The 71,630-nt window shown below is 45.7% G+C and overlaps 3 protein-coding genes across 5 annotated transcripts; all 3 read right to left on the minus strand.

The window, feature by feature from the left end:
• Window positions 1–7,217: 7,217 nt before the first annotated feature.
• CNGA2 (cyclic nucleotide gated channel subunit alpha 2) lies at window positions 7,218–12,908 on the minus strand (the record flags this gene model as incomplete). The annotated part of the gene is made up of 6 exons (XM_079123658.1): window positions 7,218–8,620; window positions 8,957–9,063; window positions 10,563–10,670; window positions 11,748–11,918; window positions 12,518–12,610; window positions 12,805–12,908. 6 exons carry the CDS (start codon window positions 12,906–12,908, stop codon window positions 7,218–7,220), a joined length of 1,986 nt encoding a protein of 661 aa, XP_078979784.1.
• An 11,538-nt stretch (window positions 12,909–24,446) lies between these two features.
• FATE1 (fetal and adult testis expressed 1) lies at window positions 24,447–37,612 on the minus strand. Its single transcript, XM_079123959.1, has 6 exons — window positions 37,501–37,612; window positions 29,645–29,779; window positions 28,655–28,782; window positions 25,774–25,880; window positions 25,429–25,495; window positions 24,447–24,654 (listed from the first exon to the last, which is right to left on the minus strand). Exons 1-6 carry the CDS (start codon window positions 37,538–37,540, stop codon window positions 24,523–24,525), a joined length of 609 nt encoding a protein of 202 aa, XP_078980085.1. The 5' UTR covers window positions 37,541–37,612; the 3' UTR covers window positions 24,447–24,522.
• Window positions 37,613–42,591: 4,979 nt separating this feature from the next.
• Window positions 42,592–51,604, minus strand: PRRG3 (proline rich and Gla domain 3). 3 transcript variants are annotated; one of them, XM_079123692.1, is made up of 4 exons: window positions 51,342–51,604; window positions 48,209–48,247; window positions 46,992–47,152; window positions 42,592–46,585 (listed from the first exon to the last, which is right to left on the minus strand). In XM_079123692.1, exons 2-4 carry the CDS (start codon window positions 48,213–48,215, stop codon window positions 46,058–46,060), a joined length of 696 nt encoding a protein of 231 aa, XP_078979818.1. In that variant the 5' UTR covers window positions 48,216–48,247; window positions 51,342–51,604; the 3' UTR covers window positions 42,592–46,057. The 3 variants fall into 3 exon arrangements, with proteins under 3 accessions (XP_078979818.1, XP_078979816.1, XP_078979817.1); XM_079123690.1 differs by lacking the exon at window positions 51,342–51,604 and adding an exon at window positions 51,074–51,162; XM_079123691.1 differs by lacking the exon at window positions 51,342–51,604 and adding an exon at window positions 48,341–48,425.
• Between the last annotated feature and the right edge of the window lie 20,026 nt (window positions 51,605–71,630).

The raw sequence follows: 71,630 nt of genomic DNA on the forward strand, positions 1-71,630 counted from the left end.
CCACAAACTGTGCCCCTTACAGCACTGGACAAACCAGTTGAATCTTGGTGACACTGGAGCAGTTCCCACCTCTTCAGAGCCAGAATATACCAGAACGTCAGATCAGAAGAGTTGCCAGAGGTAGTGCCCATTAAACAGGTCAGAAAAAAGAAGCTGCAAATACAAGGCAGTCCCTTATTCATAGAAAATTCTAGGTGTTGGAATAATCTCACCATGGTTCAAATGTTACTGAAGTCCTAAAGCCCCTCTAATCACTCGCCTTGCAATCATCGACCAGATATAAGAGTTGGGCTGTGCCCTAGGCACTTAGACCATCAAGAACCAGAAGGCTGCTCATGGTTCCCAGGGACGCCTATTCCTCTGACTAGCCTCTGATTCCATCACTCCGGGAAGAAGTTGGAAGGACCTGGATGTGGCACAAACCCAGGCTATGAAATTGAGTTGGCATTTAAATGACCTAACAACAAATTGCCCAATTTAATTTGCTTACTCAATCCAATAAAGGAGAAACAAGAAAACCCATCTAATTAAAAACATTGATCCATAGAAACTGGCAACTCCAAGGGCCTTGCTGGAAGTTAGCACTTCAACAAACTTGCGTGATATAAGGGGATGAGTGGAGATAAGACAAATCTATTCTCCTCCTGCCCCCAGGAGGGTTGGAAAGGGCCCTGAGAAACCACCTTACTTAAAATAAGTGGGGAACTGATCCCATAAGGGAAAGCAATTTGTTCAGTTCAACCAGTGAGGACAAGTTAATTCCAGGATATGTGAAACCCAAGAAGGAATTGGGCTCCTTACGCACTCCATCCTTGCTCTTCAACACCCTTGCTCAGTTGGCTTCCTGGGCCCAGTACCCTGTCCTTTTTGCCCAGTCAACGACTCTGCACACTTCAAGATCCTGGGCAAACATTAGGTTCTCAGGGACAAATATGTCCATGGGGAGCAAAATAGCAGCTTGCTCAGACACCCCTCAGAGCACTGCCTAGTTTGATTCATGTGAATATACAGTAGGTTGAAAGTGCTGGAAAGGAGCAGGGTCTTACCAAGTTGAGAGGAATCAAAGACAAGGTGGTTTCACTGAATATAAAGATAATATCCCCTTCCCCAACTTCTGTACTGTGCTATGCTCTAGGTTTCCAGGAATCAAAATTTCCAAGTCCCCAGCAAATGTATATGCAGCAGGACCCAGCTTAGATTATGTGGCCCCTACCAGGCCCTCCATAAGCATGGCCCTAGTCCCAGTCACAGTGCCAAGCCCCTTTTGGACCCATGCTTAGCAAACCTTTTATCTAGAAATGCATCTTCATTTTCTTCCCCACTGGGCCTAGCTATAGCTGGCTTGGTGTTGAGCCCTAAATCAAGGCTAGATTGTCCTTCCAGGGAAATGTCTGCCTCAGAGAGAAGCGAAATCACTTAGTATTTGGCAGCTCAGTCCCTGCCAGGGGGAAGGTGACCTGCAATTGAACCCACAGCTAGTATGACACACCATTCCTCCTGCTGGGACCAGATGGCACCCCATGCCTGCCTACCCCAGCTTCCTGTTCAGGTTGAGAAGCTCTGCCTTCAGCAGAGCCCTCTAGAGACCACATACACAAACACACACACACACACACACACACACACACACACACACACACAGCCTCCCCCTGCAAGTATTGCCACAGCTGGGCAAAATCAATCACACAGACCTGTCCCCCGACAAGGGGGGGAGGCAATAGCCACAAATAAAGATGATGGTGGGACAGAACTATACACCTGCTTGTAGAAGATCAAAGGAAACTTCAGGGAAGAGGTGATATTAGAGGTGAATTTGAAGGATGAGAGGCATGTTGCAGGCTAGAACTTTGGGGAAAGAACCAGGAATAAGCTGAGTTTCCTGTGGGCTGGCTCCTGGTGGGTTATGGAATACCAAAGAGTCATGGACAGCTGAGGCACACCTGGGGCCATGAGAACAAGCACTGATGTGAGATGTGGATGCAACCTAATTTTTTTTTGAGACTAGAGAGGGTGATCGGTGCTTATAAGGGGAATCAAAATGAAAGAGGAGGTAACACAGCATGAAGAGGATATTCTGAAGACCAGGAGTCAGACACAGCAAGATACAGAGGAAGAAAACTCAGGACAGAGGGACAACAACTCTGAGGCTACCAGGAAAAGAAAAAATTTGTGTATGCAAGAAATTAAAGGGAGCCTGGAGTGTCTGAACTCGAGAAAAGCATGATGAAAGAAACAGTGACATAGCAGTTTCCATTGAGCAAGACCTTGGGACCACAGGCATGAGTTTGGATTTTATCAAAAGAATAATAGAAAAGGACTGGGGATATAGCTCAGTTGGTAGAGTGCTCGCCTTGCAAGCACAAGGCCCTGGGTTCGATCCCCAGCACCACAGGGGAAAAAAAAAAGAATAATAGAAAAACACCAGAAGGTATTAAACTGGGGAGTGGTAGAATATGATTCTTGTGTTTTAAACACTCTGGTGGCCAAGTGGAGACTAATTTGCAAGGGGGAACAAAGACTGGAGCCAGGCTACCGCTCTGGAGGTGACTGCAGCTGTCCAAGGAGAGAGTCAGTGGTGGACTGGGCCAGGGCATAAGGGTGGAGGTGGGAAAGGTGCATGGGTTCTGACTATACCTTCGAAGTTAAGCATATGGTGCTTCCTCACTGATTGGATACGGCAGATAAAGGGAAGAGGCTTCCGTGGGTTAGGTCTGAGCAACTAGGACAGGTGTGGCATTACCAAGAAGAAAACGATGTTAGGGAGAGGAGCAATTAAGAGATGAGTTAGGCTAATGTTAACTTGGAAATACCAGAGTGGTAGGAAGGAGACATTTGGAAATACACTACCATTTGGCTACTACTTTCATGCATCATTGGAACAATTATTTACATCATTTTCTTTAAATCAATCTTAAGTAGGTTGACTTTTTTCTTAAGCTGGCTGCTAAGCAATGCTATCCATAGCAATCAAGAGTTTTGAGGACTACCAGTGTGTATTTTCTGAATACACATTAAAATAATGAAAACCTTAGTGTCCAGGTCCCCTTTCAATACAACTTTGGCATTTTCTGTTTCCCTACCTCCAGCAGTGTCTGCGTACCTAGCATGCACAGGCTTGGACTGGGCAGTTGGCTTTGAAACCCAGGAAAATCTGAGGGAATTCGAAGGAACTACAGTGCTGCATTGTAGGAGAGGGACTGGCCCAACGGATCTGCAAAACCCTGGAGAGCAGGAACCTAACCACCCCCACAGGCCCTGCTCAGTCCACTCTTCATGGATGGGGGGCAGTTCGCAGAGGAGTCCACCCTACCCACTTTTCTGAGGTCCATGCGCCCTCTGGTGGCCGGGTTCCTTCTTGTCTGTGCCTTAAGGACTTCTTGTTTCCTGGATATGGGGGGGGAGGGGTACGCATGCCTTGGCCTCCCTCCAAAGGAGGAATGAGTGGTCAGACTAGTTTTAAGATCCAGACCAAAGAATAGATAAATATTGCTGAGGCTTGGACTCAAGCTAGGCTGGCATGGGGGAGTGGTGGGCGGAACCAGGGCTTTTGTTTTGTACAGAAGGTCACCAGTGCGGAGAAAAGCAAATTGATGACCATATACAAATAGGGCAATTTACCTTCAGTGAGTATTTTCAGAGGAAAATAAAAAACATTCCAATTTAAACATTTTTTAATTAAGAGCAGGGAACATCAGGCTGTGCTGAATAAATACAGCGCATAATGGAAAATGTACTTCACTTCTTATATTACAGCCAGTTACAGGAGAGAGGCGGGGGCGTCAACCAGCCACAGACAGGAAAGAGTCACACTTTTGCAGAGAGAACAACAGAGAGGGGGTGGGTGGGGGTTGGTCAGAAACAGACATTGTCTGTCTAAGCTGATGTCCAGGTGCTCAGAAGACAATCATGTCACGTTCACAAAGATGCACGAACACTACATGCGTGTTTGTGTGTGTGTGTGTGTGTGTGTGTGTGTGTCTGTGTCTGTGTACACACACAGACACACACAGTCTCTCACACAAACTTAAGAGAAAACAGACATTTGAGACACGACAAAAAGTTGTGGGAGATTGTGCCCAAGAATATCTGGGGAAAGGGAAGCTGGGGAGTGGGAAGCCAAAACCTAAGGTATAGGTATTGAACCAGTAGGCTCCCCATGTGACCCAGAGGGGTCATAGGTTTTGCTGTAGGGACACAAGCAAAGACCAGCTTCAAGACTCAGTATTCACCTCATGATGGAGGCTGGAAGGTAAGCACCTATTGGGGCTGGGCTCCTGGTGAACCAGGCTCCAGGGAGAAATGTTTCAGAACTCTGGCTAAAACTAAGGTAAATATTTTCAATTTTCTGGTCCCTGGTGCCATGTTAGTCCTGCAAAAATGACATTTTGTCCAGATTTCAGCACTTGGTGAAAACTGAACTCCTTTAGTGAACCCTAGCAATAAGCACCTTGGCAGGCAGCTGGCTGGGTTTCCAAGGATTCCTCTTGTTGACTGGGCCTCTCTTGAGGTGGAGGGGCTTAGGAGTCTTTACTTCCATGCCAATGCCCAAAGGGTATAGCACAGAGGACTGTCCCATCATGAATACCATCTTCCTGTTGCTGCCACCCGCAGGGATCAGGACCTGGGTCTGGGTAATATTACAAATCCCTCCAGGTGAGATTGCCCCTGGTAAGACTTATTACTGTAAGCTAGGAAAGAGGCCAAGAAATTACACTAAATTTCAAAGAATTCTGACTAGAAGAATGAATTCATATAAAAATGAGTAGTGACACCAAAAGCACAGGAAACAAGAAAAAACTAGACAAATTGGACTGTGACCAAATTAGAAACTTCTATTCATCATACAACACAACAGAGTAAAAGGCAGCCATTGGAAAGGAGAAATATTTTCAAATCATATCTGATAAAAGGATAATATCTATAATGTATAAAGATCTCCTCCAACTTGACAACTCAATTAAAAACGGCCAATGTCAATTTGAATAGACATTTCTTCAAAGAAAACACACAATTGACCGACAAGCATGTGAGAATATGCTCAAAATCACAACTCATTAAATTCAAGCCAAAACCACAATTAATACAGTCACACAGATTAGGATGACTATAGTCCATAATAAAAACATAAGAAATGTTGGTGAAGGTATGGAGAAATTGGAAAAATTGTGTGTTGTTGATGGGAAAGACGCTGTGGAAAATGGCATGGAAGTTCCCCAAAAAATTATTAATAAAATTATCATATGATCCAGTAACTACACTTCTGGTTTGATATATAAAAAAACTGAAAATGGGGTCTCAAAGAAATATTTGTACACCCATGTTCATAGCAAGACTATTCAAATATCCAAATGGTGAAAACAACCCAAGTAGTCATCAACACATGAATGAATACACAAAATGTGGCATATCTGTACAGTGGAATAATATTCACTCTTATAATAAAAGGAAGTTCTGGGACTGGGGCTGTGACTCAGTGGTGGAGCACTTGCCTGGCATGTGTGAGGCACTGCATTTGATTCTCTGTACCACATATAACTAAATAATGGCCTATTTACACCTTTAAAAAAAAGGAAGTTCTGACATGTATTACAGCATGCATGAAACTTGAAGATATTATGCTAATTGAAACAAGCCAGACATGAAGGGCAAATACTGTATGATTGCACATATATGTTCCCTACAGTAATTAAATTGATAGAGTCAGATAGTAGAATGGTGGGTACCAGTAGCTGGGAGAGGGAGGAGTAAGGAGTTGTTTAATGGGTACAAAGATAGTTTGCAAGTTGAAAAAGTTCTGGAGATTGATTTCATGACAATGTGAATCTAACTGACACTACTGAATGTAAAAATGATCAGGATGATTAAATTTGTGTACATTTTATCACAATAAATGAAGGTGTGAATGTTGTGCATGGACATGAAAACAAGAGAGTCCATGACTAGATCTTCTTGCTCACTAATCAGTATGTGTCCCTCAGGCTGCTGAAATCTACTAATACCAGATTCTGCTCCTCCAGAAGATCCTCCCCAGCTACCCAGGTAAAACCAATGTTTCTCTCAAAATACAGGTGCTGGCAGATAGAAAAACAGTAGTTGGGGTTAGTTGTGCTCATGCATTCATTCGCACTCACTCACATGTTCACTCACTACTCCAGTGAATAAGCATCCCAGAATGTCTTCTCCATGCCAGTTATGTCAGTGAGGCTGCAGATGGCAGTGAGGGAGACTGTCTTGGCCTTGCTCTCAAAGGGCCCGTAGTCTGGAGGGGAAACCCCATCCATTGAAACCAGTCACACAAGGGCAGAGAGGCTCTTGAGCAGTGTGGGGGCCTGCAGAAGCTGGCAGGGGAGTAGGTGCAGACAAGGGGGTTCTCCAGGTACTCAACCTGAGTCCTAAAGGACCAGTAGGGGTTGCAGGCAGGGGAGGATTGCAGTGGGCATGCCAGGCAGAAGGACTCTGGGCAACAGCACAGAAATGTGAGGAAAAGGGAGGGAGAGGAAAAGAATGTGGTGAGCAGAGCTGAGCAATAACCACAAGTAGTTGAAAGGAGTTTATTAACTTTAAGTGTTGCTAAAGCACATATGAATTTAGAGTATCCCTCCCACCACCAGCCTTCAAGTCCTCTTTGGAAATGTTCTGAGTTGAGGGGCAATGACCAGAGCTGCCAGCGACCTCCTTCTCCAGGTGGCATTGCCCACTGAATGATTGTCAGTGGCCTCGCTCCTCACTCCCTTTCCTAGAATGGACCAGAGACTAGGAGCATCCAGAGAGGACTGCAGAGATGCCACTCTTGGCTGACAGATAGGCCAATCAACAGAGCACAGTGGCTACACACAAAGGAGCTAGAGAGGGGTAAAAGGGCAGCAGAGTGCACACCATTCTTCGGATGGGCTTCTTCAGAACAGATCATTGTCCAGGAGTCCCAGGACAGACCCCTAAAAGACAGTTCAGCTGCTCCTCTCTTCCCCTCTCAGACTTGGGTAGGCTGAAGCTCCTGGAACCCAACAGACATGGTCTCTACTGTCCACAGGCTTGGCTGTTAGCTACACTCAGAGGGGTACCCCTGTATGTTTAGACTGAAAACATAAACCTCAAAGAAGCTTTAGGGAGAATTTAGAAGGACAAGAGATGTAATGCATATGAATCTGGAAATCTATACTGCTCTTCTAGTTCCCGGGGTCAAGGCAAGGCTGTGGAGGCCATGAGGTTCCCACTCCTTATGACTGCTCAGCAGCAGCTGGCTCCGGACTGTTGATGCCATCTGACAGGTAATCCTCCTCATTTTGTTTCATCTTGGTCTCCAGAACTGTGATGCGTTGCTTGAGCTTCTGCTGGGCCCCGGTGTACTCAGCCAGCAGGCGGGCAAAGCGAGTGTACAAGGTCTCCATGTTGGTTTCCAGTTGCTCTAGCTTTTCCTGCACATCCACCTCCATGCTGGCTGCCACCTCGTTCTCATCCAGCAGTCCCTCCTTCATCAGGATCTCCCGACCTCTCTCCTCCAAAACTTTCTTGGCGTCAGGGTACTCAGTCACAGCTTCCATGAGATCATCCTTGGACAAGCAGAAAAGATCTGAGTAGCCCAGGCTGCGGATATTGGCCGTACGCCGATTGCCCATTTTGCTGCCCTTAATGTTAAGGATACTGATCTCTCCAAAGCAGCTCCCAGCAGAGAGTAGAGCATACTGAGTCACACCATCATCAGCCACCACCGCCAACTTGCCTTCCTTGATGATGTACATCTCCTTGCCAATGTCCCCCTTACGGCAAATGTAATCCCCAGGACTGAAGACCTGGGGACGAAGCTTCAGTACCAGCTCCACCAGCAGGCCAGCCTCACAATCCTGGAAGATGCGTACTTTCTTGAGTGTGGAAAGGTGGACATTGATGGCTATCTCAGCCCTGAGCTTGGCTGGCAGATTCTTGAGAACCTCCCGCTCATCCACCGTCTTCTTATTGGTCCACAGGTAGTCAAACCATTTGATAACCTTGGCTTCCATCTCCTTGCTGACCTTGCGGAACTGCATGTAGTGTTTGACAGCATCGATCTTGGCCTGGAACTCTGCCCTGGTGGCATTCATGTTGGAGATCATGGATCCCACATTTCCCACAATGGTGGCAAAGATGAGGACACCAATCAGGAAGTCAAAGATGACAAATAGGTACTCCTCATCTTTTACAGGGGGCGGTGTCTCCCCAATGGTTGTGAGGGTCAGCGTGGACCAGTAAAGACAGTAGATGTATTCCCTAGCCAGGTAGCCATATTCAGGGTCAGTGATGTTGGGGTAAACCCAGGTGTCAACCCCAAAGCCAATGGACTTAGAGATGGCATAGTAGATGCAAGCATTCCAGTGGATGATGACCAAGATATAGAGCACCAGGTTGCTGATACGGAAGATGTTGGGATAGCTGGTGCGAGTCTCAGTGCGATCAAAGAACTCAAACATACGGGCAAAGTGTAGCAGGCGGTTAAAGCGCAGCTCAGGACTGTGGATGCCCACCACAAAATAGATCAGGTCTGTAGGGATGATGGAAGCCACATCCAGCTTGAACTGTAGGGTGTGGATGTAGTTGTCTCGCAGTTTCTTGGGATCTTTGACCAGCAGTCCCTGCTCTAGGAAACCTAACAGACATACAAGCCAGTATGTCACCTCTTCCCTCAGGCCTGTCCCTCCCTATAGGATAAAGATAAGCAAACTAGTCTCTTAGCCCTCCATTCCAAGGAGGGATATAGCTCACATGGTAAGCTGACCAGAAGGACCCCAAGATAGCACCCCCTGATCCAAACTTCTGGAAGCATGTGAGACCATGAGGTTTGAAAAGGATCAATCACCTACCAGAGTTCAAGTCAAGCATTTGAGCCCAACAACATGTCTAATAGATTTCTTGAAATTTTGGACTCAGGTCTTTGGACTTAGGGGTCATACTGCCAGCTGTGGCTTCCCAGATGCTTACTCACCTGTGCGCAATCGGATGAAGAGGTCTACAATGTAAACCAAATCTGAGAAGTAGTCCAGCACCAGCCACACCAGGAAGTAACCTCTCTGTAGGTCACTGAAGCAGGATCTATGGAAGAACAAGCTTCGCTTCACCCTCAAAGTCAGTTAAGATCCCCCGGAAGCCCCAAGCTGAATGCCTTTTTGTGCAAGGCTTGAGAGGGCCACAAGGGACACTGATGAGCCTCAGTCAGCCTGGTGCCAAGGAGATACTTATTGGCAAGTGGCTTCTACCCCAACCCTTGTCATTACAAGGACGTAACTGCATATGCATCACCATTGACCATTAATTGCCTACCTCACCCATTACAGTGTGAGCTTCAGAAGAGAGACTTCCATCATCACTGCCAACCCCATGCCTAGCCTGGGGCACCAGGATTCAAGTGCTCAATGGTGTGAGTTGAATGAATGAATATGTCATTGGAAGAACAAACCACAGTGCACAGCTGAATAGATTCCATCTTCATCACTTTAACATGCACGTACTGAGCACCCAACAGAGAACACTGGCCAGTCAAGCGTGGGTCAGCCCAGGTTAGCTAGGTTTAGGCTAGAAGCAGTGGGAATGGAGGAAGTTTGGAGCTCTGTAGGGCAAATTAACAGAACTTGGTGATAGAGGGGGTGGAGCCTAGGAAAGGGCCTGTGGATAGGGAAGACTAGGGGATAGAGTTCAGGATGGTGATCTGGAGAGTGTACTAGTAGTCATATTTAGAATCAAATTCCAGCCCCTGTCCCACGAAGCCTGCAGAATCACCAGTCCCTGCCATCGTTATGCCTTCACCCACACTACGCCATCCCAAGATGAGGGCTTTGCACTCGTTCCATCTTCACAGAATGCTCCCTCTGCCAAGATCGGTATCTAACAGCTTACTGCCTCCCACCAAGGAGGTCTCAGCTATGGTCTCACCTGCCCAGAGAGGTCCACTCTGACTGCCATTTCTCTAGCAACTCTCTACCACCAGTCCCTGGAGTCATCTTGGTCATTTCTTTTGTTTCATGTTGGCAATTACTGCCTGTCCCCCAGTAAGCTAAGAGTTCCAGGGGAGAGAGAGCATGCCTGTCTTGCTCACCACATTATCCCCATCACTGAGCCTGTAGCCTGGCACCCAATAAGTGTTCAGTCAAATTCTTTCTGAAGGACTGATGTGAGAGCAGATAGGAGTGAGGAATTCTGTCAGGGATCAAGAAGGCCATGTCCAGAAGTTCTTGAAGGCCATTCTTAGGAATTAAAATTTGTCCTGTGGGCAATGGGGAGCTATTGAAACATTTTTGAGGAGGGAGTAGTATCACCAAATCCCAGTTACTAAGAACCACATTTGTTACAAGTGTGGTAGATACCGCAGGTGTTCCAGGAAGAGAAGAAGGTGGGGCTAACACCTTTAAGACTCCCTCTGAAGGAACATGGGCTATCAATGTAGATAGAAGTGCTATTGGCAGCCAGAGAATGTAGAAGGAATGTTGGCTTGGCATGACCTCTGTCTTAAGCTGGAACGGCCTGGGACCTGTTTGCTCTGAATCCCAGGGCCCATGTAATTTTGGCCACTGTCTCCCAGATCCCTCCCTACTCACCTGGCCACCAGCAGGCACCAGTTGTACAGGACAGGCATGGCAATGACAAACAGCCAGCGGTAATACCAGTCCCCAGCTGGGTCCAAGACAAATAGTTCAAATTTCTTCCTAAGGAAATAAACAGAGGTCAGACTTGGGGACCAGGTCCCCCAAGGTGGCAGCACCCCATCTCCTGGAGGCCTAAGGACCCCAAGAAGCACTGCTTCAGTGAATGTGTGGAGTGAGGGGTAGATTGACTTAAGGTCCCATTTTACAGGGACCCAAAACCTGGGCCGTCTGACAGGTGAGGGACACTCCCCTTTCTGATCATAGACTGGCCCATTGGCTCCCATGCTCTCTAGAGGCCCCTTGCCCAGAGGGCATGTGAAGAGGCAAAGTTTTCAGTAGAGATGGACATAAGGGCCTGGGGAAGGATAACCACAAGTTGGTAATGCAAGCTTAGACCTCTTCTCACTTCCCTACCAGGAAAAGAGAGAAACTCCAGGCAAGTGAGCACCACATGCTCCCTGCCCACCCCAATCTTCCATTTTGGTCCCCAGCCCACAGCCTCCAAATCACTTTTCCAGATGCCATGCCACATTTTGGCAAGAGCCCTTTTCCGTCATTGACCAGAGGTGGGGAATGTCAGCTTGGCCAGACATCCACAGTGACTGACTACTTCCTCTAAGAACAGACCCTCCATCTCTGCCTTCTCTACCCTCTCGCTCTCTTCTGCTCAGTCATCAGAGCCTTCCCCATCAGGGTCCTGCATGGTCTTTTCCAAGACACACTTCCTTGCCCAGAGTGGAGCTGGGGTGGCCCTCAGCAACACTCCCTTCTTGTATCTTCCTCAGCATTTACCAGCTGCTGGAAGTGGGGCTGGAGGTGTTATACCCCTGAGGAGAGCACTCTCCCTGCCCACATTCACTTTATGAGCAGTGAGAAGACATTTGATGGGGGGCAGCTAAGGTGAAAAAAGACATTAGATGTTCCCACAGCAAGTAGACCACTGGCTGTTGGAGAGGCTGTAAGGACAATGGAAATGTTCTGGAGTTAAAAGCCCAGCAGGCCATTTATGTCCAGTCCTTTCCCTTTTTAGACAGAGTTTGGCATAGCCCCTGGTCTGCAGTGGCATTAGAAACCCTATTGAGCTCTCCAGTTGCGTGTGTAGGAGCCCTTTGAGCCCCACAGGCTGGACAGATGTACTTGGTGCCCTTTCCCTCGTCGTCCTTGTCGCCTTTGCCATCCCCCTGCTGTGTTGTCACAGTCTGGAGCTCAGGCCCACGAAAGCGCTCGAGGAATGAATCAGGCCTTGCTTCCTCCTCGCGGAAATTCCTGTTGGCCCAATCTCTGATGACCCCCACCAGCCGGGCGATCCTAGAGGTGAGGGAGAGAGAGCATGAGCCTGAGTGAAATGGGGGGGGGGGGTTATAGGAGATGAACAGGGAAACCTGGAAACAGGGCAGGCCATGATTTCCTGTGTGCTAAGAACTGGGATATAGGCCAGCATTGAGGGCAGGGTCTTGGGTTCAAGTACAATTCAAATGCATCCTGTGGGGAAGGGTATCCTAGGAAGATTTCCTATAGAAAGTGCCATCTCAGTTGATCGTAAAGAATAAACAGCAGGTCTTCAATGCAAGATGGAGGTTGTGTTAAGGTCAGAATAAGTCAGGATAGAAGTTGCCTCAGGCTTCCTGATTTCCCTATAGAGCCTACTAGTCTTGGGTGGTGACCTCAGGGCCCTCTACCTAGGCCCCTCTTCAGTGACAGATTCCTCCTCCCAAAGTTGAGACAAGTGTGAAGGGAAGCCTCCTGTGGCTGCTCCCATCTTGTCTCACAGGAGTTTTGGGGTTGCTCAAGTCTCTAGTGTCTTATAGAAGGCCTAGAGGGGTTAAGAGAAGGAGGGCCATTGTAGTCACCCTGACAGGCCCCATGGACAGAAAAGGGGGAGCAGCAGGTTAGTGTGGGGGAATCACCTTCGGAAGCCACCCCTCCCCCGTCGTGGGGTGTCCATCTCTGCCAGCCTCTGCAGTTCTGAGGAGGTATCATCATCAGCCGCAGACTGTGGCCTATAGAGAAAGCAACAGAGTTGACCCAGGGTTCTCTGGGTGTGACTTGTCTTGCTTCCTAGCACATGCCTAGAACTCCTATGTTCCCTTAAGAACACAAAGATAGCTTGCTCTACAACAACAATGGAGCAGTCATGAGAGGAAGTAGCAGCCTCTGGGTCGTCCCTGAAACCACCCAGCCTCAGCAGACTCACCTGCTGCTCGTTCTGCAGTCATCTTTGCCATTGGCCTTGATGGCAGGGGGTTCATGGTGGTTATTGGCCGTGGAGCTCTTCACACCATTCGATTTTTCAGTCATTCTCCATGTACAACCAGGGCTCTCACCTACCAGGGACATGACCAAGGAAGGTCACAGAGGACTCTCATACCCATATGGAGCAGGAGAGCTAGAGGTGAGTAGGGCAAGAATAGAAGCAGGACCCAGCTGGCTTTGCTAATTCATGTGTCAATAAATTCACTAGGGCAAAGGAAAGAAAACCACATTTTGTAGTTTAGCACTGTTTTCATTTTAAATGACATATCATGTGGAGAACTACAGTCATTTTCTTGAACCTTGGAGTCTGGCACTACAGCAATGCTGAGTCCCACTGCTCCACACTGCCACAGCAGGACTTGGAAGTACTAAGGTTTTCTCCACCACTGGTGGGTTGAGCAGAGGAAGAGGCATTTAAAAAATAAACTGATAGGAGCAGCCCAGTATGGGACCATCAGAAGAGAGACTTGAGTTTGTGTCCCACAGTATTTCTTGCCATAGAGTCAGGGAGGCTGGAGTGGGAAATCCTCAGAACAGCTGTCCCATGTTGGGGCTGGTCAGTGTGCCACACCAGATGTGAACAGGAATGGTCATCACATCGCCCAGATTTCCCAAGGCCCCAACTGCTAGATTCACAGCCCCAAAGCTGTTCCAGGAGTCCACCATCACTACCCCCCCAGCAACTTGTTCCAGCTTCTGAACCTGTCACCATGGCAATGGTAGGCACGTCAAGTAGCCTCAGAGATGCTCGCCTGGTGCTCTCTGTGGGACTCTGGCAGCACCATACTAATGAGGGACCTGAGGGAAAGGAACCAGCCTCTACACATCCCTATTTGTACCCTGGAGACAGCAGACCGTGGAGACAGAAAGTTCCAGGCAATGCAAACAAAGGCAGGGTCACTTACACTGAACAGTTTCAGGGCTGGCCTCCTAGAAAAAGGTGATGTTAAAGCCCAAGTTTAAAGACCAAGAGGAGCTGGAACACAGGACCAGGCCCGCTCTGGGGTACATCACTATGCTGCTGTCACCAAAACAGATTATTCTCCATTTATCCTGTGCACTCCCTGCCACAAATAGGACACCCCTTCCCCTGACTGCCTGGCTATCTTCTGCCTCACCTAACTGACAGTCTGTTGATTCCCAACTCTTCAATAAACCTTGTCTAGTCCCAGGGCTTCAAGTCTCTGATCAAGTTCCCAGGCCAAGAGTCCCTTCCAAGCTTTCAACCCACATCTCCAGCTGTTTGCTGAACATCTCCTTTGAGACAACTCAAACCCTCAAACCCAACATAGGTAAAATTGAAATTAATACCTTCACCTGTAAATCAGATTCTCTTCCAGTTTACCCACTTCATAAAGGGGTCTATCTTCTCAGTAACACAAGTCAGGAATCTACAGGTCAACCATAGCTCTTTACTTCCTGCATCACATCCAAGCAACCTCTTTCCTGAGTTATTTGTCCCTGCAAAAGTGTCAAGCATCTCTCCAACTATTGCCTTCCATTTACAAGGCCTTGACCTGGTCTCTAGCATTCACTATGGTTGCCTAAGTCTGCTAAAGCAGGCTCTGACTGGCTCAGCACTCCCTGGATTAGATGAGGCCCATAGATACCCTCATGGTGTATGAGGGAGTTAAAACTGTCAAGGGGGTAAGCCTATCCCCACATCATAAAGCTGGAGAACAGAGCTGAGGGCAGCCTTCTGAAGAGCTGCAACAATGGGAGATAGCCTGAGGAGCTGACTGCATGGAGGATATTGAGGGCAGTCCAAAGGGTATGAACGATGCATGAGGAAAAAGTTCCCAGGGAAGGGAGAATCCCAGGAAAAAAAGGCTTCTATGGGGCCAATGCCCACCCCACCCCATGGTAGGGAGATTAAGGCAGCTTGGGAAGCCTGATACTTCCACTCTGAGATGAGGGCATGACTAGACCTCACCAGCGACCTTATCAAGAACAGCACCAAGGAGTGTGGTAAAAGAGGGTGGATTTCATGGGGTTCAGCAGTAAGGAGTGGGGAGTGAGGGACAAGAGATAGAGCACATAACTGTTTCTAGGAGCTCAACTGAGAAAGGCTAGAGATAGTGTGTGATCTGGAGGAGGATGGGAGGTTGAAAAATGTTCTCCGTGTTGTTGTTGTTATTAATTTACAAGAAGGAGATAATAAAACAAGTTTAAAAGTTTTGAGGAAAGATAAAGCAGAAAATGAGTGTTTGTGCTTTTGATCAACCTCACTTGAGGCTGGAGTCCATGAAAGGTGGGAGTATTGGGTGGGTTCACATACCAGAGGAAGTGGGAAGAGTCTTACTAAAGATCATAAGACCAGAGCAAAGGATGTGTGAGACATTTTAGATGCTGGGACACAGGTACAGTGAGAGGTAATTCAAGGATTCTCTTCTACAAAAGCCCTGCATTGTAAGTGAAATGGAAGGGGTTCCCACCTTAGAGGCACCAGACAGAAGTCTTTAGAGGAGGCCAGAAATTTTGCAAAAACTGTTGTGGGGATGAACAGGGGAAACCAAATATGCATAAGGGGAAAAGCAGTCTTGCTGAGAAAGACAACAAGCATGCAATTGTCACAGATAACAGAGAAGGGCAGGAAATTCTAGATGAAGAGTGGGATCCTCAAGGAATGTCTTTTAAACTCAGTAGAAGATAGTGACAATGCCATAAAAAGCCCAACTTGTCATGTTGTACTTATGGGCTTCATATTTCTTCATCCACAGGCTGAGTAACAAGTCCAGGACTTTATTTAAAAAATAACTCTGAAGTGAGGAGTGTCTTAGACCCTGAATGAAAGCATTTTAAGGACAATTCCTTCAGAGTATGGGTAGAGATAAGGCCAGAGAGAAAAGGGACAATTTATTCATATAGCCAAGACTGAAAGTTCCAATTCATTGCTCACTCAAATGCTTCATGCATACTCTCAAGGCACCAATTTGTGTGTCAGGTCCTGAGTTGGGTGCTGTGTTTAGAGACATAAGTCTGGAAGGGTGTTTCACCCCAGGGTGACTCCAGGGTTCAAAGAGGAGCCATGCAGCAACACAATTCATCCTGAGAGTAATTTCCATTTCCATTCTATTCTGTTTCTCAACAGCATCTGACAGTTTCCTCATTCCCTCCTTCTTGAAATAATGTGTTCTACTCTACCAGTTATTCTCCTCCCTAGCCATGTCTTGGCATTCTCTGAAGAAGCTTCTTCTCTTTTCCAACACTAAAGCTTCAGGTGTCCTGAACACAGACGTTGAATGATTCACATTCCTTGTCTTTTCTCTCGTGTAAATGCTGATGACTTACAAACTTGGAACACTAGCCCAATCTCTCCCTTGAATTCCAGTTTGCCTCCCTGACAAAACCACTTTGGTTATTAATAGGCACCTCAGCCTCAGTATGTCCAAAACCAAGTTTTGGTCTTCCCTTCCAACTGTACCCTCCACAGTCAGCTACCTCTGAGTCAAGGCAGTGCTATTCTCCCTGTTATTTCATTCTAACCCTTAGTGTCATGCCAATTCCTCTTTTTCATACCCCACCCACTCTACATATGCAAAGCATGTGGGCTTTACCTACAACACATATCCTATATCTAATGGTTTCTCACTATCTCCATCATTGCCATCTTAAACCAAGCTACCATCATCTCTCAGTGCCTTGAACACAGTACATGCTCAGTAAATGAATTTTGGATGAATTCTGTATGAGTGGCCCCTGCATTTTTCACAGTCCATGACTACTTCTCTTTCTAATTCCATTAATCAGCTTAGGTCCTTACTATATCAATTAGGTGATTTTAAAAGAGTATACAGTACTTCTCTTCTTGGCTAATATGGAGTAACTGGGATTGTATATATCCTTCATAATGAAATAAGCAAACTTAGAAAAAAATATGTGAAACAATAATTTTTAAGTTTCTAAGTAGTAATCAACAAAGGTCAGTAATCCCCAGTAGCCAAAAGAGTTGAGCCCTGTCAGAGTTTCCAGGCCATTGCACAAAGAGGGTAAATGCAGGTAGAGCCTGACAGTCTCCCTTGGTTGAGGAAACCAAAGCAGCTAAAATCTGCAGAGCAGAGTATTGGAGAGGTGAAAGCTACACAGAGAGAGAACCTAAAGAGGATCTCTCCCAAGTATTCTGCTGAGGGCTTAGCAATGCAGAAGCTATTCCTGGTCCAGTAATGAATCATTCCTCAAAATTAGGCATTATATCCCTCACCTCTCACACAAGGCCTGATGCCACCAGCCCGATTGGAAAACCTAATGATTGCTGGGATATCAGGTATAGTACCCAGAAGTATCTTTCCTCAGTAGTGGGGGATAATTAGTCTTTAGACTGAGCTTCTATAGCCCTACTGGAAAATCTTAAGAGCAAGACAAGAAAGAACAAAATTCTTTCCACATCACTTAACTGAATCCCAGAACAAGACTCAAGAATGTTTTTAGAAATGCCAAACTGTCCAGCCTTCAATAAGATAAAATTCACAATATGTGGCATTCACTCAAAACTTAGATATAAATAATTTCTCCATAATGAGGACAAAGCAATCTATCAATTGAAATAAACCCAGAAGTGACACAAGTGTAGAGTTAGAAGGGGAGGTATATAAATAGTTAATACAGCTGTATTTCATATGTTCAAAAAGTTAAATTGGGGTATAGAATACATAAAATGACCCAAGACAAACTTCAAAAGATTAAAACTAGTATTTGTTAGGTGAAAAACCAGTCATCCCTCAGTGTCCATGGGACGCTGGACCGTGGACAACAGAACTCACTAATACTCAAGTCCCTTAATATAAAATGACAAAGCACCATATTTGCATATAATCTATGTACATCCTACCATATTTTTAAATAATTTCTACACTACTTGTAATATTGAATACAATGAAAATGCTATATAAACAATTGTTCAGTTGCATTGTTTAGGTAATTATAGCAGAAAGATTCTGGATGTATTCAGTACAGACAATTTTCTTAAAATTTTTCAATCAATGATTGGTTAAATCTGTAGATGCAGAGCTCATGGATACAGAGGATCGACTGCTCATGGGGATTAATGGAAGATCAGATACTGTAAAAGAGATTAATGAACTGACAGACAACATAATAAAAGTACCCAAAATGAGACACAGAGAAAAAGGATACAGAAAAAAGAGCAAAGCATCATTGAGCTGTGAGACAGCTTCAATGGCTTAATATGGGTATAATCAAAGTTCCCAAATGAGAGGGAATAGATCAGATATTTGAAGAAATAATAGCCAAAATTTCCCCAAACTTAATCATACTATAAATCCACAGATAGAAGAAGCTCAATGACACTGAAGCATAAAAAAATGCAGAAAAGTACACTAAGGCACATAATAATGAAATTGCTCAAATCCATTGTTAATGGGATAAACTTAAAAATAGCCATTGAAATAAGACTCATTATGCACTGAGCCACAAACGTAAGGATGGCATCATGTGTCTGCAAAGAAGAATGAGAGGAAGGCCTCTTTGCTAAGCCTCAGACTTTCCTTCCAACTTCCAACTGGACATTTCCCTCAGGTTGCTCTTGGGAAACCACAGCTCATCTTGTTCCAGGTCACAATGAATTCATCACCTCCATCAGCCCTGGGATGGATAGACATTTGGGACTGACCAGAACTTCAAGCCCTCAGCTGCTAGCCCTCAGGGTAACTTGGCATTCAACTTCTCTCTGAAGAGCATGCACAGTCTCGTTCTTCCTATCCACAGCTTCCTGCCGTTTCCAAGGTCCTGCAGTGAAACTTGTGTTCAGACTTTGCTTCCCTTCCTGCCACCACCCCTGCACTAGGCTGTATTCTGCTTAAGGACAAGTGGCAGCATCTGCTTTGTCATGTACAGCATATCCAGCACTGGGGCTGGTACCTGGAAAGCACTGAATGTTCTTGGTGAAGGAAGAAGAAGGATAAAGGGAAAGGAGGGAAGGAGGGGGAAGTAAGGATTGAGGGAGTGAGGGAGGCAAGGAGGGGGTAGAAAGAAAGAGAAGGAGGGAAGAAGAAAGACATAAAGGCTAGAACTTGGTGAGGGTCTGAAGAATCTCAGAAGACAGAGTTCCAAAAGAGGATTGTCGAGCCTGCAGCAATAGGTAGGGGAGACTAGTTGCAGTGGGTCTTCCAGAGGGCTCTTGAAACCCTCTATGTGACCAGATGCCCCAACTTCTTATACAATCTAAGTTTAAGTTAATACCAGGCTAAGCCTGGTGATTTTTCACAATGTTTGTACAAGGATCTCTTCCATGATTGACAGCCTAGAGATGCAGACTCCAAGTCTTAGCTAGAATTTAGTCCCCAAGATATTCACTCTGGTCATTGCAGGGGAAAAAGTCCTGGGCTTTTGGTGAGGAGTGGTACCAAGGGAAGGGTCATTGACATCATGGGCAGAGTGAAGGAGAGAGGTGGGCTGACAGAAAAATCAACAAGGAAAAGTAAGAAGCATCCCTGACAGGCAGCTGGAACTTCAGGGGCAGAATCTCATTCACTGTGTTGTTAGCTTGTGCTAAACATGTATCATAAGCCAACCTACTTAATCTCCATGATAATCCGACAAGGTTGACATCATTATCATCCACATTGCACGGATTCACACTTAAGTGATCTGGTTCCAAAGGCACAGCCAACCACAGCCCAGCTTGGAAGGCAAATGGGGCCTGGGAGTTGGGCCTGAGTGCCAAGAGGAGAGGTAAGGTCAGAACTGCACCAGCAGGCTCTTGGGGGCTGACTTGTGAGGGTAGAACTGATGCTGCTGACACTCTTTGAGACTCAGGCCTGGAAGGGAGAGTTGTATGGGGCCCAGATATGAGAAGAAAAGCTACAGGAGCTAAGGGTGGGCAGCTTCACAGTGGATGGGGGGGAAGTTCTTGGTGGCAAGCCCCTGATGTGGAGCACCTTTGGCACATAGTGGGTGCTTGATATATATTTGGCAAGTGAATGGATGAATGGATTAATGACAGAATGAATGGATTCCCTGAACTTGTTCCATACTTTTCCAAAATCACACCTTGCCTCATGTTCACTATTCCGAACTTCATTGGTAGAAGATCTTACCATCCCCTGACAATGAACTCAAGATTTACTTGTTTTTGTTCTACCACAGTTTGACTCAGTTTGAAGCATGTGTAGATACCCAGTCCAAGCTCTCCCTTTCTCTTTGGAGAAAGCAACCTCTAACAAGTGGCGGTGAGGGGCAGTTGGGAAGGATAAGGGGTCCAGGGTCCTAGTCGCTAGCAGGAAGCCTAGAGATGAGGCTACTGTAATATTATGTCTCCTGTGGTTGTAAAGGACCTCCATAAGTTATTCAGGACTCAAACTGGGAGGCCAAAATAGGGTTATGAGTCTGCAGCAGCCTTGAGAGTCTGCTCCTGCCCCAAGCTTGCTGCTTGTCCCCACAATCTTCCCTCAACCAGAACCTCCAAGGGCTTCACTGCCAATGTATTTTCCAAAATGGCTGGCTCCCAAGTCTGAGGAGCCTGGACTGGGTGCTCCCCTCTGAAGATCTCCTGAGGAGGCCAGGTTGCAGCTCAAACGGTCAAAAGCAAAGGCTGCAGTCCAAGCAGGGTTTCAGAGAGAAGTACCACATCATTCCTTTCCTACCTTCATGGCTTCTTATAAGTAAAGAGCCATGGAGCTCCAAGTGGCCCACTCTCCATTCTCTGAGACTGGGAGGCCTACATACATTATGGGCCAGGTAGGCTGCAGAGGCAGTGCAGCCATAAAGCCAACAGGTTCCCCATACTCTCCTAGAGACCCATCCTTGACCAGTCAGTCCCTAGATCCCTCTGCTCTGAGCCTTCTCCAGTCACGCTCCCTGCAACCTTCCTGGAAGAAGAAAAAGGTTCAGGTGCCTCAGGGTAAGGTGTGGCACTACCACTGCACTCTTAGAGCCCCCAGGATTCCATTTGCCTTCTTTGACTAGGAACAAGGATTCCCCACACCTCCATTTTCCTCAGCCCCTTAGGCAAGCCACATACATACACTGTCAATGGGCTCCAGCCCTGACACCCATAGAGGGGACCAGTCAATGACCACAGGAAGATATCAGCTCAATGTCAACCACTTTCCTCACCAATCAGATGACTTCAGAAGCAGGGAGTCCTGGGACCGCAGTCAGCATCCATCGGTCTGTGCACACAGCCTCCAATCAGAGAAAAGCCCTTGGGGACTCATGAGCACCTGAAGCCAGAAGACATCTACTTCTTCTGTCCCCCAGCCCCTGATGATATAGCTGACAGCTTCCCTGTTATAGGGCTGTTCCACCCTGCCTGACACCAGCAGGGGAAGATGGCAGAGACCCAGAAGTGTTCATGGTCACAGTTCAGGTTAGCTTATGACTTGGGCCCAGAGTGCCACAGGACCAGTGGAGAAGCTGGCCTATTGGTGGGCCCTCACATCCCAGTCGTTTGGCAGTGAGAGCTGGATGCTAAGCTGCTTTGCTGTGGAAGCTGTGTGTCTGCCCAGATCTGGGAGCCCGCCCCTCCCAATGTCCCCAAGGGATCCTCCCTTGCATGGAGCATGCTCTGGGCTTTGTGTCTGGAGACTAGAGGCTGCCATGAACCTGCCGTGAAGTATTGGCACAGTTCCAGGCAGTCCACCTGACTGGAGGCCAAGCCAGAAAGAATCTGTGAGAGAAGAGGAACCCAAGGTAGGGCCAGCCTAAGGGGCGAATCCATCCTACCCTCCTAGATTTTTTGGACTTGACCTCGAAGAGGTATAGAGTTGGGGAAGAAAAAGAGGCAAGAGGCCCCAGGGCAGTAAATCTTTGACTACTTTTCAAAAAGCTGGGAATTTCGGACTGTTCTGAGATATAACAGAGCTCCTCCCTGAACCTTCCTGACCCCTCCCCACAGGCCCACTTTCCCCAGCTGCCTTCACCCAGCTGCCAGGAGGACAAAGGAGATGGAAGAACTGGAATGTTCAGTTTCAGCTTTTGCCCAGCTTGGTGGTACAGGGCTTGATCATAAGTATGTTTTCTACACATACACAGATGGCTTAGAAGATAAGCTCCTCCCTCAGGGACCTGTGACAAAGCCTGGAGCAAATACAGTGCATTTAATTCACATGGAACAACACAGAGTTTTCAGGGACACACACTATAATACAGTTTCTGTGCCCCTTCAGGAACCCTGCAGAGGGCTCCTTAAGGACAGAGTGGTAGAATGTTTGTCTAGCTTGTGGGAGAGGCCCAGGTTCAATTCCAGTTTTGTTAAAAAGAAGGATAAGGAGAAGGAGGCCCATTGCCCATCTCCCAGGCTGCCATACAAGCCATTAAGAGCAGCTCTGGTTGAACTTCCCCTCAAAAGGTCTCTGAGGCCTTCTTGGTGGGACAGGCAGTCAACCTGAAAGCATGGCTAGGAAGTGAGCCCCAGGCCATGCCAGGAGCCTGCCCAGTGTCTGCACTGCAGGGCAGGCCAGAAAGGCAGGCAGGACCCAGCCAAGGGCTCCATCTGAGATCACCTAGCTCAGGAGGTGTTTCTCCACGGGGGCCACCGTGCTGTTTGTTTGCAACTCAACTAAATTGCTCCCAGAGGGGAACCTTTATTTCACAACATATTTTCAACCTGAGACTTTCCGCAAACATGGCTGTGTCTACGCAGGTACATGCACACCTGGGCCCGGAGGGCAGACTCAGCCCGCCCTGCTACAATCCTATCTTCCTCAGAGTTTCTTGGTGGGCTGAAGAAAGGAGCAGCCTTAAAGGGACCATGCGAGGGCAAGCATCTTGGCCTCCTTAACTTCTAGCCCTCTGCTCCCCTTGGGTGGTTCCACGGAATCAAACGCAAGAAGGATCATGTCTGCCTCTGTCTGAACAGGTGGGCTGCTCCATCTCCCTGCTTCCCTTAATATGCCTCTGTATCTTGGACTCTGGTCTGTCCTGAGGCTATAAAGAGTAGAAGAGTGGACTTTAAGAGGGTCTTTCAGTCTCTGTCTGGCTGACAGGCAATTTTGTGGGTCTCCAGGGCCTATTTGGGGACAGGGAACACCCTTGGCCCTCCTGGCCTTTCTTGGATCACCTATCATTGGGTGTTGCTATCTCCCTATTCTGCAGAGGGGATTCTGGTACCCCATTACTCCCTCTGGTCTGGGGCCAGAGAGAGAATCCACCAGCTGTCTCTTCACTAAGTGTCCTTGTCTCAACTTTCAGCAGGGCCAAGGCTCCAGTGGCCACATGCATGGTGTCTTACGGGGCTCACAGGAGCCCCTGCACCCTATCTCAGAAGTACTGCATTCCAGGAGAGGAAGAACTGCATTACTGCATTAAAACCTACTGAGGACCAGAGAGAGCCAGGGTCCTGGCAGAAAAAGTACCGGGACTCTAGCCCTCCTCTCCCTCACCCTTTCTCTCCCTCTTGGTTCTCTCCTGTCTTCTACCCCTCTCCATCTCTGTCTCTGTCCCTCTCCCTCCCTCTACTTTCTCTCCCTCTGTGCTCTCCCTCTTTCCTTCCATCCTTCTCCTCCACCCCCACGTGCTCAGATGGTTATGTTCATCTCATATCTAGTGCCACGCTCTCCACCTTTATAGTTAGAGAGAGGCCTCAACAGACTTGGGGAACAGGGAAAGGTCCATTTAGCCATAAAGCCAATGAGAAAGCTCTGGGTCTCCATCCCTAGACAGATGGATACTGATCACTGGGTCCCAGGGAGAGTGGCAGTAGCTCCACAAGGCTCCAGCAACCTGGCACACCTGCACTATGGGCAGCCCTGTCCTAAATGTACTTCATGAAGCTGTGGATCCAGGAGCTAGGCCACTCAGCCTTCAAAACTGTGTCAGGACTTGATTTCCAAAAAAATCCATAGGAGGCAAGCCACTTCCTAGACTAGAACTCAGGAGAACCCATCCAAGACCTTGCTCTGTCTGTCTTGCCAGACAAGCCCAGGGACATGTTTGCCCTCTCTGAAACTTAATTTCCTCCTGGGCAAATGGAACAGTTTCTGGTCCCTTCCAGGAGATTTGCTGTAATTTAGTTCAGGCAACACCTGGACCAACATGCCCTACACAACTGCTTCTCTGAACACACCCATTGGCACAATACCAACAGAAAGGACTTTGTAAAGCCTGGCCATTAAAGACCTTCTGCTGGGCTGGGGACAGTGAGGGCTGGGAGAATGAAGGGGAGGACTGCACCAGGGTCCCTGGGGCAATGTCAGCAGCCCAGTTCCAGCCACAGGGTCTTTCACTAGAGGGACTTTTACCCAGTGCACATTTCCACCTCTGGTACAAGTGAGTCATGCATGTAAGAACCTCAAGCACCAGGTTTTGCTGTTGCCATTGAAATTTTATTGAGCGTGTTTCTGTGCAGAGCCCTGCACACTGTGTGGAAGAAACAGGGGAGAAGGACAAAGGCAAACCTTGCCACAGAGGCCAGAATAGAGCAAACAGGGTTCTAGAGCCATCCAGGCAAGGCCCAGGGAGCTTTCACAAGCAAACAGGCAGGACCTGCCACTGGTGCTACTGGAGGGGTGGGTGCCCCTCTCTTCCCTCCCTCCAAAGGTTCTGCATCTCAGCTCATGCAGACTTCCTCCAGCTTCCAGCAACCATGACCTCCCTGAGTCTACCTAGGGGCTAGAAGGAGGGTGGGCAAGGGCAGCCCTGGAAGAAAAGGAAAGAGGGGAAGGAGTGGAGGCTCTGGCGGTGCTGAAGGGTCTGTGAAGCATCATTGGCGCATCCACAGCCACAGGTTGGCGATGCAGGCAGACACCAGCAGGGTGAAGAACACAGCCTCCCTGTGCCGCCAGGTGGCGCCTTGGTCCTCAAGGGCACGCAGACGTCCAGTGATCATGTGCAGCTGTGGCGGGACCAAAAGGGGATGGTGAGCGGGTTCTTCCAGAAAGCCAGAGGCATGTCAGTGGGGGCAGGGGAGTGTGAAGTTAAAACAATAAGTAGTTTTTCTGCCCTCTAGCAGGCCCAAGTGCCCCCGGGTGAGAAGCAGCAGGCCTGACATAGCCCAGCAGGACCCAGGGCCAACTTCCTTGTCTTTCTCTCTCTCTCTGTTCACTCCAGTTCTCTGCAAGAGGCCAGTCTGCCCCTGCTGTAGCAGGGGAAGCCAGGAAGAAAGGGGATTTCCAACCTGGGGTGGGCACGTGTGAGTGCAGCCACAGAGCCAGAGAGAGGGCCTCAGGATGAGGTGGCACTCAGGGCCTGAGAGGGCCACCAGGACAGGTACTCCTCCAACCTCCTTCTCCCACTCCAGGGACTTCTTCCTAAAAAGACCCAAGCTTGGTTTTCAGCGAGGCTATCCCTCTGCAGACCTCTCAGCATCACTGTCTGGTATTGCTCTAGCATGCTTCTGTTTCCTGTTGCCCCTCCTTTCTTCTTCCCTGATTCCCTTGTCCCAGCTCAGAGACAGAGGAGGTTAGAGGGTAAGCATCAAGCTGGAGCACAAGAGGCAGTGGGCCTGGAAGGAAAACAGGGAGCCCAACCTCGCCTCACCCCAGGGTGCTGCAAGGGAAGATGGAAAATCAAAAGTGTGGCCTTGCTAATAGCTGTTGAGGCTCCCTACCCCCATGCGCCTTGTTGCCACTTCCACCTGCCAAGTGGCTCTCTTAGAGCAAATACTCACCTGTCTTCTCATGATTTCCATCTCCAGTCCATTGAGCTCTTCCAGGCCAATCTCTGCTTCTGGGTTGCTATGGGAAAAACAAAAGACAGAAGGTGGGAGTTTCTGATGGCCTAGGCAGGCCGTGGCAAAGAGAAAATCTGGGAGAGGAAGCAGGTAAGTTCAGGAACTTCTTGGACAATGACTACCAGCCTGTGGTAAAGAAGGTCCAAGGGTTGGAAGCCAGCCCAGTCCAGCCTACCAAAGAGTATATGTAGGTCCCAAAAGGCCAGAAGGCAACAGAATCCCATACTTCAAGCAGTCACACTCCTTCCCAGTCAGGCTGCTTACCAGTCTCTCTGCTCTTACCGTTCATAATGGAACCTCATGCCTTGAAAACTGCCTGGATACTCTTGGGGATGGGCATTACCATGGCCTGACTCTCTTGACATCCTGGGCTTCTGCATCTGGTGCCCCTACAGAAAAGAAGATCACTCCAAGTCATCTTCTCAGTTCCACGTAAGCAGCTTCCCCACACTATGCCAAGATCTGATGGTGTATCCCACATGGGTCATTGGTGCCTGATCCTCTGGAATCAAGGGTTAGCTGCTTTAGACCACTAGGAAAGCCTGGGTACCTCTATATGCACCATGTTCCTCAGAAGCCCTGGCCTTGCATGCTGTAGCAAGGGAAGAGCAGTGACAGAGTGCTCTGCCAGAACTTTTGTAGGCAGACATTACCTGAGAATCCAAGCAACTTACTGAAGTAGAATGTGAAAGCTCAGATTCCAAGTCAGGAATTGAGGCCTGGTAAGGTGCATTCACTCCCAAGAACACATGGCAAGAAAGGGAGCTAAGGCCAGCACTCTGGTTACAGGGAAGCCACAGATTCCCTCCCTAGGTAAGGCCAGCCATTCTTGGAGCTTTTGTTTTCATCCGTCAGATAATGACTCCCAAGTGCATATTTGAGATCAGGGTATCTGGATCCTTTGAAGAGTACTGTGGGGTGGAGAAGCAGAATTGGCCTTTTGATGGCAGGCCTGCCTGGGTTCAATTCTAGCTTTCTTCCTTCTATGGACCCTGTCATCCTCTAAGCCCTTACCAATATCAAGTCATTGAATCTTCATCGCAACCCGGTGAAACAGATGTTCTTATCATTTTATTTTGAAAAATGGAGAAACTGAATCACAGAGAGGTTAAGCAACTTGCCCAAGTTGCCACAGTAAATAGAAGAGCAACAATCCAAATCTAGGACAATCTTCTCCAGAGGTTACACTCTTAGCCATTATACTATGTGCCTCTCATACCACTTCCTCTTAAGACTTCACTAAGCAACAGTGAAGGCAGTAAAACAGTATAATCCCATAAGATGACAACAGGAAGTGAAAGGGCTTAACACAACTTTGAATGCAGAAAGTGCCCAAGGAGGAAGCCAGCATCAAGCAGGCCTCCATGTGGGTGGGAAGCAGATGGGGTGCTGCCAACTGGAGAGGCCCGGCTGGCAGTACACAGGCCTGGAGGCTGCAGGGACAACTGGTAGAGGGTGTCTCAAGAACAGAGGTAGAAACTAGGTACATTACCTAAATGTCTGTGCATGAAACAGTCATCCACCCTTCTTACTTCACCTGGCTGGCAGCCAGGCACTTACCCCAAGCCAAAACCTGAGCCAAATGAACAAGAAGCCTGGGATGGCACTGCCACAAAATAAAACTCTCTTTGTTCTGGCACTTAAGAGTACACCACCTGCCAGTCCGTCCCTTGCCCCTGCTGTAGTTCAACCTACCACTTGGCGGACCTTAGCCAGCTGTGCAGAGGTCTGGGTTACCTCTTCTGTTGGCCTCATTCTTAGAAATGAACAGACAACTATGGCTCACCTGTCACCTGGGAAAGATCTGCACAACACTAAAATGAAAGTGAGGTCATTTCCATGCAAAGAACTTTCTTAGGAGCTTTTCCACTAGGTTCCACTGGTTTCAATAATCCAAAATGTATTTTTCTCAAAAGGAGCACACAGATACTGCTGTGACTTTTTGTGAACAGTATTCATATTCATAATATTTGATCTTCTTAAGAAGCTTCAAAATAGCATGAAAATGACAGAGAAACCCTAGGACTATAAAGCGGATTTGCTTACATTCATCTTCAAAAACAATCTTCAGACCACCCCTTTGATTTTCCAATAGAGTGGAATCAGGAAGACAAAAAAATTGAGGAATTTGAGGCAAAATAACTATGAGTGACTGTTAGATATTCTGTTAGAGGCAATGTAGTGAACCATTTCAGCCTTGTGATCCTTTACCTAGAAAGTCAGCTCTCCCTCTCTTTGCAAACTTGATGCCTTCTCCCAGTAACTTTTATAACAGTATAACCACTTTTACTTTTTGAAAACATCCCCTCACTCATCCAAATATAGCTTAAAGGATTGGTTACAGACTTAACCAATCCTATAGCTATACCCTACAACAGTCATTTCTCCTTCCTCAGCCAAATGGCTGCCTTTTCTTTGAAACAATGTAGCTGCCATTTTTCTAGAATATTCCTTCACCCATAGTGAATGTGAAAGGATTTAAAACAGAATTCCAAGACTCAGGAAATGCCCTAGAACAGTCAGTTTTCACTCCCTCTCCAACCTTGTTGTCTTTTCCCAGTAATCTTTGCAACAAAATAATAAAGCCATTTTTCTAAAACTTCCTCATCCAAGGTGAATATAGCTTCAAGAACTGAATGCAAAACGTGAGTCCTTGTAATAATCACTTCTCCCTTTTCTTCAACCTGGTTGCCTTTTCCTAGCTATTAACTTTTGCCACTATATAGCAACCATTTTTCTAAAACTTCCCCTCACCCGCAGTGGAAATTCAGGATTCCCCTTCCTCCACGGATACCAATATCAGTGGATGGTCAAGCCCCTTATACAAAATGGTGTAATTACACAAAAGCTATGTACATCCTCCTGCATAATTTGAATCATCTCTACATTATTTATAAAACCAAGTACAATGTAAATACTGTGTAAATATTTGTTGTGTTGTTTAGGGAATAATGACAAGAAAAATGCCTGTGTGCTCAGTACAGATGCAGTTTTCTCCAAATATTTTCCATTCATAGTTGGTTGAATTCACAGAGGCAGGACCTGTGGATATGGAAGCCCAACTTTTGGCCCTGCTCAATCTACCATGGTCAGGTTGAAACCTCTATAACCAGTACTGAAAACCCCAACCCAGTCACCATGCGCCCAGGATCCCAGACAGTACCAATTTCTTGGGCCGAGTGGCACTCATACTCCAAACTGTTTGGCCTGCAGAAGAGCCAGAAGCCTTTGGTTCCAACTTCTGTCGCCTTTGTGGAGCACCTAGTGACCAGGATCCATGCTCCATCATTTCTAGAGAGAAGAACAGAGACCTCAGGAACACCCATAGAAGTTATACTAGGGCTTCCTGGGCATAAGACACACCAGAAAGAAGACAAGGTCACCAAAGTTCTTAGGATTCACTCAAGACCCATTCACCACCGCAGATCCCAGACCTATTTATTCATTTGTTCAAAAGTTCAATAAGGATTTACTTAAGGTCAAGTTCTGACCTAGGTTACTAGAGAGAGTAAGCAATGAGCAAGACACAAGATCCCAGACCTCAATGTATAAGAGTAAGTGGGAAGTACAAAAGAGAAAACAACCCATCAGTGCAAATTCAGAGAAATGAAAGCTTCATAAATGACAAACAGGTAGAAACAGGCTGTTTCCAGAAAAGAGCAGACCTAGGGAACAGGGAGCACAACAGCTGCAAGGAGAAGCAACTTGAGATGTTTTAAGAACAAACACAAACATTGCACCTTCTAGATTGTGTGATTTGGATTTGACTAAAAGACAAGAAAAGGTAAGAGAGGATTGGGAGAAAGAATTAACTGATTCATAAATTAAGCCTTCCAAATGTTTTGCAATAGACACAGTGCTGGCTGAGATGGAGGGAGTTAGAGGAATCATACATGTTGTTCCCACCCTCCTCCCTCTTGGGCTACAAAAGGCTTACATCATCATCTCTTGATCAAGTCCCACAGCTTCCTGTAACCCAACACAAACACTCCAAAACCTGCATACAACACCTGAGTATGCATGCATGCAAACACACACACATATGCATAAGGGCACACCCAGATGCACACGCACCTTCTCCAACACAGACATGCACAAGTGTAGATGCCTACATAGCCCATATATGCAAGGAGGCATTTTAAAGCATACTCACCTGCTATCACCAGTTGCTCTTGGCTTTTCCCATGGCTTCCAGGCCCCACTTCTTCAGCTATGCACATTTCTATCTCCTCCTTCATGCTAGGGGGCCCTCCTGCCATCACCACCAGTTGCTCACTTGAAGCTATGGCTAAAAAGATTCACAGGGTGAATCTTTAGGACACAGAGGAGACGCCCGGATAACCACCTCTTTGAGGGGTGGGAGCTCAAGGAAGATATACCCGGACAAGGCGGGTGGAGCCAGACTCCCTCTCTGGGTTCAGACCTTGGATTGGGCACTTTATGTTCCTACTGTATCTTGCTGGCTGGGCCATGTCCTTCTTTCTTGCTACTTTGTAAGCAATTTAGGGGAAGAGATACTGCTCAGAACCTTTGTCTATGAGAATTGTTCTGGTTCAACAACCTTTGATTTAGCTGGTTGGGGGACAACTGGGGTTCACCCTCCATCATTTCTAAGGAGAGGCAGGGACTGGTACAGGATCTGAGAGTCAGTCAGTGACCAAAGCAGGGTCAAGTCCCAAGTGCATCGTGACCTCTGTCAGTCCAGCTCTGGCCAATAATCCAGGCTGCATCACTCTATCAGAAGGGATTCTCTGTAGAACACACTACATCCTGCCTCCCCCAGTCTGAAGTCCCCAGGCAAGGGAGATGGCCTTGTCCTGATTTGAGTCAGCCTGGTCAGGAGCTATGAGAACCAAGGGCAAGAGAGGAGGGGCCTGCTGCTGCCACAGGAGCGTGGGCCCTGCGTTCTTGGTTTAAGGCTTAATTCTCCTCAGTTTCCCTACAAGTAGATTACACCACTACACCTTCTTGAGGCGTCACCTCAGTCAGGCTCTAGTCCCCAGCGAGCCCATCAAATACTACTCTAGGCCTTGTTATGAAGGTATTTTGTAATTACGGCTAACATCTACAATCAATCGACTTGAAGTCCAACAGATTGTCCTCAATAAGCTGCTGGACCTTGACCAATCTTTCAAAGTTGTTAAATACAAAAACTGAGACTTCCCTGAGGAGGAGGAAATTCTGCCCCAGAACTTGAGTTTCCACGCCTGCCCAGGTTTCCAGCCTGTTCTACAGATTCCAGACCCAGTCACGTGAGGCAATTGTTTCCAATCTATCTGTATATGCCTATGCATGTACACATACATCCTGTTGGTTCCATTTCCTCTGATTGACACAACTACCAATGGTCAAGCCTGGGCTCTAGGGAACAATTCCAGAGCCCCTGAAGGAAGAGGGGGCTATTTGTAAAAAGGAATCAAGCACAGCTGGGGTCAGGTGGGAGAAGGAGAAGGAAGCAGGCAGAACAGGAAGGGAAGGAAGGAAGACAGGGAGAAAGGAAAGGAAAGGAAAAGGAAAGGGAAGGGCCAAGACCTGAGAGAGGGTGGCACCGTGGGGCTGCCGAGCCACCCCTCCCCTCCTGTGCAGTGATGAGCTCACATGGGCTCTGCCTGCATTCCTGGGAGCATAAAGAAGCTCTTCCCTTCCCACTCCAGCTGAGCAGCTGCAGTGAAACTTGAGCTTTCTGGAGGGCCACCTTAAGAGCAGAGAAACTGCTGTGTATGCACTAGGATTTAGGAGTCCAAGAAGCTGGAGCCATATGTCTCTGCCCAGCCACGATCACCAGATTGAGCAAATAAAAATCCAGGACACCAAGTAAACTTGAACTTCAGATAAACAAATCATTTTTAGTGCCACTATTATGCTCCATGCAACATTTGGGACATGCTTACACTAAAAATGTATTCATAATTTATCTTGACATTCAAATGGAACTCGATATCCTGTATTTTATCTGGCAATCCTATGCCCTGTTCATCCTCCCCAAGACCTCAAGATTTAACCTCGGATAAGTATTTCTCTTCTTTGGGCATCTTTTTCCCTGATGGACAATGGACTAATGGTCCCCTCCCTAGAAAGTGGCTAGACTGAAAGAAGCACTCAGAAGTCAGCAGAGCAAACAGTGCTGGCACTGGCTAGGCACAGCACCTTGATCTACTGATTCCAGACCAGATTCTTGTCTGGCTGCCAACTGGACTTGCCTCACTGAGGCTTTGTGGGAACAGAAACACCAGGCCCAAGTGCCTGTGGAGGCATTGCCCCTGGTGGCTTAGGAATCCTCCACCTATGCAAAGAAAAGAGATTTGAGAGACTTCCTGGATTCCCCAGTGTCACCCGGCATTTCACCCCACTAGCTTGCCCACCCCTCTTGCATTGGGTGCCAAGGAAGGTTGGGAGGTGAGAGAGAGTTTGCTATGGTGTGACTTTGAAATTGTCCCTTAGTATGCTTCTAACATATTAACTTTACATAATTATTTCTACATCAGAATTTCCTTTGGAAATAAGCCTAAACTTGCAACCCCAATATTCTTTTTTAAATATATTTTTAGTTGTAGATGGACACAATACCTTTATTTTATCTATTTTTTTTTAATTTTTATGCTGTTCTGAGCTAGGCAGGCACTCTATCACTGAGCCACAACCCCAGCCACTGCAATCCCGACATTCTGAGAAGCCTCCACCATCTGGTGTGCTAATCTTGGGAGCCTGAAGGGTAGGGCGCAGAGAGAGATCTATCAAGTGTTACATGGTGCTTGATTAAAGGAGGAGGCCCGTGACTAAGTGCACACAGTGGACTGCAGAAACCAACACTCCAATGGCAGTTTTCCTGAGGTGAAGGTCAGGAATCTCTTCTCATCTCTATGTCAGGGACCCCTGGGAAGAGGGATCTAGAGCTCATGTAACTTATATGCATGTCTGATCTTTGTAGCATGCAGAGATCTTACACAAATGAAATCTTATATCTGAGGTACACACTGTCCCCCAACTTCCATTATAAGTGAGTAGGGTGCCTTGGGGATCTCCCCATGTCAAACTCATCAAATTTCTTCTAACCCCAGGGCAACTGCCTCCTTCCGCTATGGCCTCATGGACATATTGAGTGCTTAGAGCATTTTGCTTTTATAAACAGTGTAGCTAAGCATTTCTGGACACACCTCTTGCATACATGTGCATATGTATTCTGGTCAGTAGGTGGTCAGAAGTCAAATGGAGAGGTTCTGGGCATGTGCATTGATGATCAATTTTGAGTTGTATTGACAAAATACCTTCCAAGGAAGCTGAACAATGTGGGACCCACCAAGAAAAAGAAAATATTTGTTCCAGCTGGACACAGTGACACATGCCTCTAATCCCAGAGGCTCTGAAGGGTGAGGCAGGAGGATCATAAGTTCAAAGCCAGCCTCAGCAACAGCAAGGTGCTAAGCAACTCAGTGACACCCTGTCTCTAAATAAAATACAAAAGAGGGCTGGGGATGTGGCTCAGTGGTCGAGTGCCCCTAAGTTCAGTCCCAGGTACCAAAAAAACGAAAGAAAGAAAGAAAGAAAGAAAGAAAGAAAGAAAGAAAGAAAGAAAGAAAGAAAGAAAGAAAGAAAGAAAGAAAGAAAGAAGGAAGAAAGAAAGAAGGAAAGAAGGAAAATGCTTGTTCCCTCATAGTCTTATCAACAGAAGATATTACAGAACTTTTTAAAAAGCATCATTATGATGGATGAAAAATGATATCTATCTCATTGTAGCTTTAATTTATATTGCTTTAATTATGAATAAACTGGAGCGAATTTTCATTTGTTTATTGATCTTCTGTAATTCTTTCTGGTGAACTGTCTGCTGGAGGGCTTGGATCTTTATTAAAATAAGATTTGTTTTATTAACAGAGAGGGATGGGGTGAAAGCTCTCCCTCCCTTTAAGCCATGCATCTCCAAAGGAAACAACTTTTTTCCTAAGGTGATCTTGAGCACAGCCTCCACTGGGGACAAAACACATTCATTTAATTGCATGCAAGTTGTGGCTGAAACCTAGAGGGCATCCAGCATCCCCAAAGAGCAGGCATCCAACTCAACACAGACTGTTGCTTGCCAGTCTGCCAGTCTGCCCTTGTGTCTGTCTGTCTCTCTGCCTGCCCTAAGTCTACCTGGTCCCCTACCTCCAACAATGCCTGCATATCACTAGCCTCTTCCAGTTAGTAAGATAGCCAAGCTGTCTTCTCAGACTGGCAATGTTCTCTCCCTGTTCCCACCTCCCTTACCAGTCACAGTGGAGGGAGCAGATGCCTCGGCTTGGGGTCAGTGCACCCGAGAGTGACTCCTATGACATCTTGGTAAGTAGTTTCTTCTTCTCTGAGCCTCAGTTTCCCATTTTCATATGAAAGACTGAACTAAAACACAGTTTCCAGCTGTGTTTCATGGATTCAGGGAGAATACTGGGGTCTCCCTGAGCTTCAAAGCAGACCCTAGCCTCTTTTCATGCACAGTCATCTGCTCTTGCCAATTTTTTCTGTTGGGTTTCTCTGTAAGAGGTCATCCAAACCAAAAAGTCTAGAAACCAAGTCCAAACTGGTTGTGGTGGTGCACACCTGAAATTCCAGCAGCTTGAGAGGCTGAGTCAGGAGGATCCCAAGTTCAAGGTCAGCCTCAACAACATAGACCCTGTCTCAAAATAAAAATTAAAACAGCCTGGGGATGTGACTCAGTGGTTAAACACCCTTCGGTTCAATCCCTGGTACAAAAAAAGAAAAAAGAAAAAAAAAAAAAAAAACCAGCAAGTCCAAAAGCTTTTGGGGACAATAAACTCCTGCTTTTAAGCCCTGCCTTCAGCCCAGTCTCAAAGAGCCACAGCCTCAAATTCAAGTGAGTTAGCCCACCATCTGGATCCTGCAGGCAGTTAGGAGCTTCCTCTCAGCTTGTAAATGAAGCTTATGGACCTATAAACAATTCTCCTTCCTGCTCCTGGAAGCAGCTGGTACTGAGGTCATCCCTGGAGCCCCAGGGACTCCACCCCTGCCAGAGAGGAAGGGGAAGGGGGACTAGCATAGCCTTCATGAGACAGGAAGGACAGACAGAGGGACATGGGGTCAAGTTGCAGGGACTATAGCTGGTCCAGGGAAGGAAGGCCACCTTGTGAGCACAGGGAGGGAAATGAAAGTGACAAGACCACGTAGGCAGCCATTAGGACCTCACTGATTTCCAGTGGGAACAGGGCAACCTTGATTTCTAGTTTTCTGTCTTGAGATGTGGGCTCTTCTCATTCGGTATGGCTATTCTGAATGAAGACTCATGAAGCAATGTTCATTCTTATCCATGATTAAAGCCATATAAATTAAAGCAACATGAGACTGTTCAGTACTAGGGATAATGACAAAGTCTCTGTCCCTACAGAGCTTTTGTTCTAGTAGGCAGTTAGAACCAAGCATACAGGAAGGAAGTCCATGGATCTATGGAGACAGTAGCAGGACCTTTGTGTGGTGGTCATATCTGCTTCTTTGGGAATATGGTGGGTATTTTCTGGGACTTTGCCAACCTAAGAAGAGGAGGCCAAAGGGACACTTGGCCCAACCACTGTCCTGGACTCCTGCAACCTCCCACTGCACACCTATAGGAATATCTGGCTCACTCTCTTGGAGGTGTGGGTTGATAGAAATGCCGTCCTCGCCTGGGGTGGAAATCCTGGTGTGGTGGCTTACATACCAGCAGTGGGGACAAAGTTTCCAGTTCTGAAGATGTTAAGGGATTCCCAAAAGCCCAATCCTCGGTGCTCATGGTCAGAGGCAATTCTGCTGCATCTCTGGGTTCCTTCAGAACAGCACTTAAGGAGTCCCCCTGGGGAGGGGCTGTTTCAGCCACACCAGAGGAGCTTCCAAGGTTAGGGCAATGGTTGGGGTTGACTGCACCAGGGGTAACCTAGGATTGCATGTCTGTGAGGCAAAGAACAGTCTTGAGAATATGAGGCCAGGAGACAGGGAGATCACCCCCTGGGGTAGCCAGCTAGCTGTCTGCTACTTTTATTTTCTCCTCCTTTCCTCTCTGCTGGCTCAAGAATCCTTCCCCAAATGCTGGCAGTACATTCAGAGACCGGGAAAGCCTCAGTCACCTGCCTATGCACAGCATTCCACCATCCAAATCCCCTGAGAAACCAGGGAACTTAGTCACAATATCCAAGGTACTATTGAAGCCAATGAAGAAGAACCTCTTCCCTGAATCCCAGGAAGGAAATTGGAAGGTGACCTTGCAGAACCCTGGGCCTTGGCCACGTGGTGACTTATTCCTCAGATGGAAATGCATCTGCTTTCAATTGTTTCCGTGGCCAGTGACTGAAATGTGATGTGTATGTAAAAATCAGGATCTTCAGAGCTGGCAGGAAAATGGCCAATAATGATGAGGAGGTGGAAAAAGTGGTACAAAGTTTCAGACACTGACCAGCTCAAAAATGTCAACAGCAGCTGCCCCTGCTGAGCTGCAAAAAGAAGTTGGAGGGGAGGAGAAAAGAAGGCCCAAGGAGAGAAATGCAGCCTTGAGAGTTAAGAAGCTCATGACAAGTGTTTCCTACTATGAAGTGGATATTGTTCCTGTTATCCCTCCATTTCACAGATAGAAAAGCTAGGAGAGCAGAGTGGGCCAGATTGCCCCAGTTCACTGATTCAGCAGCATGCCAAGGTCATTCTATGAATTAACAATCCAGGTTCTTTGCTAGACCAACAGGAAAACTCAGGGAGGAGCTGACTCAAGAAAGTTTAAGCAAATATGCCTCAAACCCACTCTCTACTCTGACCTGCCCTTCACTCTTGGAAGGCAGATGCCAGCAGACAGTGTGCATCAGGGAGGGTCGGGTGCATCAGAGCCCAATGCTGCCAACCACCATTCTTAGCCATTGGTTTCACTCCTAAATCCTTACTTATTAGCTGTGTGACCTTTAGTGCTTCACTTGGCCTCTCTGTGTTGCTGTGATCCTGCCTCAAAAAGGTAGGTAAGTAGTCATGGAATGTGAAGCACTTGGTTCCTAGAACAAAGTTAGTTCTAGGAAGCACATGAAGCAGTTCATGAAGCACATGAACTGCTAGGAATTTTACACAGTACACAAGAACTTCTTGCTGGTTACGGAGGATGACCTGTCTGTTCACCCCATGCTACAGTCCTTTCTCAGCCCCTGAATGCATCGTCATCACCATGCACACTGTCTCCAGTTTTCTACCTCCAGACATCCTGCTACGCATTCTAGTCTGAATTCTTCAATTATTCAAATGAAACCAAACTTTGCCAATGAGCCAACTCTTTCTTTGGTGTTCAGGACCACCCCACTTGCCACACTCAAGCTTTCCTTTATGGTCTTTTCTGGTAACATGGTCAACTTTGTATCATGTTCAACTCTGATCTCTCCTGCTCCAGCCTTGATTTTTCTCCTCAGCTCTAGTCAAACACCCTCCACACAACATACTTGACGTGATCCAAAACGAACCTGAGGTCTTTTGCTCCCCTCCATTTGCTTCTTTTCTAGAGAGATCCTTCCCACTGAATGGCCACACCATCTACCCCACTGCCTGACTCCCCAATCCTGAGGATCATCTGGGATTCTTCCCTACCTCCTCCCAATCCAATCGACCACCTTACATGGTTCTGCCTCTTAAAATTAGAATTCAGTGTTCCTTCCAGTGTTATCCAAAGATCCCCAACAGGGGCTGGGGTTGTGGCTCAGTGGTAGAGCTCTTCTGTAGCACCTGTGAGGCACTGGGTTTGATTCTCAGCACCACATAAAAATTGCCAAATAAAATAAAGGTATCGTGTGCATCTGCAACTAAGAAAAGCATATTAAAAAATATAACAAAGATCCCCAACAGAAGAATCAACTGGAAAATTTGGTAACAATGCACATCCCTGGGCCCAAGGTGGTGAGGTACCTGGATTTGTATTTTAAACCATCGAATGGTCCTGCTGCCTACCAAAGTTGGAGCAAAATCCTTGTCACCAATCTATTTCTGTCTTCTCTCATCGTCACCTCTTATCTGAACAACTGCACTCACCTGACCTCCATGGCAGTAGATGGGTGATTCCTGCAACCATTCTCCACCTGGTAAGTCAGCAGGCCTGTTGGTTTTCTCTTCTTCCTTGAAGAACCCCTCAGTGGCCTCTCATTATCACTAAGGTAAAGATGGCAGTTCTGAGCATGGCCAAAAGGGCTGCACATAAACTGCCTTCCCTCTACTTGGCCAATCTCATCTCATGCAGAACTTTCCCCTCATGCTGCTCTGGCTTCCTCTGATTCTTCAACAACATGGTGGGCTCATTAGGCCTTGGGCCTTTACACATGCTGTCCCTTTGCCTGGCTTAGTTGTCTCCTGTGCTTTTTGCCTGGCTGAGGTCTACTCATCCTTCATTTGAGTTGGCCATGTCTTCCTCAGGATGACTTTCTCCAGAGAACTCCATACCCAGCCCCACTGGTCTTTCCCTATCATCATATTCAATGTGCATCATTAATATGGTTCATCTCATGCCTCCCTCCTCCCAGCTCTGAACAGTGCTTCAGGGAGCTGGGACCTGGTATCTACTAAACACCCATCTGTAGCCCCAAAAGCCCATCAGATTGGTAAGGAAACAGAAGAAGCCAGGGCAGCATGAGGGGAAATTTTGTGCAAGGTGAGATTGGCCAAGTAGAGAGAAGTTGGTCTTTGCAGGGTGCTTTTGGTGCTGTGGGCTGACAGATCCCTGTATTCCCTGTCAGTCCCAGGACCCTGGGGTATCCATACTGACTGACCCACCCACTTGGGCTACTCTGATTCAGTGCAACCAGCCTGCTATGAAATGTTACCCAGTCTCTATTTTTATAGCACACAAATTCTGCTGAAACTGAATCAATCACAGTTTCAGATCTTCAGAGAAATTGTTGAAAGTCACTGTTATTGGAGCTGCCAGTCTTGTGATTCCCCAAAACAACATGTTTTATCTATACAAATAATCCAAGTGGTACAAACATTCTATTTTTTCAGGCATTGGGTTCTCATATTACTTTCCACAGAGGGACCCTGGGGAAATTACTCTGAAACTTACTTCTACTTTCCCAAACCTATGGACCCTTTGGGAACCTTTGACAATTGTCTCAGGTCCTTCCAGCTATGGCAGGGCTGAAACTTCTCTGGAGCCTGGTTTGAGACTGGCAAGGTTCCTGTCTTTGCCATCATCTCAGTGAAGCCATTCTGTCCACCTTTATCACTTTTGCAGAGTGTGTGTGATATGCAAAGTTTGGGGGAAGGGGCAACAAAAACAGCGCCTGCCATTAAGTGGTGTTCTGGGTTGAATAGTGTAACCCCCAAAAATCGTATGTTGAGGTCTAATGTTTGGATCTAAGATCTTTGAAGTGGTGACTAAAGTAAACTGAATTCATTACAGTGGGCCCTAATCCAGTGTGACTGGAGATTGAGATACAGAGGGGCACAGAAGGAGGGCCAAGTGAAAACTGAAGGAGACAGCTGTCTACGAGCTAAGGAGTGAGGCCTGAGAAGGAACCAACCCTGCACAAACCTTGATCTTTGACTTCTAGGCTCTACAATGTTGAGGAAATAACTCCCTGTTTAAGCCACAGACTGAGGTACTCCATTAAGGCAGCCTAGCAAATTAATGCATGGAGCTTGGGCTCTGACTGAAGAATATAATCAGTCAACACAGTTGCTTTTATATGTTTTTAATTAAATACTTACCATAAGCCAGGGACCATGTTGTGTTCTGGGGAAGAAGTGGTGAGAAAAATTATTCAGTGATCCATGCCTTTATGGAGTTAACAGTTGACAGGGAGAGTCAGTGGAAATGCTGGAGCACTGGACAGTCAAAACCACAGCAAAGTAAAGTGACTCTTCTAAGCCTGGTGCAGTGGTACACGCCTGTAATGCCAGTGACTCAGGAGGCTGAGGTGAGAGGATCAGAAGTTCCAGGCCAGGCTCAGCAACTTAGTGAGACCCTGTCTCACAATAAAAAATAAAAAAGGGCAGGGGATGTGGCTCAATGGTTAAGTGCCCAGCCCAAGGGTTCAATCCCCAGTACCATAATAATAATAATAATAATAATAATAATAATAATATAAAATAAAATGACCCTTCTCTCAATGAACACCACCGTGCTATATGAGTAGCCTGGAGTGGGACAATCAGGCTAGATCTGCATTCATGAGATGGGTGTTTCCTTCCTTTGTGCCCTTGGCCGAGTGGCATGCCTTCTTTGACCTTACTTCTCTAGGGTATAAAATAGAGTTGGTTATAAATGCCACATCATGATGTTCTTGGAAGGACTGTCAGCAAATCCATGTGTGGGTCCAGTACACACTGACTTCCCAATAAATGCTGGCTATGCTTATTTATAAGCAAAATTCATGGGTCCTCCCAATCCCCCACTCCAGTCCGTTTGCTACGACATATTTGCCATAATGCAGGATGTGCAGATAGGGAAAGGGTGAGAAGAGGGTCCTCACCTTTCCCAAGCCGCACCCCTGAAGCAAAGGCCTTGTTTATCACCTGATGCCCTGTGTCTGCTTCCCTACCATCACTCCATTAAGACCATGCCCCTGATTTGTCCTCACACTTTATAAGCAATTCAAGTGTCTTGGTTATGGAACCTGTGGCCTTATGGTATAGTGCTGGATTAAGAAGGGGACAATGATCAATGCCTTGGGTGGTGTCCCAAGGGAGGCTTTGGAAGGCTGGAGCTTCATTATCTATTAGCTTCCTTGCTTGGACTAGCCTGGAACCTTAAGTAATCACCTAGAATACTGGTCTCTGGTAAAAGAGACTAAGGTTCAAAATCTGCATATACTATGTGACCCAATCTGTTTGCTGGGGTACAGTTGATGGGCCTTCTTTTGACTTCTCAATATGCCCAGAAGGTTGGTTTCATTCAACTAAGCCAGCCTGAGATACAAATGAAACCCAAGGTCTCTGGCTGCCATTTCTGGCATTTGGCCTCCACATTCAATTCTCTATGAGGCCCCAGAATTCACTACATTTGTCCCACTGCTGCCAGGGTCTGCCCCATTAAAGGGCAGATTGCTCTTATTACTGGGAAGGTTGGGAGTGTGGCTCAGTGGTGGAGCACTTGACTAGCATGCATGAGACCCTGGGTTTGATCCTTAGCACCTCTAATAACTTCCATTACTGGGGGTCTCCACAACTCCGTTCCTCCATCTGGCTCCACACCAACTGCTAATGGTCTTTGGGGCAAGAGCCAATCTCTTTCATATGGATGCTGAGGCATCATTTCCCTCTGAGTAGTCCCTGACTCTTGCCATCCTCAGGACTCAGGGACCAGCCAGGGAAAAGCCTAAGTACTGTGTCCCACCCACAGAGGACACAGGGAGACTCCTTCCCAGCCCTCTTCCAACTCTGAAACCGAGCAGGGCATCCTTCTAGCAAGGGACGCCTGTTAGTAACAAAGAACAAAGTGGCAAGGAAGTTGTCAACCAAGATCTGTGACAGATCTTACTGATTTCATCATGGGGGGATGGGAAAGATCATTGGACACAACAATGGGACCAAGTTTGGGACCCAGGGCGTCTCTGCTTCTCTCTCCTAAACTGTTCGGGCTGTTTTGGACAAACACACTTGGCCCTCAGCCATCCATACTCCATGGAAGTTTGGAAGCCATCAGGGATACACGATGGATCAGGACAGGATGCAAGTGGGTACTGTTTGCTCTTTATTTTTATTCTTTATCTTCTTGTACAGAAAGAGACAAAACTTAACAGCGAAGCTCGACAATCACAAAAAGCAAGAAAGTGAGAGCTAGAGAGAGGTCAGAAGCAAGTTTGTTCATTGCCCCCAGGATCCAGTGAAATCCTGACATATTACTGAATGCACAGATTTCCCAGCTGACACGGGTCAACACATGAATATGAGCACAATTTAAAGTGGTACCAAAATTAAGCCATTACACAGGAATCATTTCTATAAGCTCAGTTGCACATACCAGGGTTTCCACTGTCACAAGTTCACAATTACAGAGTGAAATAGCAGGTGTGTTGAGGCCTGGGAAAGTGGCATCTGCAAGAGGAGACAGATTGGGAGGCAAAAGCAGCTGGGGTACTCGTCCCATCCTGGGTATCTGTGCTAATGCTCAGCTGAGGGCGGGAGGAAGGCAGGCACTGTTCAGCGGGCAGATAGCAGTACAGTGAAACAACTGTTGAGCGTTGAGCCCGAGGGGGTGTGCTGTTTGGCTATCTTTGTGAGAGAAATTCCTGCTAGAGAAAGACTCACCGCCCACAGCCTGTGAAAGGAAAAGCTCCCGAAGTTTAAATATTTGGGGGCGAATGATGGGAACAGCCAGTCTGCAAACACAACATCTGCTTTACAGAATACTTAGAAAGACACATACTTGTGTTTAAAATTGCAGTCAAATTCACAAACTATGTTATTCAGAGGATAAATACAAGAGTGGAGTGAAAGGCTGAAATTTCCCACAATGGAGAGAGAACAAGGGATCACCCTACACAGAAGGAACCTTACAGACAAGAAATGCTAAACCCCAAAGCTGAAGGCACAGTGAAGGGATCCTTAATATCTTGAGCCTTTCTTTTGAAAAAGGGACTCATTTTAAACTAGATTCCTCTTACACAGAAGACCCTGGAAATTGACCAACAGGAAGTATCTTTCAAATGTTTTATGTAGCAGGAATCGCAGCTATCATGAATTACCTCAAATTGTGATTTTCTCTAAGTTCGGAATTAGTGGGCTTCAAATTAATGGGCTTTTATGGTAGCTGCAAGCAGTCTAATTACAGTACTTTTAAATTAGTTAATTATACTGATTAGTATCAGTAGACTTCAGTGGGGAGTGTGTGCTTGTTTCTGAACCAGAGAAGTCCTGAAATGGTGCTTCATCCCTTGTCAAGCTGAAAAGCAGTTCAGCCTTGACCATGAGTGGACACACAGAAGCCAGAGCATAGACATTGTTCTAGAAAGAGCCTTGGTGAGTCAGAGAGCCTCTCTCCATCATCTTGCTCTCACTTGGACAAAAGAACAACCTAGAGGCAGTGCGTTTTTTTCTTTGTCTCATGGGATAAAATTTGGTCGTCAAAAGATCCACTCTGGCTGGGGATTGGGAGTCTCCATGCACTTGGAGAGGGGAAGCATCTGGCTCCAACTACTTAACAAAAAGACACTTTCCTGTTCTGAATTCCTCCATTGGACTACCAAAAAAAAAAAAAAAGAGAGAGAGAGAGAGAGAGAGAGAGACATTGTCCATCAAATCAGGCACATTCCTGTTTTCCAAAGCACCCTATGGATTTCACACTAATGGCAGTGGGATTGGCAAGTAGAAGGGAGGCCTTGGCCTCCTGGGTCCAACTGCTTAGCACTGCATCTCCCTCAGCCAGGGCGCAACGCAGCTGTGCAGGGGAAGTGCACACGCCAGGCACCTGTGCGCCCTACTCTTTCTCTTGTGCTTTCATTTTGAAAACCCAAGGTGATGGGCAACGGGGAAGGGACAGGATTGCAATTCTTGTTTTAAAAAGTCTTAAAAAGTTTTTGGTTGAAAATGAGTGACAGTCATATTTGAAGGAACTTTTTAAAGCCTTTTCTTTTTAATGAAAAATATCTATGTAACTAACCCCACCATTCCCAAAGTCAATAGTCACACATCTTTCCGCACACACACACACACACACACACACACACACACACACACAAATGTCCAGGAGTGCTCAGAATTCCTTCAGCTGTTGCCCACAGAGCAGGAGCCAAGGCAGGGGCACCATGCCAAAAGGGCATGAGTGGGGGACCCACAGAGTGAAACTCCTTCATCTTCTTCCAAAGCTTTTTGTGGGGGACAGAAAGTAATGACTTTGTGGGGGGGGCTCCAACAGTTAATCTTGGTTTCCTCACTCAGGGCCCTGTCAAGGCTGTCCAGTCCTAGGAGGGGACATTCCTTCTTTCAGACCGGATCCCTCCTGGTACAAATATAGCCGCACACCGGCTATTGTTTCAGATAAGCAATGAGAGAAGGCAACATGCATACGTGTGTATACACACACACACACACACACACACACACAAGTCCAAAAACAACAGAAATGTGGCTACTGAAGTGTTAGCATTGTATCAAATCAACACCCATACAAAGACGATTTGAAAAGATATGTACAGGGCATTCATAAAAGCCAAGTGTGCACCACAAGGAGTTCTACCCACTGTGTATACTCTACAGTCTTTTTTCTACTATATGATGCAAAAACCATCCCAGAGCCTTTGGCACAACCCCACCTGGAAAAACTGTGAAGCACCTGAACCAGAGACCACAGGCTTTAAGGAGTTGCCTCTGGCTCTCCCCACAACCAGTCCTCAGCCAGAGAAACACATGCTGCCCTCCACAGGCCAGTGTCAGGCTTCTGCTTCCCACTCTCTCTGTTGGCTCCACCCAGTCTCACAAGATATTGGGCTCAACAGATGCCATGGGCAGTGGGCATTCCTTGGCATAATCCCCCTGGCTCTGGTCCACGGAGCCCATGCCTGGCGGTCTGCTACCTGGTGGGGGGAAGGGGAGACACAATAGGCTAGGACTCTTTTCACAAGCTCCCAGGTCACACTTAGGCACCTGCTTGAGAAAATCCTGGGAAAACAAGCTGGCCCAGAGCTTCTGGTTTTCTCCAGTTCCTCCAGCATAGCTGAATGGAATTGGTCCCAGTTTTCATCATTGAAAAAATAAGGGACCTTTCAGGCCAAAAGTCCCTTCATGAGGAAGGGCAGGAGTGCAATGCTAGTGGTCCAGGGGAGAGAAAGAGGAAGGCAGGAAAGTTGGAATGCCACCTGGTCAGCATCTCTGGCATTAGAGAACTCTGGGGAGAGGGGAGAGGAAGCAGAGAGGACCAACTGGCAGGAGACTCTTCAGGTTGAGACTCAACATCAGAGGCACAATAGGCCCTCAGAGAAACCTACACATTTCTAGAAGAATCCCCCTAAAGACAAGCCTCACTGGCTCCATGGTGCTTTAACCATTAGCTCAGTCAATGTCCTGAGGCTGTGAGGAAGGGGGAAGGATGGGAAAGCATACCACAGGATCAGCTTAGCCAAGCTGGCAGTCTCCTGACTGTGAACATCTCCTGGGACTTCCCCAGGACTGAATGGGGCCTCCAGAAATCACCTGTGGCCCCAAGGCAGGTGCATTCAAGGAATGAATCCCCGGGATGCCTGCCTTGGAGAGCTGTTTAGACAAGGAAGCTTGTTATCAATGGGCTTTAAACTGCTGCAGTTGCCAATAGACCCTTGATCTGCACTCTTTTGGGCCCCAAAAAATTTGCTACATTTTTTAAAGCACCACAGAGGAAAAATGATTTGGCACTGCAGTCAGGAGGATGGTGATGGGCTGGGGAGAGATGATATCAACAGTGTCTTTTGCATGGTAACTGGCACAGTTACAGAGCAGGTCACCTTCGCCCAACTGCTGTCCAAAGTCTCACTGAAAATGGACCAGCACCTGGCCATGGCAGAGTAAACCCTGGACAGCCTTCAACCCCAGCTCATGGGCTCTCACACAAAAAAATTTTGAAAAAGAGACACTTTGAAATCTTCTCCTCAGGTGGGCACCATCATTAAGGAGAAATCATCAATCTGAAGTTCAAGTTCAATGCACCTATTCACAAAAAGGGAAGTATTCTAAAATTTCAAAGCCAGAGAGCTCCATGATGAGAAAACCAACCTCACGGGTTTAACTGTCCTATGGATTAATCAATCACACAGGGAGAAGACTTCAGCTATGGGTCCCAGTCTGCAGCCCAGCCGCTTGGGAGGGGATGGGCTCCACAGGCAGGGTCAGGAGCATGAGTTTTCCCCAGGACAAAGTGCATCTGGACTGCAAGTGGGCTCAGGTCTGTGGGTAGTGGTTTTAACACAGCTGGTATACAGGTCTGGGAAGGTCAAGCACACCAGAAACAGGGTGGCACAGTTCATGCGGGCCCCTTGGTCAATTTGCAGGAAGGAGCTCTGCTACCCAGCCCCCTACCCTGCATCCTTCATACAGACATCTCGACCTGGTCAGGAGGATGGGGGTGCAGTCACGGAACTGTCTTCTATGAATGGCCCAGGTGCTATTGTTTTGTTCATTATTCATCTTTGTTATTACATGTTTTGTTTTGTTGTTGCGAAATCCTTGTCCTGCTCTTACAATATAAGAGAGGACAGAAAGCACAGAGCTGTTGAGGAAGAGCAGTGCAGTAGGGCTGGCTTCTCTCCCTCACCTCTGGGCCCATACACAGGTCTCCAGCCAGCCCCACAGCTCCAGCCACAATCAACAAAATGGGCTGATTCCTTTGGCATTAAGAGAAGCCAGTCCCTGATGGGAGGACAGGACAGTGGGGGTTTGGGGGCTTTGGGGAGAGCTGGGCTCTCAGGTGTGTAGCTCTTCCCAGGGGGCTTTGCCTCGTGTGTATTCCTGACCCCCACCCTCCCCACCCATCTCTGACAACTGACTTCCTAAAAATCCACGGTTAGGGAATTATTTGGCAACAAGGAGGCTAAGGCTGTTTTGTGGTGGCACAGTCTTTCAAAAGTTGAAAAGAAAACAGGAGGCCTCTGAGAGAGGCTTTCACATAGGCCAGGACATGTGCCTACTACTTGTCTGCACCAGGGCTGGCGGCCACTATCTCCTCATACTTTGGGGGTGGGTCACTATAAGAGACACTGGCCTCCTCACTGCTGCCCTCCTGGGGTGCGGTCACCTCCTCATAGGAGGGGGGAGGAGTGGCACTGGACAGTCTGGAGAGAGAGAGCTCAGGGAGGTAGAGAGTGCTCTCAAGCCGGACTGTGGCTCTGCCCCCTCGGCCAGACCCCAGCACCACCTGTGGTGTGCTCCCAGCCTCACGGTGACCAGAAGACTCCCCCTGGTTATGCACAGTGCCACGATACACCATGACCCGGGGGAGACTGTGCCCGGTGCGACTAGCTAGGTACCGATTCTGAGCATAGGAGGGGTGATGACGAGTTGCTTTCTGCAGCTGGCACCTCCAGATGATGAACAAGGCGATGACAATCAGCAATGCTACCCCCAGAAGGGGCACCACCACGTACATGGCATCCGAGCTCTGGGAGGGGTCTCGGACAGAGTAGACTGCATTCGGGTATCCCTTCCAGAACTCCATCTGCAAAAGAAGAAGTGCTACTCACATCTGGGGAACATGGGATGTAATGGGATGATCACCAAAAGCTCATGCTCCAAACCAACCCCAGAGGCCTTTAGCAAGCCTCAGCCTAGACTGGGCAGGGCCTGGGGCTCCTTCCCACCCTTCCTCATCTGACTGCCCTGGGAGATGCATCAGAGAGAGTCTGTAACACAAAAGACAATGCTCCCATGTGAGAAGGCCCCCCAAAATCAGGCAATAAAACTGGAAGGGTATTTTATCTGCTCCTCTCTGGCCCCAATGGACATGCTGTAGGCTGGGGTGGCTTTTCTTCCTTGCTTCTGCCCCAGCTGAGGTATCCAGGTCTGTTCCTGGTGTTCCTGAGTGTCCTTTCACTCCCAGAACCCAGCCCCAGGGTACTACATGCCGTTTTCTCTTTGTTCTCAAACACCTCCTTGACTTCCTCGTAGCTGCAGATCTCTTCCATGCACTCTCGTTCAATGGTGCCCTGGCGCAGCTCTTCCAGGAACTCATTGGCACGAGGAAACCGTTTCAAGATCGAGTGGGCATTCTTGGCCTCCAGAAACACTGAGGAAAGAGCGGCACTGAGGCCCTGAATGGGTAGCTACCCAGGCTAGCCCAGGGACCGAAGCATAATTGGCGGGGGAAACAAGGCAAAGCCAGCAGCCACAAGCAGAAGCCAGAAGCCACAGGCTTCCACCCAGAGAACAGGTTGGCCCTTTGCAAAAGGGATGGAACAGTTGACTCTCTGTGATGCCATGCTACTCCTATCTTGAATCCCATGGTCCAGGCAGGGTTCAGGCCCTTGGTAATACAGAGAAAAATGAGAACCAACACAGAGGGCAGTTTATAGTGCATGGGAGCAAAAAAGAATACACATTTTGCGTTCTGTAGCCATCCATGAATAAATACGCAGGATCTGCATTTACCTTGAAAGGAAAAGAAAAAGTCAGAGCCCTGGTCATGAGAATTGGTTCCTCTTTGGCACTGATGCTGGTAGGACTCATACTTGTAATCCCATAGGACTCCACCAGGGTGGCATCCATTTGCCTGAACTGACCACCTGTGTCATCAGGTCTCCTGGCATCAGTAGCTTGACTTGAGACATTCTAGAACAAAGCCAGGCTGAGGGGACTAAATGCACAGGAACCTGAGAGTACCTCCTGGTAATGGAGGCTGTGGGGTTTATGTGGAAAGTCTAAGCATCTGTAGATCTGGCATATACCCTTCCTGAAAAACTGCAATTGGGTGGTAACCATATCTATTTATTCCAAAAAAACAAACCAGCTACAACTGGATAACTTGAGGATGAAATAAGAGGTGACATTTGTTATTGGTGTTCACCCAGAAGAGGGACACCTCTTAGTGTCCCCTTCTCCAGGCACCATGGCCTGTCACATTAGTGTGCTACAGAGACCTGGTGAGTGCACATCTCCAAGCGAGCACATGCTCCAGAAGACTGCCTCAGGGTGAGGAGAAGCTGCTGCTCAACCAATTGGACAAGGGCCACAGGGCCACCTGGGGAGAGGAAAGCTGAGAATGACTTGAAAAACCGACATGTGCTTTTCCCATGAGCCCCGAGGCATGGCCGAAACCCATTCTGTTGGGCCAGGAGCAACTCACCTGCCATGACGCTCCCTCAGGCTCCAGTGTCTCACTTGCCTGGCAAGGGAGAAAAACAGAGTTGTGGTGAAATCACACCTACATATCTGTGGGGCACCCACCTGGCCCTGGAATGTGATCCCCCACACTGACCTGGTCAAAAGATCCAAGCAGCACACCATGAGGGGCAGCCCCTCCACGCAGCCATTCCTACCTCCTGCTGCCTCTCATTCTCCCCGCCCAGCAGAGCCCAAGCAAACCTTTCAGCTATTTCCCCCAACAACACCTAAGGGCTGACCTTTTTCTTTAAGAAAAGGAAAACTCCTACAGGCTGAAGCTCTTTCCTTCCTCACCCCCTCAATGAATCCTTGTGCCTTCACACTGGAAAGGACCTCAGAGACATATGAGGAAATGAAGCCCAGAGAGAAGGGGGAGAGGGGCTAAGCAAGGTTAAGTAAATGAACGACGACAGAGGGAGGACCTGAATTCAGAAATAATTCTGATCACAGAGGAGTGTCCCAGGTCACCTCTTAATGACAAGCACATTCCTTGAAAACCAAACTTAAGACAAGGACAACCACCTCCAATGCCCTACAGTAACCATATGTAGACACCTATCCTGCACGGTCAGATCCTCCACCTACAATGCGGTCATATTCTTACAATCACAGAACCAGACGACCCGCTTGGTTCATTTTCAACATTCAGGGAGGAAAGAAAACCGGGCTCTTCTAGAAGCAGGCATCTCTCCTCTCTTTGTATTAAAGACCACTGCAACAGAGTACCAAGAAGTGGATTTAAACCATCAAAACTGAGAGAAAGGGCTGAGGTGCAGCTCAGTGGTAGAGCACTTTCGTAGCATGTGCAACGCCCTGGGTTCCATCCCCAGCACTTGCATGCACACATCCCACCCGACCCCGAGATCCTAACTAGAAGAGCTGCCTCTAACATGAACTAGCACCTTCCCTTCTAAGGAGTTATCTGGCCAACATGTAACCCATGGGCACAGTGCATGACTCTTTTGCCCCTCTTGCAACACATGCCCACACATACACTCACATTCCCACACATACACTCATCCACCGTATTCTGGAGCACTGGATGGGACATCCACATCTGGGAGCAATCATCTCCACAGCTCCCCTCCCCAAGCAGAAGCTTGGGTTTTATGACTAACGGGGATGCAAGACATGTGAGCTGTGTAACCCATTATGCTACCCTTTTTGCCTAGGCTGCCAGGAAGTTCGGTGTTAACACTGACAGTTCGGCGCATGTGCCCTTGGGGCCCAGCTGTTAGGCACATATGCTTCTCTCCTACAAGTTGGTGCAGTTTTCTATTTATGTTTCCAGAATCCTATTGTACATACACTGTGGCTTCTAATCCTCTTGGCCAACAGGTAGGATAGAAATCACGGATAAATTCACAATGAAAGGAAAAATAACACATCCAACAGCTATCTGTGGTATCATCATGTCAAGGGGCTTTCTCTTTTGAATCCTACAACAATCTCAACAAAGTCTATTGACATATGAATGTGAATTTGCCAACACATGGGCCTACCATTTTGAGAGAGTTATCGCTTGATGTTTATAATGGCAAAGATGGGATATTATCTCAAAATTCTGCCTCCATTATGGATATCCAAAGTCTATGTCATGAGGTGTGGAGCTATCAAGCCTGATAGCAAGGTTTTCTGGTTGAAAGAAAATGGAGCTGTTGTGTCAGGGTTTGAAAAGAATGAGCAAAACCTTAACTAATAAGGGAAGAAAGAAAAAAAAATATGCTTCATTGCTTACTGAAGGGAACTGCGATGTTTTTAATTTTTTTACATGGAAAAATTACATAATGGCATACATACAGCCACCTTTTGTCGCAAACACATAGACTTTGCTGCATGCACACCCACACATATCACGGACCCAAGCGAAGGTTACCCTGGCACCTGCAGAAGTCATTAGCTCATTTTTAAGCTTCAAAGGAGCCAGGATCTCCCCAAAACGGCTCACATGGCATCGCCCACTCCATTAGCAATTCTGTAGCCACCATCACTGCTGCTGCTGCCTGCCATGAGGCCTCCTCCCCCTCCCTCCCCAAAATTTAGCGCCTGTTTCTTCCCCTATAAATACACCATCAATAGGCAGTTACTATGGCAACAGTGAGGAAGCGCGAGGGCTCCACGACAGAGTATGCTGCTGCAGTCACGCATGTATATGTCCCTCCTGCCCCTGGTGGATACTGTAAAGCTGCTTGTAGGCTGGAAGAATTTTTAACCCACTCCCCACAGGAACACAGTTGAATCCTGACAGACTGGAAAGGAAGGAAGGCATGGAGCTGGCCACCACAAAGACCTTCCTTAACCCCACCCCAGGCCGAAGCCTCTGAATCACAGCACTCTGGGACGCACAGCTCCCAAAGTCCCTCACATGGGGACTGGTGGCCACCAGAACACCTGGTGTCCCAAGATATGGCCTCCAAACCACTTCTCCAAATGTTAGCCCTACTGATTTCCATCACTCAGAACTGATCGGCAGGAAAAGGTTCTGTGATCTCCAAATCTCATGACTCATCGACCCACCCAGTGACACGGCAACTCCCAAATTATGCTCAAACTCAAACTCTGGGGCCCCCTTGTCCCCTGGCACTCATGCCAACCGTGAAAGTGCCTGTCCTCGCCCACCTTTGCCCGTGACCAGCACCTTGGCCAACAACTCCTGTTTCTGGCCCAGCAACACTCTTCTCCCAGGTCTGCTCGAGACCCCAAACGCTTTGGCCGACAGGGCCTTCAGATCCTCCCCCCTCCCCAACAGTGCCCCAAGCCCATCTCAGTGGCCCTGGATACCGAACCGTGCCCTCGGGGCTGGGGCGCCCAACCCAAACGGCCTCACCGTTCTCCGGGCCCAGGAGGCGGCCGCCCTGTTTGCGCACGCAGCCCGCCACCTCGCTGCTGCGCCTCTTCCAGCAGGGCCCCTGTCCCCGCCCACCTGCTCCCCGTCGGCCAAGCCCCCCAGCCCAGCCCAGCCCTCTCCTCTCTCCGTCCCTCCCCGCCCCGCTGCCCTCCCGCGGCACCAGGCGCCCCAGAGCCCGCCTGGCCAGGGCCAAAGTGCGCCTGGAGCCCCGCCCCTCGCAGCCAGGCGCCCAGGCCCTGCCCATTACCTCGGCACCCCCCTGCCTGCCCCTGATCTCCTCTGGGGTCTCCGCCGCTGCCCGCCCCCCACACCCCGCCGTGCCAGGTCTGGCCTCGCGCCCCGCGCCTCGCGCGCCACCCTCGAACGCCACCACCGCCGTGCCCCGATCGCCAGGCCGCGATCCTCGCGCTGCACCGCGCACCAGGCCGCCAGGCCAGGAGAGAAAGAAGGGATGGGGACGACCAGAGCGGGCCGAGGGTTTAGGGCGGGAGGGCCGGCAAGCTGGGCCAGAGGGGCGGCGGCGCGCACCGATCACCGCGCGCCCGCGCCCCACTCCGCCGGCGCCGCCCCTGCCCCCGCCCGTGCCGCCGGGGGGCGGGGCCTGGCCAGCTGGCCTGGGGCTTGCTTAGGACCCTCGGCCACCTCACTGGACAAGTTGTGACCCAGGGCGCGGGCCCTCGGAAGACCTGGAGCAGCTGTGGGCTCAGGCGGCGGCACCCAAGGCCGGCGCACCAGGCGTCCCCGCGCAGCCCAACCCCCTCTGGTCCCCAACCCGTACTCACCTGCCATTCTGGCTGGCCTAGCTCAAGGTTCCCGCCCAGAAGTGAGGGGTTCCGTGCCAGCAGCCCCGCTTTGCTGGGATTCCACTGAGCCTGCAGAAGAAGGGCTAAGTCGAGGCCACGCTGTGCCAATGACTGAGTGACCTTGGCTTCCTCACTTACCCCCCACCACACCGTGACCCTGGACAGACGGCTTCTCTCCCGTAAAATCTGAGAAATGGGGAGAATCCGGCCGCCTCTCTCTCAAGGCTGCAGCTAGAATAAGCAGGAAACCCTAAGGTGCAGAAAGAGGAAAGGAAGGAATCTTCTGGGCCAGAAAGGAGCACCAGGTGTGTGTGGGGGGGGGGGAGGACTCCACAGGCTGCCCTGTGGGAGGGTCAGTAAGATGCAGCAAGATGGGACAGGACACTAGGAACAAAGAGACGGCACTAGTCCAGAGAAAAGAACACAACAAGGTTGACCGGTTAGAGATGGATAAGATCGTTAGGCGCGACCTAAGATCTGGGTCCAGGAAAACCTCAGAGGTGGGTCCCCGTGCACCCTGCTGGGTATGGAACTCTTTTTTTGTTCTCTGCACTTCCGAAGTGGAGACCAGCCCTGGAGTTGTCATCCCTCTTCCATATGGTGCATTTAATGGGAATGAGTCTGAGACAGTCCTGAAAGTATCCAGGCAGAGAAACAGCAACCGACCTGCCAGGTGGCAGGAGAGAGGGAGGCCTCCATCACCAAGGGGCCTCCTGCTCTCCAGCTCTCAGGGCTGGCTAAAAGCTACCTTGGTCAGATCTGGCTCCCCGACTGCCCCTGCCCCTACCCTTCTCTCTTCCTTCTTCCACTGCCTTGGGACTTCCATTTCCACTCCAGCCCTCTGTTCTGACTCCTTCCCTGGCTTGCTTCCTCTTCCTAGGCTGTACAAGTCTTCTTTGCCAAAGACAGACCTGTGGACCTTCCTCCATTGAAGGCCAGGAAAGCCATGTCCCTGGGGCCTAAAAGCAGGTTCTGCAGAGATAAACAAGATCACCTGAGGATGACAATGTGTGTATTTTCAAAGGACTGAATGTAGAACCCCTTTACAAAGGAGGAGAAGGCTGGGGCCATGGTTGGTGGTGGAAACAAATCTGAGCTCTTTGGGAACTAATCTGAGCCTCACAGACCACCAACACTTTCCCATCCTGATTGTAACATCCACAGAGCCACGTGCACGTGACTGTCATAAAGGTATTGCTTCCAGTGTGCACTCACGGCTGTATAGCTGTTGCTCTCCTCCCAGCACTGCACTTGAGCTTCTGGCTCCAACAACACCAGCCTATTTCTAGTTCCTTGTCTGCTCTGAATGCCTTTCCTCCCACTGTCGGCCTGGGGCACTTGCATTCATTCTTCCCACACAGTGCAGATGACATTTGTGCTATGAGGTCTTGTAAGGTCCCACCCAAGTTGACCATTGCATTCTCAGCACTGTGCACAGTGAGGATAAACATGGGGGCTTCTGTGTGCCGCAAGGGAGTGGAAGGACATAGAGCAGCACCTCTGGAGTGGACTGCCTGCTGCACCCCTTGGCAGGATGGCATATTGGCAAATGACTTAGGTTCTCTGCATCTAAGTTTCCTTATTTGCAAATGGGAATGATGCTATTAGTGCCTGCCTCATAAGTTTGTTAAGAGGGTAAATGAAATAATCCCTTAGATGGAGTGTGCCTTGTGTTTTTATGTGAGTGGAAAGCACGTCAGCTTTGTCTCATTCAGCCACATTCTGTTCATTGGGTGGTTTAGTTTAAGTTGCTCATTTGTCTCCTCTCTCTTAGGGACAGGGACCTTGTGTCTTCCTATGCCCCCAGCATATAACCCAGAGCCTTAGCCACACATTGTAGAGCTTAGGCAGGAGGAGCTGGGTTGAACTGATGAGTGCCAGTGAATGTCAGCCTTCAACTTACCACCATGATGTTGTCCCCAACACTAAAGGTAGTTCTGACCCCTGCTTCCTACCTTTGGGAAGCCTATGTTTTGGAATATCAACTCTGTCCAGACATTTTGGCTTCCTTTAAGGACTGTCTTACTTCCCTTGCAATGGCTCCAAAAACTCCTGGGAACTGGGAAGGCAGGGCTGGAGTCCTCCCTCCCTCTCTTCCATTGCTTGATTTTAGGTGTTTCTCTGAACAGTGTCCCTTTGCACTATATGGGAAGGGCTCAGCCATTGGCTCCATAGCATGGGCCAGAAAATGTGCAGTTTGGTGCCTTTCAGGGGTTTTCCTTTGCCAGCCAAAGTGCATTACTTTAGCCTTCCCTAGTCTGCTGGCAGCTCAGATCCTTACTGCTATGGATTTGACATGAGGTGTCCCCCAAAAGCTTACGTGAGACAATGCAGGAATGTTCAGAGATGAAATGATTAGGGTATGGTAGTTGTAACCTGGTCAAATGCTTAATTCACTTGAGGGATTAACCTGCTGGTAACTCTAGGTAGGTAGGGTCTGGATGGAGGAGGTAGGTTATCTGGAGCCTGTCTTTGAGGTTAATATTTTGTCCTTGGTAAGAGAGGCTCTCTCTGCTTCCTGGTTGCCATGTCCTAAGCTGCTTCCTTTCCCTATGTCCTTTCACCATGATGTTCTGCCTCACTTAGGGCTTAGAGCTATGGAGTCAGCCAATTGTGAACTGAACCTCTGAAACCATGAGCCAAAATAAACTTTTCTTACTCCAGGTTGTTCTTGTCATGTCTTTTGGTCACAGTGATGAAAAACTGCCTAGAGCACACTGAATATGTACAGGCTGGAAAACTGCACTGCTCTTCCTGTAACCCTTCCCTTCCTGTCCTCACCTACATCACACCTGTGCCCTTCTCTACCCTTCTCTTGCCCTGTATCAATGATCTCTTCAGACACAGCTTAGTATATCAAAACCACCCCTGTACTGAGTGTCTATCACATGTTGGAATTGTAGGAGGACATAGCTCTAAAAGAGTGTATCATGTGGTCGCTATTTTTTTAAATACAAAAGACAGATGTTAATTCAGCAGAAATTCTCCAGAGTACAAAAGGACAGACTTTCAACCATGAATTTGAACTAAAATCAAACTGGTCTCCATTTCTGATCCAGATGCCATTCAGTAGAACTGGCTTCCTGGATGTGTGACCAGTATTGTCAGGCAGGTCTGTGTGTTTAGAAGGTCTCTGCACACTTGGTTTGGTGCTCTGCTATCACCATGCTCAAATTCTTAATATTTGTTGAACAAAAATCCTTCATTTTCATTTTATGTCAGGCCCCACAAAGTTATATAGGTGGTGCTACCCATTGGTGACAGCCTTGCTATCCCTGATTCTTTCCCAGGGACTAAGGTCACAAGTCACCCACCACTCCTTTGACTCCTTTCCTCCTTGTTCCTGCAAGCCTTGATCAGTTCCTCCTGTCCTCATCCCATGACCCTGCCAAGTCTGCCACCTTCCACCACTTTGCCTGTCCCATACCCCATCTCTACACCTCATCCTTGAGTGCCCTCTTCCAGCCTCATTCAATCCCAGATCTTCACTCTTCCTGATATTCATCCATTCTAGGACTGAACCCTTCTCTGCACTTGACTTCCCCCAGCTCCTTAAGCCCTCACCAAGCTCACTTCATCCTTGAGCCTAAACATCCATCTTTTTTGTGTGTGTGTGGTGCTGGGGAACCCAAGGTCTTGTGCTTGCGAGGCAAGCACTCTACCAACTGAGCTATCTCCCCAGCCCTAAACATCCATCTTTACCCCACAAGAAACTCACTCTGTCTGCACATCAATTAGACAATTAATCAGGTTATGAGCTGAATTGTATCCTAATCCCCAGTACCTCACAATGTGACTATATTCAGAAATAGTGTTTTCAAAGTGGGAACTCAAGTTGAATGAGGTCTTTAAGGTGGATCCTAATCCAGTGAGACTGGAGTCCTGATAAGAAGGGTAGATTAGGACACCGATGCACACAGAGATGCCCTTATGAGGATGCAGAAGGAAGACAGACATTTGTAAACCATGGATAAGTGGAACCAATCCTACCAACAACTTGATCTCACATTTCTAGCCTCCACAACTGTGAAACATTTCTTTTCTTGGAGCCACCCAACCCATGTTACTTTGCTCTGATAGTCCAAGCTAACTTGTAATCAGGTATTCATTCAATAATGTTATGTGCCAGGTGTTCTTCTAGGACACAGAGTTACAGGAAACAACAAACCATAACAAAATTCTATCCTCATGGATAGTAGGCAAAAAACTAGTAAGTCAAAGATACTGAATGGTGGATGATGACCAATACTAGGGAGAAAACTGGAGCAGAGGTTTTAGATAAGGTGGTCAAGGAAGGTTCCACTGAGAACATGGCATTTGTACCAAGAGCTGACAGAGGTGAGGGGCCATCCTGTTCCTAGTCCAGAGATCCACAAGTGTAAAAGCTCCAGAAGTGAAGATTAACCAGGGGGCTGTTGTGCTGAAGAGGATCAAGTGAGAGGAGGCTGGTAGGGAAGGAGATGAACCAGCTGGAGATGGGAATGAAGAGAGAGCATGCAGAACCCCAAAGCCATTGTAAAGGACATTGGCAACTAAAATGATATGGGAAGACATGGAGGACTCTGAAGCAAGGACATCATGATCTTATTCTATTTTGTGTAAATTATCAATCTGGTTGCTTTATGAGAATAGATGGCAAGGGTGAGAGGTGGGAGTCTATTTGAGGGACTATTAAAATAACACAGGTGAGAAATGATGGTGGCTTATGCAGGTTGTAGGAAAAGGCAGATTCTCAGTGGCTTTTGATGGAAGAGTCATTAGATTCTAATGATATTTTGGAGTTGGGCAAAGACAGAAAGACAGCAGTCAAGGGTAGCTCTCAGGTTTTTAATCAGAGGATCAGAAAGGATGGAGGTACTTGAATTGAACCAAGAAAGACAGTGGTGGAGTAGGCTCCTTGAGGAGTCCAGGTTTCAGTGGTGATATCAGGGCTGTAGAAATGATTAGAGAATAAGTAGCATTTAGCTGGTATTAAAAGCCAAGAGACTGGGTATCAACAAATAGATGACGTGCAGAAAGAAAGCAGCCCCAGAACTAAACCCTGTGCAGTTCTACATTTAGAAAGAGGGTAGAGGAGGAAGAACTAGTAAATGAAGCTGAAATGGAGCTATGGGTGCTGCAAGAAGGGAACCAACCCAGAATGTGGTGGCCACTTAAGAAAGTGTATCAAGATGGAGGTCAAGTGAGATGACGACAAAGAATTGACTGAAGTGTCTGTCAATGTGAAGGTCACATATGACCTTATAGGAGCTATCTCCAGGGAGGCAGGAAACAGGCAGGTGGGAGTGTTTTCAACCAAGAGTGGGAAAAGAGGAATTGGACACAGTGAGTATTGACTGACAACTCTGTTTTCAGGAGTTTTGTTATAAAGGAGAACAGAAATTGGGGGATGGCTTATGAGAAAATGAGAAACAAGTATTTTTTAAATATGAAATAAATTGCAGCATGATCATGTTTGCATGTTAGGGAATCAGAACAGAGGGGGAAATTATGATGCAGGAGAAAGGTACAGATACAGGAAGGTGGGAAAGGTAGTGGTGGAGCTTGAAGAAGTTGTGTTCTGGTGGCTTCTGTTTCCTCAGTGAAACAAGAAGAAAGCCATTGGCTTGGAGCAGCAGGGAGGGGTGTCTGCCAAGTGAAAAAAGAAGGCTTCACACAGTGTTCTGGGAGGTGGGGTACACACGCCCTATGCCACACTAGCATGCACTAAGGGTGTACTTGAGGATTAATGGCGACCGCTTTAAAGTGAAATGATTCAGCATGTCTGTATGGTTTTCTCTAGCCATGTGCCATCGCGTGGGCAGAGACTCAGGGTTGGGATTTTGCCAAGGAAATGACAGAGGGACACAGGAGTTGCATGTGGATTCAAGAGAGAAATTTTCATGAGTGGATTTTAGGCAGGAGTGAGGATAGAGCCAGGTTTAGTGAAGGGGAGTGAAAAAGCACTAGGATCTTTGCTTTGAGGGTCCCAGGGATCTAAAGGCTGCTTTGATAGGAGAATTGGGGTCTGCTATGATTGGAGAATTGGATGTATGAAAATGAAGGTTATGGAGGGAGGGTGTTTCTAGATGTCAACAAGGTCTGAAGATGCAACCACAGAAGTAAAAGGAAGGAGGACAAGAACTCTGGTGGGGAGTCAGGCAGAAGGAGACTTGGCAGTTCATGACCCATGTAGATACTGATATCACCAAGAATGGACAAATTGGACCAACTCTAATAGCGACTGTATGAAGCCTTCTCTCCTCCCTGACTGCTCGCTCCATTCCCTGGACTCATCATGAACTCTGAGCTTCACCTCACTTGTCCGGGAAGTCACCCGACCTCTGAGCCTAGGGCCAGCAAGAGCCACAGCCCAAACTCTTATCCCTTCCTTTGCCTTTCCCTTTATGTTGTTTTGAAGTTGATGAATACAAATGCATATATTTATGTTTTTCAATATGTTGTTTTGAAATATGTATATATTGGGAAATGGCTAAATCAAGCTAAGTAGCATATGTATTACCTCCCATATTTATTGTTTATTTGCAGTGAGAACACTTAAAATCTACTGTCTTAGCAATTTGAGTATACAAAGAGTGTGTAATATATAGTTATTATATTAGCTCTAGTGACCATGAAGCACTGTAGATCTTGTGAACTATTCTCTTCAGTACTGAACTTTTGTGTCTTTTGACCAACGTTTCCCTGTTGCTCTCATCCCTGCCACCCAGCCCCTGACAATGGCCATTCTACTCTCTGCTTCTGTGAGATCAGTGGTACTTGCCTTTCTGTGCCTGTCTTATTTCACTTATTATAATGTCCTCCAGTTTCATTCCTGTTCTGAATGAAAGGATAACCTTTTTGTGGCTGAATAATGTTTCATTGTATCTGTATACCATGCTTGCTGATAACAAATCTTGGCAAGGATGTGGAGAGAAAAATAACCCTTGCACACTGCACGTAGGAATGTGAATTAATAGTCATTATGGAAAGAGTGTAGAAGTTCCTCAAAAAATTAAACAGAGGACTACCATATATTTCAGCAATCCCACTGCTAGGTATACAGCCAAAGGAATTGAAATCAGTATGTTGAATCATTATGTGCACCTTATGTTTATTGCAGCACTACTGATAATAGCCAAGAAGTAGAAGACACTGAGCTTTTAATTGAACATCTACCATGCACCAAGTGTGAGGGACAGGAGGGTGAATTAAACAAACAGGTGTCTACCCTACTTCCATTCTGGTTGGGAGAGAGACACAATAAACTAGCATACATGAAGAACACTGTTTCTAACCTCTCCCAGAGCCTCCCAATCCATAAAACTTTTACCTCCAGCCAGCCCATGGTGACATTATGTACTGTCACTCTTCCTCAATACTGACTTTAACTTCTTTCTAGGCCAAGTCTCAGAATAGAACCCTGACCATCTCTGAGTTATCTGCTGCTCAAGCCTCCACCAAGCTCCATGGACAGGCCTCATCTTCTCTGCAAGCCTCATGCGGCTTAGAAGTTCACTGCCTCTACCAGTCTCCCATTCCTGGCCCTCACTTCTAGACACAGCCCCTGTCCTCCTTGACTTCCTGGTTCATCTACCCATGCAGCCACTCAACATATGACATCTCGTGACTCCTTTCCTGCTCCTACTTGAGTTCCTATTCTAAACCACTCAAATCACCCTCATCTTGCATCTTCTTAGCATATCTATCCGACCTCCCCCCACCCGAGCCCCTGCCCACACATGGCGTTCCTGATCTTCATCCACCTCTGCTTCTCACACCTTCCCTGCATCAGAGCACAGCTATGGAGCCAGGAGACCTGGGCTGATGTCAGCCTTTCTATTTGTTAACTGTGTGCCTTGGCAAATAACCTAACCTCTCTAGGCTTCAGTTTTGTCATATGGAAAATGGAGATAATAAGAGGTCTTCCTTTCAAAGGCCATGGTGATAAGTGAGTGAGACAATGAAAGTACAGAGTTGAGTACAGCACCTGGTTCAGTGGGCTCAGCTGAGGGTAGCTACAAGCACAGTTGTCTTGGGCAAATGGCCTGACACAGTGGGTGCATTTCAATTGATACCTTTCATTTTAAGGGTCAGAGATAACCTGGAATTGAGTGACTTCAAGGGAGGTTCTACTTTCACCCATTGCCTAGCTTTGGGACTCTCCCAGAAAGCTCTGTGATTCTCTTGACTCTGGCAAGGGGAGCTGGGCCGAGAAGCGAGGATGTTGAGGTTGCAGGGCTGGAGTTGTCCAGGAAGATTCTGCCTCCCTCAGCCGCTGCTGAAGGGCAATCTGTCTCATCCATGGCCTAGGGTGCTCTTTTAGAGGCAAAGTCTGAGGGTCTAGGGCCCGGGAGCTTAGGGACAATTGGGAAATGGCCCAAAGTTAGACACTGGTCCTTTTTGAAGGACGGAGAAGTTTCGTCAGTGCTCTGGCACTGAAATTTCCTCCCTCTCTCTTTATAATCACTGTCCCTTTGGCCACCTGTTCTGCTAGGGGTACAGAAACCTCTAGTTCAGTATTTCTTAAAGACTACCATGCACAGGAATCATCTACTATATATTTTAATTATGGTGATTCTCATGTCCTCATCTACATTCTGTACAGAATCAGTAGTTCTAGTGGGGAGTCAGAGTTCTACATGATGACCCAACATCCAGCAAGCCAAGTGACTTTGATGCAGGGACACTGGGGTTGGGTGGACCAACTTTAAGAAGTGCTGTCCTACTGTAGATCTGAAGCATCTCTCTATCTCTGTCTCTCTCTGTCTCTCTCTGTCTCTCTGTCTCTCTGTCTCTCTCTCTCTCTCTCTCACACACACACACACACACACACTAACCCCAGCAGATACCTCCCAGAGGTCAAGTGAGCAAAAAGAGCCTTTGCAAATACTAGGAGCCAGCAAAACCATCTCAAGTTCTCAAGTATGGCTCCTAGGAAGTCTCACCAGGGTTGCTTGGACAGAACAGACTCAGACCAAGGCTGGGGAGCTATGGACCAGGCTGAGTGGTCATGATTTAGGTCATCTGGAAAGTTGCTATCTGCCACCTGAAACCTCTCCATCCCAATGTAGGCATACACCATTACCAGGAAACCATAATTCAGTAGGCAATCTCACCTCACTGCACCCCTCAACTGTGGTGCATTTCATTTTCCTTCCTGCCACCTCCTGGCCACTGTGGGCAATGTAGCTACCACCTCCACCCACTGTGAGCACATTCCTTTCCTATGCCAGGCCTCTCTGGATTTTGTTACCACAGGAATTGCATCAACCATGCTTGAGGTCTCCAAATTAAATCTAACTGCATTCCTTGCCCCTGACTCCTGTGATTGATCCAGAGAGCATCAGACCAATTTTCAGAAGGGATGTAGCTCCTAGAGCCACTCTTCTGTTTGAAATATTCACCAAGCACCAGAAATGCCATCAACTACCAACCAATCTGTGGTGGTTAAGAAGAGACACTTTTTTCTTTTTTCTTTTTCTTCTTGTCTCAACACTTTGTTTTAGTGCAGTAAAATTGTACATGATGATAGGATTCGTTGCTACATATGCATACACTTACATAACATTATTTAGTCAAGAGGCTAATAACAAGCTTGAGAGATTGAATAACAAGCTCAAATCCTTGTGGCCTCCAGAAACACCATAAGCATGTCACCTCTGCCTGGAATTGTCCTTGTGCAAGGAGTCTAAAAGATGTCTCTTGAGTACCTACTACATGTAGGTATGGTCTAGATGTTGAGAGTCCAGTCAAAATCCAAGCAGACTAAAGACGTTCTTCATGAATGTTACAACAAGGGACAATAACACAACACATTTGTAAATAAGTCAACAGATCAGATTGCATCAAATATAAGGTGATAGCAATTGCATGACCTACCAAGTAAGCAAGGCTTCTGATTAAACCATGACACAGTACTTTCCTAGAACACAGAAGTTTTGTTTTGTAGTTATTGAAAAGAGGTCTTTAGGCTTAATTGGACATTGATTTTTATCATAGATCTCTCTAGTGCTTACATTAAAAAATATATAAGCATAATAAATTGGTTAAAGTACACTTGCTTGCATTCATAGTCCAACTCTCCTAAATTAGTTTTGTCCCAGACTGTGGATGTCCTGTGCTGGGAATCTCTTCTCAAATGCTGACACTCACTCTGCAGAGGCAGCAATATAAGATGAGACACATCCTGACTTCAGAGACTGAAATGTGAACACAGAATGTGAAAATGTGAATTAATGTGGGAAAATGTATTTCTCAGAATCACTGACCTATGGCATTTCTGATGGTGATGAGGCCTATGCTGACAAGTCAAGCAGAAGGTGAGTATGGGAAGGGATGGGGCAAGATATTGTAAAATATCTGGCAAGAGTGTGAGTGACACTTTTGAGGTAAAAGAAGGCATCCTGGCAACCTCACAGAACTTCACACAGGCTGACAAGTTGAGGCTCAACCACAACCTGACTCAAGTATCAAAGGAATGCCCATGATCCTCGCAGGAAATTGAGAAGACAGACAATGTTGGGAGGAAGTGTCCAAAAGATTCTTCTCTCTGCTTCCCATCTTGTGCAAGACTACTATGAGGCAATTTCTCACTCACCTCTGATTCCACTGAGGGATAGTGTTTTCCACCTCACTCCCTGCTAGGGTATGAATTTTTGTGTCTGCCCCAAATTCCTATGTTGGAACCTGTTATGAATGTGATTGGGTCAGAGGGTGGGGCCTTAGGGTGATGACTACATAATGGGATTAGTGACCTTATAAAGGATGCTTGAGGGAGACTGTCCCTTCCATGATGTGAGAATACATTAAGAAGTTACCATCTATGAGTGGGTCCACACCAGACACTGAATCTACTGGCACACTTACCATGGACATCTAGCCTCCAGAACTGTGAAAAGTTCATTTTGTTTATTCTTTACCCAGCCTAAGGTATTCTGTCATGGCAATCCCAACAGACTAAGGCACATGCATCTTTCCCTGAGGCTCTGCTGGCTGGATGAAGGGGGCTCCTCAGCAATAGAGCACACCACATCCGGTGTTGCCTGTCATTTGAGCCCTTAGTTCAGCATCTTCTTGTGAAACTAGGGACATGGTGGCTCATGAGACTTGAGATGATATCACCACAGAAGAGAAAAAGATAGCTTCGTGAAGCTACTTTGCCCCCACATATTCCAAGAGTTGCCTCTGGCTTATCCTTTAGATCTTTGCTCTAACAGCACACCTTCAGTGAAGGATAAACTACATTTGTAACATAAGTTTCCCCTATCTCTGTTATGTCCCATCCCTTCTTTCTTTTCATCCAGAGTATTTGCCACTCTGACATTTTTCTGATCCATTCATATTTCCTTCTGACCTGTCTGCCTCCCTGCCCAGAGTGCCAAATCCATGAAGCAAGGACATTTCTACCTTCCTTGGCTCCTTCCTTTCTCATTCTCATTTCCCACCACATGGCTGAGGACTTGTATACATTTTTGGAAATAACCACTCACAAACTGACCAGCCAGAGAAAGCTATTATTAAAATTTGTATTTCTTGCTTTACATTACATTACAGAAATCCAAATTTATATTTTACATTACAGAAATCCAAATTTACATCATTCACTTCATATGCATGAATTATTTTATTCTCTTTGTTTCATGTAATTATGAAAGTCAGCACTTTTTATATACACATTATATTATAGAGCATATTTGTAATTATATGAGTATGATATATAATAAATAGCATATCATATGTAACATATTACTGTATATAATATGTAGTATATTACATATTACATATATCATGCATATGATATATAATATGTAATTTTATATATTGTACCATATAATATGTAATATGCAATGCGTTACATGTTATATACAATATATAGCATGTCATATACAATATCTAACATTGTATATTACAGATACTATATGTAACTATTATATATTATATATAATGTAGAGCATATTATATGTGATATATTTTTATATAGTATATAATAGAGTATATCATATATGATATATTTCATATTTTATATAATATATAATACAGGGTATATGTGATATATTTCATGTAGTACATCATATATAAAACAGTATATTGTATATGGTAAATTTTTATAGTACATCATATGATATAGAGTAGATTTTATATGATATATTTTATATAGTACGTCACATGTAATAAAGAGTATATTTCATATGATATATTGTATATGTTACATCATATATAATACACAGTACATTGCATATGATGTTATATATAGTACATCATATAATATAGATTATATCATATATGACATATTTTACATAGTATATCACATATAATACAAAGCATATTATATGTGATACATTTTACAAATCATATCATATATAATGAAGAGTGTATTGAATATGATATATTTTATATAGTATATCATATAATATTGAGTAAATTATATATGTGATATATTTCATATAGTAAATCATATGATATATTTTATGAAATATATCACATATAATACAGAGTATATTATATATGGTATATTTCATATAGTGTATTATGTATAATATTGAGTATATTGTATATGATATTTTTATATAGCATGTCATATATAAAAGAGTATATTATATGTGATATATTTTAAATACTATATCCTATAATATAGGATATATTATATAGGGCATATTGTATACCATATTTTATATAGCATATCATATATAATACAAAGTGTATTTTATGTTATATTTCATATAGCATATCATATATGATATAGAGAACATTATATATGATTTATTTTATATGAAATATCATATATAATGCAGACTATATTCTATATGATATATTTTATATAGTGTAACATATATAATACAGACTTTATTACATATGATATATTTTATATTATATATATTGTATATAATGTAAAAGATATCATATATGAATCAGAGTAATTATATATGATATATTCCATATAGTAGATCATATATAATTCAGTGTATTGTATATGATATATTTCAAATAGTATAAATATGATATAGTGTAGTGTACATGATATATTTTATATAGTATATCATATGCAATAAGCAGCATATTATATGTGATATATTTCATAGAGTATATCATATATGACATATTTGTGTAGTAAATCATAGACACTATAGAGTATATTCCGAGTATATCCTAAGCATATCAAATAGATATAAAACATAGAAAGACAAAAATCAAGCCAAATCCCATGTCCTGGTGAGAATTCCTTTACTAGTTTAGTGTCTATCCTTCTGTGTGCTTTCTTCCACACACATACATTTCTCGTATACACAAAAGTGTAATTATGAACTGCTTTTTCTCCTCCTTCACAATATTTGTGATTTCGTGGATGTGTTTCATTGTCAGTGCAGTATAGCTTCCTATTTCCCAATTCTTTCCTATTTCCTTTTTTGTGGAATTGTTTGCTCTGTCATTATAAGTACTGGTCTCATGGTCCCACGTGTATATCCATCTTTGGCATTTGACTATTTTCTCCCTTATTTTTCATGCCCTCTCCAATTCCAACATTTAATAATAATTGTTCTCTCACTTTACGTTTTATGTTTTCATTAGTTCACCTATACATGTTTAATCTACATGAAATTGAATTTATCTGAAGAATTAAGATAAGGATTAACCCTATTTTTCTAATTGTTTGGTCAGTTTTTGAGCATTTGCATCATGATCTTGAAAGTCACAATCGCAAATACAATAATCTTGAAATTTGAAATCCTGGAAGACCAAAATTTATAATGTCTATAATTCCTTAGATCTAAAATTCATAAATATCAAAATTATAAATAAATAATTCTGGAAAAGTAATTTTAAAATTCTTCAATAGACATCTATTTACATTTTTAAAGGTAGGTTTTCATGTTTTGATGCAATCTATCATAAACACATATAGGTCACCACCACAAATGCAGAAGCCAAAAGAGCTAAATTCTTGAGAAATTTTAGTTTTCACAAATACAGATATATAGAAAAGATCTCTTCATTTATTGAGAAAGTTTCAATGTTTTTACACACATAGCCAAAGACTTGACACTGTACTTTTGAGGAGTTAAATTTGCAATAAAATGAACTGGAAATCTCTAAAACTCTTTGCACAATTTATATTTCCAGTATTAGAAATACTGCAAAGATGAAATACACAGCATAGCAAATTGTGTCAAATATCCCTGACAATTGAAAATAGTGGAGAAAAAATTGACATTTGCCAAAGTGTATTTCAGGGATACATGGCAGGCAGTTGCGTATGGGTAGTCCATAAGAGCTGACCAGCCTTCACAATCATTAGTTATATTCTTCAGTCTTTCATCAGAATGAATAGCTGCTTTCCTTTCTTTCAAGGCATGGCTCTCCTCAAAGAATACATTCATATTCATTTTCTACACGGCTCTGCTCTTTTTGAAATTCTTCTATGACTCAATATACACTGGCATGAGTATTTGCTATTATAGTTTCCATCTTCTGTGCTGTGCTTCTGTGTTGTTTGGGGAACACAGAAATCCACTCTGCTTGCCCATGTGCAAACTACAAATTTGGTGGAAAAAATACTGATGCCCAATGGCAACAACCAAAGAAAGAAGAAACTGAACAACAACAATAAAAACAAAACTCAGCACTACAAAAAGTATGTTCTAATTCTATCATGCACATGATTTTTAAACCAGTCACTAACTTCACTGATTTCTTCGGGCAAATGCAGCTCTCATTCATTAAAAGTACTGGAATTTCATGAGCTGGAATGAATGCCAATGCAAACAAATGATGCACTGTTCAGATGAAGTGTTCATTGTTGTCATATTGTGTGGCCACTACGCTCATCTGAATTTTCTGCCGAATGTACTGGGCTGAATGAGAAAAGAAAAAAAAATCTTTATTGGCAACTCCTTGAAATTTGCTTTTAGTAGCCTCAGTCATACTTAATTTCACATCTGTCGTTATGTTTAAGGAATTCAATTGAACTCCATTTTCTTCTTCCAATTCCACCACAAATAAATGTTTATTCAGTGTTTTGATTCTTTCAGTCATCACTACCTAAATGAGAGTAAAAGTTCTAGAAATGTGGGTCCACCAGGGGCATGAATTGCATATGTGCATCTCCTTCAGGAGTCCAATTCCTAACCCCAAATCCTTTACCACTTAATGTGCTTTTTAGCAGCGATAGCAGCTGTAGATGAGCAAGGTCTTTGGTTTAGCTGGTCTCTGAACTTGTTAAATTCCTTGGATTCTCTAAATATGGCACTATGTGTGAAGGGGCAGTAGTCCATAATGGAATAATTTGGCAACCACCTTGCATATAACTAAAAACACAATGATCCCTTCCCAAGAGTTCAACTCTCTGCACTTTTATAGCTCTTATTCCTATGGGAAATACAGTTTTCAGGATTTTAAATTTTCAGGATTGCAAAGGTTGGGAATTTGATCCTCAGGGAAATTTCAACTTAAGGGATTTGGATGTTTCAGGATTTCAGTATTTGGGCATATGGCATTCACTAGTCTCTTCCTGTGCCACTAACACCCTGTTGAAACCAGTGGAGCCTTTAAGAAATATGTTATTATCTGGTGGAATAAGTGCCCTCTTCCCACTTGTTCTCAGGCAGTTCCACTTCTTTCCCCCAAAACGTTCTTTATCACTATTGCTTATTTAATTTTCTATCTAAGCTCTAGAACAGTTTCATAAAGTCACAAAAGAAAAAAAAAAAGCATTGTTGCTATCTTGGTTGTAATTGCATTACATTTATGAATTAAATGTGTGGAAAGCTGATACCTTTACACTGTAATAATCTTCATCCATGCTGTTGGTATTCCTTAATATTTTCCTAAATCTTGTTGAATGTCCTTCACTGAAGTTTTCCAGTTTTCTTCTTTAGGTCATGCACATTTAAAAATGTGTTACTATCATTGTTTTATATGTATATGTGTGTGTGTGGGTGTGGGCATGTGTGTATAGAGATAGAGAGACATATAGATAGATTTCTTGCAGTTGTGGATGGAATTTTCCCCATCATACTTCCTAAATGATTATTGTTGGCTTCTGAGAAAGATGCTGAATTTTGTAAAATTATCTGTATCCTTCTGCCTTACTATAAACATTTCTTAGTCATCTTTAGTTTTCTAAGTGATGATCATAGAATTTTTAAGTAATGATAAATGGACCTCTGTCTTTCCAAAGTTATGGGGTTTGTTCTTGATTCAATTCTATCATTCATTACAATGTCTCTAGTGAGTCACGATTCATTCCAATGTTTATTATTGATTCTGATACATCAAATGTATCATATTGAGGAATACTCCTCTTCATCCTAGATCACTTCTATTTGTTCTTTTAATCAGGAATACAATTAAAGAATTTTTGTTTATTTGCAAGATTTATTTAATGGATACAACTATTTCATTGAATAAAGGTTTTAAAATGTAACTACAAACTTCTCAGGTGATTGGAAATGCAGACTGTTTTTTATCTTTATTACTGTAGATGATGCTGCAAAAGAATATATTTTTAAATATATATGTATCTACCTCTTGAAAGTTGAATTATGAATCCTTATCCCTAAAACTACTGAGTTAGAAATACAAAATCTTAGGACTGGAAGTGTAGCTCAGTGGTAGAGCATTTCCTTAGCATGTACAAGTCCCTGAGTTTTATTTCCAACACTGCAAAACATAAACTAATTAATACATAAATAGATGTCTCTATCTGTAGACCTGAGTTTCTGTACCCCAAGGTTGTTCCAGATTCCAATTCATGAAGATATACTTTTTGCTTCACTCTTGCCAGCAGAAAATATTGCCATTTAATTGTCTTTGCAATATGACATTTTATCATTTTTGTTTATTTTTTAAATTATGACTATATTTTCACATGTTTATTCACCATTTTCCTTTTCTGTGAATAATCTCTGTGGTCTCATTTTTGCTGCAATCTTTGTGTTTTTCTTACCAATTTTCATCTATTATTTGCACATAATGTAGCACATATTTACTCTCATTTGCCTTTTATTGTTGCTTATCTTTTGTTCATTATTTTTGTGTAGATTAATGTATTGCTTTGTTTTTCCTTAGTGATTCTTTACAATTCTTTTAAGCATAGAAAGTCCCATCTATTCATCCAAGGATCAGAAATATGTTTCACGCATTTTTCTTACTTCGTTGTTTTCAATGCACATCTAATAATTGTCCACTTTGTTCTCTGAACTCTAAAGAGGGCAGAGAATCAGTCACCACTCTCACTTTACATTGTTTATAGTTTAGAGATGAGGACAGAAGCTAAATAGTTGTTCGACTTGTTTAAATGCGTTTGTTTGCTTACTTATTCAGCAAAGCAATATGCCATTACAAATTGTGATATGTTGTGTTGCTAGGAAAGTTATGACAAGAGAAAGTATCTTACTTAAAATAATGTAGTGAGATTTGAACAAGATACAAGAGGCACACATATCGGAAAGGATACATTATAAATAGGTATCATTACTTACAAATAATATAATTGTAAGCTTAGAAAACAAAAGACAATTAAATGGTTTTAGCAAAGCATAGTCAAATCAATTTTAGAAAAACTAGCCATAATGAGGTAGTATGATGCAACGTCCTGGAGGGTTTAGCCAAGACAGTGATGTGTTCATTTTTTCTTAATTTTCTAAAAATCACTCTGGATTCTGTTTAGGGAATGCACTATAAGGTCCACTAATGGAAATAAGAAGACCAGTTGAAAACGTTAAAAACATAACAATAATACATGTGAGAAATAATAGTGAGTGTTTTGGGAGGTCAATTGTAGTAGACGGATTCCAGGTTAGGAGTATAGCCAACAAGATATGGACATTACTTGGATATTTAGAGCTGAGGTAAATGAAAATAAGGAACCAGTCGGGGATGATCCTGGTAATTCATTTCCTTGGGCCACCTAACAAAGTGTCACAAACCAGGGGTCTGTATTTGTTAGCATGGGCCGTCATAACAAGATACCAGAGACAGGATGATTGAAACAACAGAGATCCATTGTCTCACATTCTGGTTCCTAAAAATCTATGGTCAAGGGGCTTTGTGTGTCCTCACATGGCTTTTCCTTTCTGCATGTGTAGTGAGAAAGAGACAAAGAGAAGAGAGAGAGAGAGAGAGAGAGAGAGAGAGAGAGAGAGAGAAGAGAGGGGGAGAGAGAAGAGAGGGAGAGAAAGTAGAAAGAGAGAAATCGGGTGACTCTCTGTGTTCTAAAAAAGACACTACTACATTTGTACCCCATTCTTACAATCTTATTTGATTTAAGCAGCAGTGGGACTTAAGGCCTCAACGTGTGAATGGGGGCACAATTTAGTACATAACAGTGGCTTAAACAAGAGGAATATACTATACCAAAGTTCTGGAGGCTAGTGTGAGATCAAAGTGTTGGCAACATTAGATGTTTCTGAGGGCCGTGAGGGAGAATCTGTTCCATTTTTCTCCCACAATTCGTATTTTTCCACATTTTTATTGGTGCATCATTGTTGTACATATGATGGTATTTGTTGTTATATATTGGTACATGCACACAATATGACAATATAATTTGTGAATATCAGTCCCCAGCAATTCCCCACTCCCATTCCACCTCCTACCCCTGGTCCCTTTCCTCTACTGATCTCCCTTTGATTTTTAGGAGATCCACCTCCACATTTCTTTTTCTTTTTCCTCTCTAGCTACAACATATGAGAGAAAATATATGACCCTTAACCTTCTGAGTTTGGCTTATTTTGTTTAACATATTTGTCTCTAGTTCCATTCATTTTTCTGCAAATTACACAATTTCATTTTATTTTATGGCTGAATAAAATTTTATTGTGTGTATATATACCATATTTTCTTTATCCATTCACCCGTTGATGGACACTAGGCTGGCTCCATAGTTTGGCTATTGTGAATCGTGTACTATAAACATGGGTATGCACGTATCACTATAGCACGATGACTTTAATTGTTCAAGGTAAATACCCAGCAGTGGTATAGCTGGGTGATATAGTGGTTCCATGCTTAGTCTTTTGAGGAATTCATAAGTTTTAAATTGTGTGATGAAATCCTGCCCAAGATGAGCATTGTCCCTTTGTCCAGCATATTCATACTGCATATGCTGCCTACCTGTTACTTATTAACCTTCTCAGTTATCAGATTAATTGGCACAGTATCATAGTGTTCATGCTCTAGTATCCCTTATTTTACTTAATGATGTCCTTGAAGCCCAAAATTAGTGATGCAAAGGAGACACCAGGGTGTGGAACACAAAAGGAGAGATTAATTCTGACATTATGTGACAGCACTACAGGGCATACAGGAAAAATTTGCTATTTCACAGACTTGCTAAGTTACAAAGAAAAGAGGTTTATTCTGGCTCACATTTCTGGTCCAACAGGGAGGAGCCACATCTGGGGATGCCTCCTTGTTGGTAAACTCCTGAGACAGTTCTGAGTATCACAGGTCAAGAGAGGGGGCTCTTGCATTTTAGTCTGTGTGTGTCCGTCTGGTGTCTCTCACTCCTTTTCCTATAAAGCCATGGGGTTCAATGATAGGAGCTCCATCCTGACTACCTTATCCAATCCTGGTTACCTCCCAAAGGTCCCCCTGTCAACACCATAGCTGGATAAAGTTTCTATCCTCCTAATATCCACACCATAGCAGGTATCATCCAAAGTTTTCAGCAACTACTGGGGGTCTTGATACATATTCTCTGTAGATAAAGGAGAACTACTGTATATATGTAATGACCCTATTTTCAAATAAGG

This window comes from Sciurus vulgaris (assembly GCF_902686455.1).
Source record: "Sciurus vulgaris genome assembly, chromosome: X".
Classification (NCBI taxonomy): Eukaryota; Metazoa; Chordata; class Mammalia; order Rodentia; family Sciuridae; genus Sciurus; species Sciurus vulgaris.

Excerpts from the sequence above, each read along its gene's own strand:
- FATE1 (XM_079123959.1), bottom strand. The coding sequence starts at position 37,540 with ATGGTTGCAGGAATCACCCATCTACTGCCATGGAGGTCAG. Across the intron at positions 28,783-29,644 it reads AGAGCAACTGGTGATAGCAG|AAATGATGGAGCATGGATCC; the intron begins GTGAGTATGCTT and ends TCTTCTCTCTAG. Across the intron at positions 24,655-25,428 it reads TGGAAATCATGAGAAGACAG|CTGCACATGATCACTGGACG; the intron begins GTGAGTATTTGC and ends GTCCCGCCACAG.
- PRRG3 (XM_079123692.1), bottom strand. Across the intron at positions 46,586-46,991 it reads TTGAGAACAAAGAGAAAACG|ATGGAGTTCTGGAAGGGATA; the intron begins GCATGTAGTACC and ends CTTCTTTTGCAG.